Below are 69976 nucleotides of genomic sequence, written 5' to 3' on the forward strand. Positions count from 1 at the left end.
AGGTAATAACTGTCCAGTGGTACCCTTTCATTGGGGCTTCTCGGTTAATTGTGGGAATGGAAAAGGCAAACCTTGGCGCATCAGCTGGGCGCAGGGGAATTTGAAAAAACCAATCTTTAATATCCAGTACTGCTAGTAGCCAATTTTGTGGTAACATAGTTGGGGATGGCATACCTGGTTGAAGAGACCCCATGTCCTCTATTTTTTTGTTTCTTTCTCTCAAATCCTGAAGGAGGTGCCATTTATCCTTCCCTGGCTTTTTTATTACAAACACCGGGGAATTCCAAGGGCTGGTTGTTTCTACTATGTGTCATTTGGCCAATTATTGTTCTACTAACTTTTCTAGCGCCCCAAGTTTTTGTCTGCTGAGAGGCCACTGGTTCACTCAAACTGGATTATTATCTACCCAAGTGTCTTGGGTAGATTAGGAGGTTAAATTGTATCCCCATTCATCCACCTAACCCAGACACAGGTTTTGTATTCTTAAAATTTCATCTAAGAGTAAAAGTGAGTGGAAAAGAAGCACCGAGTCTGTTATCAGAGACTGTACTTGCTCCCCCCGCATCGGGAGTTTTGACTTCCACACAGACAGACAACAAGACGCAGATCGCTTTGGCTTTCCAGCTAGCCGGAGCAGAGAGGTCTTCCTGGACTGTTTTCTTTCCCTTTTTCTGAAACGAATCGAACCTGCCCTGAACTGGGGACTCGAGGGAGCACCGGGAGCTTGCACCCGTGGACTACCGGGAGCCCAGCCTGGGCAGCGGCATTTTCCAACACCAGAGAGACTGATAACAGAGCAAACACCCACAGCAAAGAGACCCTCTGAAGTTTGTCATCTCTTCTGAACGGCAAGAGGTTTTGTAATTTGATATCGTTCATTCTTGTGCCGGGTAGTGCTGTGGATGTGAAATAAACAGGTTTTTTCCACTTCACTCAGAGATATCTCTTCCCGAACCGGTTGGAGGGTGGGAGAAAAGGGCCACGTGGGTTTGCTTCCCTGGGGGAGCCCCACTGGAGGTTTTCTCCCAAATCTGCCCTAAACCAGGACACCAAGATAACTTTTGGACCGGACACTCTACAGTGGCCTCCATCAAAAATCCAGAGGTGTCTCAGGAATTGATAATTTCACTCCCCACTGGGACATGGTATCTCTTCCCCACAGCGGGCACTTGTAGTCAATAACAAAAGGTCGGACACTAGCTAACCTACCCTCCGGACCTTCAATCTGGACGATACCTTTAGCAATTTTAGCCAGTTTCATTCCTCCAACACCCTGTATTTTTCCTGCCATGGGTTACAGTTCCCAATGTGAGGGCCACACCTTTTCAGGTATGATAGTCACATCTGCCCCAGTATCAATTAACCCTTCTACATGGAGATGTTCTGATTTATGTGTTAAGTTCCATCCCATAATGGGTTTGTCTTCACCCACTACTTCTGCCCAGTAGACTCCTGGTGCTTTGTCATCTACTGGGATTTCTGTTGGAACAGGGATCACCTGGGCTATTACCTGCCCTTTGTCTACATAGAAAGGTGGTTGAGGGCACCTAGCTAAGAGAGTGAGGTGTGTTAGGTCTCCCTTAATTGTCATGGGAGCCACCTCAATCTCTATTGGTGAATGTGCTGTGTCTCCAATAGCAAAATACCTACTATCCAGTCCAGACGGGTCTTGTGAATTATCCTGCAACTCTACTCCAATGACAGTCCAACGATCAGATCTGAAGCAAAAAGCTTTAGAAGTTATGTCGTGGTTTTAAACCAGTAACTAAGAAAATTACTTATTTCTTGCTGTGAGATATGGATTAGAACAAGAGCAAAACAGGCATAAAACTTAAAAGGAATAAAGAACGTTTATTCACAAACTACAATAATAAGAACAACAGAATAAACTTCCAGAAAAACCTTTTTTATCCCCCACTACCCACTATTCCCTTGTTCACATGACCACAGAGACAAAAACTTTGGAGCTTGGATGGTTAGAACAGTCCCAATTCCTGCTACAGTCTTTTCACCAGGCTTTGTAGAGAAACAGAAGTCTCTTTCTGTTAATTTATGGAGTTTCTCACTAGAAAACTACTTCTGTTATAGTTTTCTATTGCCCTGATGTCAGCTGCCCAGAACTGCTGTTATCAGAGCTCACTCCTCCCATTTCACATCACTCTGAAGTGTGTATGGGCCATGAGTCTAGGGATGGCATTTTAAGGACGAGTTATTCAAAAGCAAAAGTCTTCTTCATCTGTCTCTGTAAGCTTCACTAGAAAACAGTTTTCTCATTGCCTCTCAAGGCTTCAAATCCTCCAGCACTTCACTGTACCACAATTACTCTACTTTTTACTCAAAATTTACACTTTGAACACTTTATTCCTCCCTACATACTCTATCATGAATTAAAGGAGTCCTTTCAGGACTTTATTGTCCATCTCCATAGCTTGAACAGAAAAATATTTCATCTTAATTAAAGCATCTCCTTATTCTCTACCTTTTCTGAAGCTTCTTTTCTTTTCTGTCACTGGTAGTTTATAAAGTCTCTTTTCATGTTGATCACTCTCTTTTTCCCTCTCTGGATAAAAAGATTAATCTGCAAGTCTCATCTGGGTAATGAAAGGGTTAAAATCTTGCCCAGGCTTTGTAGATGGTTCTGTGACTTCTGTCAGTGCAGCAGCTGGAGCTGTCATTGATAGAAGATTCCTCATGGCTGTTCTGGAAAGTGTAGTCGCCGCCTTAGCCCGCCGCAGGTTCAGAGCCTCTTTCTTTCTTCACTCGGCAGTCTCTAGTAAATTTAGTCACAGCAAAACCTGCAGCCGAGCCAGAGATCGGCTTGGCTTGGCCAGAGCCCGGGGAAAGCCCCCCGCAAGCCCCCATCTCCCGGCCGAGAGCCGCTGGGTCCAGCCCAGCCCCCGCCCGGCCACATGGCCGGGCAGAGAACGGGAGGCCTGGAGCTCTGTTACCTTTCACAGCCAGGAAACAAAGAGCCCAAGAGTGCTCTGACTTTACATCTTAAGGTAGGGTTCACAAGTTGATCTCCCTTTTCAATGCTCAAAACTGCTGTCAATTCCCAGTAATGACCGATAATTGGTCAGGAGAAAAGACTCTCATCAGCCACCAGCAGCTTCAACTTCCTTAGCTCTTAAAACCACCTTAAAGGTAAAGTCACCTCATGACAAGTTACAAATCACTTACTGAATCACTTTTGCGGTTGCCAGACCTTATTAGGCAAACGTTCCTCACAATTATATTTCTGCAGCCTCTCAGCCCGCTCCCTTTCCTCCCCTTTTCCCATTAAAATAGAGTCTTTTTTCTACTTCAGGTCTGTCATTTTTATGTCTCTGCGCTTGACAGAAAAGCGCTGAGACTTTAGTTTCTTGGTTGACTGGCTAGAGCTTCTTTCTAGTGTTTCCCTTGTTGCTGGGTTTGAGGACAGTTCCTTGCAAAATGTCCTGGCCTCTTGCACTGGAAACAGACGATGTGCTGCAGCTGTTCTGGTGACATCTGTGGCTTATTCATTCCTGCTGTCACTGCTGCCACTGTCCTTGGGTTGCCTGGTTTCTTGCCGTGTACACTGTACAAGTCTGCTTTCTGGGCACATGGCTTCAATCATATCTGCTATGGTGGGTGGAGGGTTAATAGGTAGACTCAGAATTGCTCTACGACAAGCGTCGTTGGCATTTCTTTGGGCCATTTCTTGAAGCAGTTCTGTCTGGGCCACTGGTTCTTTAACTTGTCTCTGTATCTGTAGTCTCAGTCGATCTACAAACTGTAAGAAACTATCAGATGGCAGCTGGTTAATATTAACATAACTGACTTGAATATCAGCTGCTATTGTATACTACAGGAGCCGCTGTTAGCATACCTTCATCTTCTCCAGGGCTGGTATTCCCTGGGTTTCTCTGCCTGCACCCCCCCACGCCGGGCTCTGGGGGCTCCATTCCCTTACCAAGCCTGTGGAGAGACCCAGCTCCTCCCCTGCAGGAGCCAGGCGGGGGCCCGCACCCTGCCACGCCAGGCTCGGTAGGCTGGCACCCCCCCATCGGGAGGCAGGGCCGGGACACCCCTCTCCCTGCCCCTCTGCAGGAGCAAGGGGTGTAACTCTCTCTCTCCCTGCCCCTTCTCCCTGGGGAACAGGGGCCGGAGGGATAAGTGGATACAACACGGACTCAAAGTATCTAGACACAGGAGGCCCATACTTGCTGGAATAATCCAAATTGCAGGTTTATTGTCTGTCGTCCATCCGGGGCAAGAAAGAGACAGAAATGCCCTGGATCTTATCTCTTATACAAAGGGGTGGGGGTGATCGGGGGATACAGAGAGGATACAGCCAATGGGAAGGGGGAAGGGAGAAGGTTCTCAGGTAGGAACTAACATTACACAAAACAGAGGTGAGTTTTACTCTTGGGAGATACCAAGATTTTTAGACGCACTACAACAACACATGACAGGTGGAAGGCGAGCCCGCCCTCAAGCACGCCCATCCAAGTCAGTCAGGGGCACAGGCTGCAGCTGAAGCTGCCAAGCGTTGCTGTGAGGCTGGCAAGTGAAGAGAAAGCCATTGTGGTCAATTCTGCTGAAGCCTTTTGCCAAACCAAAGGCAACTGTGCCCACAGCCTCCCCCTGTTTGGCACTCAGCTGCTGCAGACGCCTCACTGTGCAGGTGCCGACGTTGGGGCTGCTGCTGTTTCTGTGCACACTCTGCTGCTGTTCCTGTGCACACTCTGCTGCTGTTCCTGTGCACACTCTGCTGCTGTTTCTGTGGGCTCCTGAGTCGCTTCAGCAGCAGCAACTGGGCAGCCCTGCTGGAGGAGACATCACCACCCTCCCCTTGGTGGCAGCAGCTCTGCGGACCCCGAGCTCTGTGTCAGGGGAGCCTCAGTCACAGCACCGTGCCCTGGGCAGCCGCGAGGGCCCGGGCTGGCGGCCAGCCCTGCCTCTGCCCACTGCCCCTTATCGCAGGCACCCAGTGGCCATGGGCCGGCAGCACCCCCCTGCCCTGCATGTCCCCAGCCAGCCCAGCCTGGGTACACCTTGGGCTGTCCACACCCTCCTGGAGGGGTGTTGTCCCAGCCTCGAGGGCTTCTGCTGCAGGCCTGGGAGACATTCTGGGGAAGTGCCAGGTCGGCCGGCTGTCAGGAAAAAGGTGGCTGCCCGGGGGCTGCTTATGCCCTCTGACACCCAATTCCTCAGGTCTTCCCACCGGTCCGGCCTTTCAGGGGCCTCCTGTCCCCTTTGGAGCCTCCAGCCTCCACACATGCCCCTCACGCCTTCCCACGCTTTTGTCCCGCCTGGGCCTCCACAGACCCTCATCCATTTACAGCCTCCCAGTGCCCTGTTCCCTCACAGTCTCCCCCAGTGCAGCCCGGCAGCAGAGCCACAGCCCCACAGGAGCTCCAGAGGAGCAGGATCAAGAGGCACGTGGGAGCCCTCAGCAACCCAGCCAGCACCACACGGGCACGAGGACACAGATGGCGGCGCTTCCTGGCTGAGACAGCATTTGTGCCTTCAGCAGAACCACCAAAGGCCAAGGGTTTCTGGCCATTTTCCCTGCACCGCTGCATGCCTGGGCAGCTTGCTGAGCTGTGATTCCCCAAGTGGAATCACATTTTCCCCGCTTCCTCTATGCCCTGTACACCATGGGCAGCAAGATAAAGGTCTTGGGAAGTGACTGCCTATTATAATATATACTATATTTATATCCTAAAAGAAAATGAAAAGAAGAAAAGAACAATATTTAAGAAACAAAAAAAAATCCCTGCTGGTTCAGGTGGCCCCAGCAGACAGAGCCTGCCGGGTCAGTTGCCAGCAGAGCTCCAGCAGCGCAGCCAGCTGAGGCCCAACAGACGAGGCCGTGTCCTCCATGCCCTGCGCAGCTGAACTTGCAGGTTCTCCAAGATGGAATATTGAGCCGTCTCTACTGCCTGGGTGATGTAAAATGTTTGAATTGCCAGGTTTCCGATGGCAGGGCTGGTGTCACAAACCACGTTCTTAAGGGCTGGAAGAGAGATGAACAGAGCCACGGTCAGATTCCCAGACCTGCAGAGGCCCACAGAGAGCCCCCGGCCAGGGCCATCCCAGCCGGCTCTTGCCATGGCCAGCAGGGAGCAGGGACCAAGGGGATCAGCCCGAAGCTGCTGGCCACGAATGCCCCACGTGAAACCTCGGAGTGATCCACCCACGCCGCCCCTCATCCGCACATTGAGCAGAGACCTTCGCAGACAGTCCAGGACTTGCAGCTCCACCCAGCAGCCCCGCTGACAGCCCGCTGCCCTCACTCACATTTGTAAATTAGCTGCAGGTCTTCTTTCTGCCGCCTCAGGAGCCGCCCGGCCATCCCTGGGAACACAGAGCCTGTCAGGGCCCCAGCGGCACAGCTCCCTGCCAGCGGCGCTGCCAGCCCTGTGCTCACACGCCCTCCCGCCCCGGCAGGGCTCAGCCCGGGCCCGTGCCGCATCCTGACTCAGCCCAAGGGCACGGCTGCCAGAGGCCGGCAGCAGCAGCCCCGAGGGCAGGCGGGGCTCCAGGGCGTGGGGCCCGGGTGCCGCTGCCGGGGCAGCAGTCGGGGCCGGGGCCGAGCTGTGGCGGGGCGGGGAGGGAGCCCGGGCTCGTGGCTCACCGATGAACCTGATGGCCGCCGCTCGCAGGGGCTCCTGTGGGCTCTGCAGGTACGGCAGGGCCCGACGCAGGTCCTCCGCCGCTCGGTTCCTGTCCTGTGCCAGCTGGAGAGAGCGGCAGGAGGGAAGGGTTGGCGCGGGCTCTGCCCCTCGGCCAGGCGCTGCCTGCCCGGCCAACCCTGAGGCCCGGCCAGCAGCCGCTGGCGCCGAGCTCTGCAAGGGGCAGAGGGCCGGCTGCTGCCCAGGGAGCCGCGGTGCCGCCCTGCCCTGCAGCCCCAGTGGATCGGGGCTCCATCGGAACCAGGCTCGGGACCACAGGAGCCTGAAGAAGAAGCCGTGCGGCCCCCGGGTGCAGCACTGGGCAGGGGCGCAGCTGCCAGCCCCACACACCGAGCGCTGGGGACAGGGGGCTTCTCCAGGCTGAGGCTGGGCCTTCCAAGCCGTCCTTACCAGGCACTCGGTGATCATCCACAGCTTCTTCTTTTTCACAGGTCTTTCAAGATCTCTCCTCTTCAGGAACTCGGCCGCACAAAGCAGCGTTGCCCAAGAAGCCTGGAGAGCAGCAGAGACCCGCAGATGGCCCCACAAGTCAGGACACAGGACCCGCCCGCATTCGTGTGCCAAGGCCAGGAGGAGGCTGCAGCCGGCAAGGTGCCAGGGCAGGAGGCGGCCGAGCCCCCTCCCCGGGTGACAGCAGCAGCCCAGGAATCCTCACCTCTGCCACCTGCTGGTTCTCGTCATGGCAGTGGAAGAAGAGAGGCAGCAGGCTGTGGTGCACGTGTGACTTCAGGGCCTTTTTTTCCTTTTCTGTTAGAAGAGTCATCAATGATCGGAAGAATAATATGGACACCAGCTGCACCTGGCTATTATTCTATATGAAAGGAAGGAAGGAAAAAAGACCTCAGCCCTGACTGCATGGGGCTCAGCAGGGCGCAGGCCTGAGAATCCCCCGGGCACCAAGTGTCTGGGCAGCAGCCAGTGGCCTCGGCTGGGGGCACAGAGCCTTACGTGGTCAAAGAGTGGCAGGAGCGCCTCAGCCAGCTGCAGGGCAATGGGGCTGGGTATCAGCATGTCCTTGTCCAAGACGATAAAGCTGAGCACCATGACTGTCATCCTGACTATCTCTGCATCTGCATCCCACAGGAAATCTACAAGACTTTCAGTCAGGCTCCGCATTTTTTCAGCCTGTGTGGAAGACAAGTCTGTGAAACGCCACCCTGCTGCCACAGGGCCAAGAGGCCAAAGGCCTGTCCCAAAGCACTCAGGAAGAAGCAGGAGGCAGGAGAGCTGGCAGCAGCTGCCTCGGGGCCCGAAGCCCAGCCGAGCCCAAGGGACTGCGTTTCCCAGCGCAGCTTCAGCCACTGCCCACTTCTCACCATCGAGGGATCATCAATCAACTTGAAAAGGGCCCTGAGCGCCAGGTGACGCTTGTCCCTGCTCTCGCTCCGCAGGTGCCTTGAGAAGATTTCCAGGACTCTGTTAGCGCTGCGTTCGCTCAAGTCCAGGTAGTCCAGGATCTGAAAGGCACAGGGCAGTGACAGGGGAGGCAGCCGGCAGGAGCCCAGAAACAAGACAGGAAACAGGGCCCGGGCAGCAGCACAAGGCATGGGCACCGTCCCAGGCAGCTGCAGCTATGAGAGGGCAGAGAGGTGGCAGGCAGCTCTGCAGGGAGGCACTTTTGGCCATCAGGCTCACCTCCACAAGGAATGCCAGGGCAGGCAGATCCCAGCGTGCCTCCTGTGTGCTGAGCAGCTGGAGCAGGTAGGGAACGATGCGGGAACACAAGGGGATAGAGGCAGACGACATCTCCCTGCCAGGGTGAAAAAGTAGCCCAGACTGTGAGCTGGGAGGACAAACATCTCCCAGGACTGATTGACAGAGTTCACATCTTTGAGCACCATCCTGCAAGGATAGGGGACCTGGGCTCTTGGGGAGGTGACTCCTTGTGGGCACCCTCCTTTCCCAGCCTTTTCCAGTCTCCCTAGCCGTCCCTCGGTGACGAGGCCCTCTGGCCCACGACAGTGGGGACTGTGTTGGGCAACCTCAGCACGGGGCACAAATGCCAGAGGCAGTGGGGAGAAGGGGGTCTCACCTGGCCAGCAGACCCACGGCATAGTGGTGGGTGTCAGCAGAGAGCAGCTTGTCCCAGCCACGCTTGTGTTCCATTTCCACCACCACTTCCTCACGATGCATTTGGCACAGCAGGGACTTCAGGGCCTGCACTGCAAAGCTGTGTGCACAGCAAAGCCCAGGTCACGCTGGGAGCACTGGCTCGTGCCGTGGAGACATGGCAGGGACAGGAGGAGTGGGATAGAGCACCTGTTGGGGCTGATGGCAAGGCCGTGTTGCTCCTGGCATCCCTTCCAGAAGGCATTGAGATCCTCTGGCATCTCCAAAGTGCTGAAGAACACTTGGAAGAGCAGATGCACAAAGAGGCGGGGGAAATGCACCGTCACTACATGTGGGACGCAGGGCATCTGAAGGATCTTCCACATCAGCACAGTTGCCTGCAGAGGACAGAGAACCCTGAGACAGCGCTCAGTGCCGAGGTGTGCGGGTGGCAGGGCCTGAGTGTGGCAGGGAGCGGTCAGGGGAAACCTCTGGGGAGCTCCACGCCTGGTGCCCCTGAAGCTGCCCCTAGGCCAGGTTTCAGCCCAGTGCCTGAGGCAGGGAGATGCAGTTGGGGAAGGAGGAAACAGAGCTGCTGAAGAGGTGGCTTGCCATGGGCTGAGCAAAGGCCAGTTGCAGAAACTCACAGCCAGGGCAAAGACACCCGTGTTGTCTCCATCAGAGGTGCGCGTGCTGTGCTCTGGCCAGTTCCCCAGCACATCGAGGACTATCCGGTATGCCCGCTCCGCTGTCCTGGGCGAGCACAAGATGGTCTTCCACATGGTCATAGCAGCTCTGCGGGGCGACAGCTCTGTCTCACGGGGGTCTCAGACACATCCCCGTGGCCTGGGCAGCAGTGGGGGGGAGCTGAGCTTGCTGCCAGCTCTGCCTCTGCCTGCTGCCCCTCGCCAGCAGCAGCAGCCAGGCAGCCCAGCCCTGTGGGGACAGGGCCCTGAGGGCCATGGCATGGCAGCAGGCTCGGGGACCGATGTAGCAGGGCTGGGAAAGGTCCCAGGTAGACAGGACCCTGGAAGTCTCTGTTGGTCAGACACCTGGGCCAGGCTGTGCAGGCTGATGGGCTGAGGAGCCCTGAGCCCTCTGGGCACGTGGGCCCCGTACCTGTCACACGTTGGGGCCACACGCAGGAGAGCAATGACCACGTCAGCGGGCTGTGCCTCGCTCAGATCCAGCAGGGTCCTGTTCAGCCTGTGCTCAGAGAACTGATTGGCCATGAGCCACTGGTGGATGTACCTCACCATGGCAGGCACCTGGAGAAAGCACAAGGGGAGACTTGGAAAGCTGCCACAGGGAGTCAGGAATGTCCCCAGCTTCCCCAGAGAAGTGCTTCCCTTCTCAGCACGCTGCAATGGCCTCAAAGGCTTTGAGTGATCAGCAAGCGTGGCTTGGGAGGCCAAGCGATCCCTGGAGGATCAAACCCTGGCCACAGGCTGCTTACTTGCTTTTGACTGTAAAAACCCTCCTCTACAAGCATATCCAGCAGGGCAGCAGTGGCCTTGGTGTTGAAGATGTATGAATAAGGTCTGAGCCCAGTGGCCATGGCGCTGGTCCCTTCTTCCCGAATTCTCTTGATGAAGCTGCAAACCAGCTGTAGGAGAAGGGCAGGGGACAGAAACATCGGGGATGTTCCATGGAGTGCTCCAGGCGTGCTGCTGGGCTGAGCAGTGCCAGCAGGCCCAGCCCAGTTGGGGATGGCTGCAGGTACCTGCGCTGTTCTGCGGAAGAGGCCACCGCCAAGGTCCTGCTCTTGTGTCTGGGCCATGGCTGCATCTGGCAAAGAGCAGCCAGAGCTGAGGGGCTGCGGGAGAGGCCGGAGAACGCAGCCCAGCCCTGCGATCCCCAGGCAGGGACAGCCCCGCGGATGCCCCAGGGGATGGAGCACGGCCACTGCTGGGGGGGCAGCCCCAGCCCCTCTTTTATGCTGTCCATGGGTGTGTCTCCACAGGACAGGGTGGGATGGGATGAGATGGGATGCAATGGGATGGGATGGGGCCAAGATGGCCGCAGGCACCAGCCCTGTGGCCCAGCTCTGCCACTCACCCTCCTCCAGCGGCCGGAACTGCTGCACCTCTTCGGTCTCTGGTGCTGGGGCAGCTCCAGGGCCTTCTTCCTCTTCCTCCTCCTCCTCCTCCTGCACCCAGGCCAGCTTGGGCACTCTTGGGGGTCGCTGCTCCATATCATCTTCAACACTCTCCCATCCTTTCCATAGGAACAGCACCAGGGGATGGCATGGCATGCAATGGGATGGGGCCAAGCTGGCAACAGGCGCTAGCCCTAAGGCCGAGCTCTGCAACTCACCCTCCCGTGGTGCCTGGAACTCCTGCACCTCTTCAGTCTCCTGTGCCAGGACAGCTCCAGGGCCTTCTCCTTCCTCCTCCTCCTCAACCCAGGCCAACTTGGGCACTCTTGGAGGTCGCTGCTCCATGGCAGGGACTGGATTTATAGCTACTTGCAGGAGAGATGGCTCAGAAAAGCTCCGAGTCAGCAAGTCCTGCAGTCGTGCCTGGAAGGCACCTGCAAGACTCAAGTCCGGGCAAGACGGCAGGACAGCGAGTCCTGCACTTGTGTCTTGAGGGCTCCTGCCACAAGGACAGGAGGCTCCTCGTCAAGGTTTGAGGTCTGGTCTCAAGGGCAGTGACTCCAGGGATGGGCGGCACCTCGGAAAAGCTCCAGGTCACCAAATCCCACGGTCTGCCTTGAGAGAATCTTGAGAAGCCTCGGCAAGGCCACAGGTCAGCAAGTGCTGCAGTCGTGCCTGGAAGGCACCTGCAAGACTCAAGTCCTGGCAAGACGGCAGGACAGCAAGTCCTGCACTTGTGTCTTGAGGGCTCCTGCCACAAGGACAGGAGGCTCCTCGTCAAGATTTGAGGTCTGGTCTCAAGGGCAGTGACTGCAGGGATGGGCAACACCTCGGAAAAGCCCCGGGTCACCAAGTCCCACGGTCTGCCCTTGACAGAACCTTAAGAAAGAAGCCTCGGCAAGGCCACAGGTCAGCAAGCCCTGTGGTCTGGCCTCGAGGTCACCTGTTGGAATAACGCTTCGGAAAAGCTCCGGGTCCGACACAAACGAGTGTGCTGTGCGGGGGCTCCTCACAGCACCGCTCTGATGCGTCCTGTCCCGTCGCGTGCACCGAGCACTGTGGCGTGGTCCTGTCACCGCCAGCTCCTATGCCACCACATGTCACAAAGGGCCCTCTGACACCCTGTCCCTTTCCATCCCATGGTGACCATATGTCACAAAGGGCCCTCACGCACCCTGCCAGCTGCCCTGGTTCCCCCTGCCCCCATCCCCCCAAAAATGGCCCAGGTTGGGAGGAATCTCTTGCCCAAAGGGTCTAAGACAGCCCAACAGGATCTTTAGGAATGCCTCAAACCATCAGCCAACGCTGCCCTGCTCTGCAGGCTCAGGGCAGCAGAAGGAGCCCCCAGGGCTGCCGACGCAGCCGCAGCAGGAAGGGCACGGGGCCTTGCACAGAAGCTGGCACGGCCTCCTTGGGACACGTCCCAGCTGGTGGCCATTCTAAACCTGCAGGTGTGACACAGACAAGGAACGTGTGGGCCAGGGCACGAATGCTGCTCTGAGCCCTGGGGCCCGGCCAGCACTGAAATCAGCAGGTGTGGCAGAGTCCCCGCCAAGGCAGACCTGCCACCCCACCCGAGCCCTGGCAGTGCTGGCACTCGTCTCCTGCCCCAGAGACCTGTACCCCTGGGGGGCTTCTGTGCTAGTATAAAAGTCTTGGAGCTAACCCTTAGCAATCCATAAGTGACCTAAAATTCTATTGAGAATGACCAGATACAACAAGTAACAAATGGAAAGCCCTTGACATAATAGATTTGATTTGTGAGCCAAGAGTGTATAGGGAATTACCTCAGAAGTGGAAAAGATCCTGTACCTTAGGAGTTATACAACCCTCCTTCTTCGTTATACTGAGGTCCAGGAGGAATATGTTATCTTTTGAATCACTTCATAAGGCTCCAAGCAGTAGTTAAAGTCATTTTAAACCATACCTCTACTGCCCTAAAGTTGCTGGCCAAGCAACATTCACAAATGCGAGCATGAGTAGATCAAAACAGAATGGGCCTGGACTATCTGTTAACTGAAGTAGGGGGAGTTTGTAGAAAGTTTAATGAATCTGAATGTTGTGTGGAAATAAATGATCATGGAGAAGCCATCACGAAAATTGCTGAAGAAATTAAAAGAGTAACACATGTACCCGTTCAAAAATGGAATTCTCTTCTGAAGACTGATTGGTGAGATAACCTTTATAAAGTACATAATGGAAAAAGTTAAAATTTTTGATATTGTGTTTTACCTTAAGATTATTGTTTCTACCTTGTATGATTCCATAATCCATTCAGTAATTCAAGGAATACTGAACAGAAAGTAGCTATAATAGCTCAAAAAAATGTTAACCAAATTTGAGAGAGAGTGGAAAAAACTTGATGCAGCACAAGAAATGTTAAAGAAATTAGAAATGGAAATAAAGTGAATGCAAAAAATGAGATTATTGAGAATATAGAAAAAATACTAAGATTCAAGTTGTTTTTTTTTAAAAGCATGAATCAATGTGGTCAAAAAGAGAAATGCGGGATTGCAGTAAATGGAATTGATTTGTCCTAACTAAATAGTAACTGTTATTGAAGTTATTATTCGAAGCAATCAAAAGAATCAGTGTTACAAGGCAGATGCAGCGCTTTACAGATGTTACATGTTAAAATTGAGGTACAGGATGTAGTCTGGAAGATAAGTGATGTCCCAAGATGAAAATGGCCTTGAGATAGACTGTCGCCCTGAAAACTCAGCTTCTGAGCTTGCTGACATAGTTTTCTAAGGACTTTCCCAGGAGAGTAACTGTAAACGTAGATATGTGTACATTCTTTCTGTTACACGTCTTGTGATGGGCATCTCTTATGGCCAGTGCAGTGAGAAAGTGTTATCCTGACCATCCAATCCCTGGCCTTAGTCAGAAGCCTATAAATCCTGGGAGGAAAAATAAATTCTGCTCTTTCTTTCACCACACCTCAACCTGTGTCCGTGTGATGTATTCATCTTCAGCGGTAACATCTGGGGAACCCCGACGTGTCTTGCACGTGTGTTACAGGGTACTGTCTAGCCTGTGGCTATGGATGGTTTTGGGCTTTCTCTCAGCGAAGGCCTGGTTCTGGAAATATGGCATGCGGTGTCTGATCAGAGAGGGATTGATGTTTCATATGCTGACTTTCAGCGATTGTGTGAGTATGGGAGAATTGAGGGGTTTTTCCCTGTGGTTGAAGCGATTTTTTCACAGTCAGCTTGGGACCCTTTAGGCGATTCCCTGATTGAGGCTCTGCTGGTCGGTTATGAGCCCCGGCTGCTCCGGCTGCTCGGGATCTGGCGAAGGTGCGACGGATTGAACGGGGCCGCCGTGGGACCGGTGGGTGTGACCCCGCCTCGACCGGCGCCCCGGCGGTGTAGGCCCGGGGCGGGGTTGGATCCCTGCCAGCAGGCCGTTGGGAGCGCTGCGGACCCAGGGGGTGTAACGCTGCCTCGGCCCATGCCCCGGCGGTGGAAGCCCGGGGCGGACTCGCCTCCTCCGTGTGCCCTCCTGGCACAGACCGATGGGGGGGTGCTTGAACGGGGGGCGGCACCCACCCTGGGGGATGCCTCAGGGCCGGGCCCGTGTCCCTGCTGCGGCTGGGCCATGCCCTGCCCCGCGGTGGGGGACGGGCAGGGCCCGGGCTCCACGCCGGTGGCCGCGCACGCTTTTCCAGCAGAGGAGCGGCTGGCACCGCTTCTTGGACCTTTCGCCCCGAAGAAACGCTGTTAGGGGCAGTTCTGAGCGCTGCCCGCCCCGCGCCGGATTCGTGGGGGGTGGGGGCGGGTTCTGCGAGTGGTGCCGATGCCAAGCCGTGTTCTGCCAGCCCCATGCTGCCGGATTCCCATCCTGCGAGCCTGGATTGTCCCCTTGCAGCAGAGCAGGACGGTGCTGCGGCTTCGCAGGCTGTGCCTCTACCGGCGCCTCGGTCCTTCCCGGCGCTGGAGGCGGGCTGTGCTGAACTGCCTCCAGCCCCCCCCGCCTCGGGTTCCCGGGCATCACCCGAGCCTGCGGCTGGAGCCGGCCCTCCCCCGCCGCCTCCTGCGGCCGCGGCAGACCAATGTCCTGCGCTAGTTACCACTGGCTCGGGTGGTGCTGCCGCAGGGGCGAAGTCAGTGGCCTTGATGGGCCAGGGGTCCCAGGCTGCTGGAGCTTCTTCAGCTGGCCTGTGGACCTTGTCCTCTTGTCAAATGACTGTGCAGCTGAGCGTATCAGGCATTCCACGTGTTTCCGAATGCTTTGGTCCAGTGGGTGAAGGCATGAGTGCTCTTCTTGTGGCGTGGATGAATACCACTGCTCAAGGCACTATTGCTCACCCAGGGGACGTTGATTCGGAATTCCTGGGGTGCATTTCTGCCATGGGTTCCACACTCACCCCTCCTGTTCCTATCCCTGCAGGACCTGGATTTGCTCACCTTGTGCCTTTTGAGTTTTATGTTCGCAGAGCTGAGAACCAGCTGCGGGGAGATGGTGGCTTCGGGTTCCCTGGACCTCCCTGGGTCACTGGACTGCTGTTCTGACAGCCAGGGATCATCCTGAATGGGTCTACACCATCCATCTCCTGTCCATCCTTGGTGAGGTGCTGTCAGAGATTAGCTTCTGCGGGTTTTTGACACTGGCATGGACATCACGATTGTCAGGTTTGCTGATGGGCCCCAGAGTGACCCTTGGAGCCGATGCTGACAGATTCTATGCAAAGAAGAACTTGAGACTGACTCTTTGTTCAGCAGATTCTGTTGTCCTTTCCCATGATAGACTAGTCACCCTCCGTGACTTGATGCAAGAACAGTTGGATCACAGTGATCTGGAGTTTCAACCAGTCCCTGGCACATTCCTGTTTTCTGTGTCAAGAACAAGTCTGGGAAATGGAAGTTATTGCAAGACCTCCAGAAAGTTCATGCTATGATGGAAAGCATGGGGATGTTGCAGGCTAGCATGCCTTCACCTGCCATGCTTCCTGCTGATTGGCTAGTCCTCATTGTGGATCTGAAGGATTGTTCTTTGCAATTCCTTTGCAAAACAAAGAACAGACCCAAATTTGCCTTTCTGGTGCCAGCTATCATTAATGCTGAGCCCACACAGAGATATCAATGGAGATTTTGCCATAAGGCATGCAAAATTGGCTGGCATTTGCCAATGATATGGAGCTGCAAGTGACTCCAGAAACAACCTCCTTGAAATTATTTGAGGGTCAAAATAATTTTTGGGACGAACAGTCCCGCATCTGGAGGTGCAATTCTTTTTTTTGCATTCAGTGCAGACACTGCATGAATGATGTCCAAATATTAATGGAGTTTTACATGGTTGTGTCCTCATATGGGACTGACCACGACTAAACTGTCTCCCTTGTTTGGTCTATTAAAGGGGGACTCTGATTTAAAGTCACCTCTGACACTGACCCCAGAGGCACTGTAGATGCTGGAGGAGGTTCTGCAAGCAGTTTCTGCTCCTCAAGTTTATTAGATTAATCTTTCCATTGATGTCGCTGTTTTGTTTTTAGGTTGGTGGTTTTTGTTTTATTTTTTTGGAGAGTCATGAGTTTAGATCAGCCCAATTGATGGAATTACAGGCTGCTGTCAGAGCATTTCATAAGTTTTCCCAGGCGCCTTTCAATCTGGCCATGGATTCTGCCTCTGTGACCAAATTGAGAGCCATCCACAAGCAGGTGTTGATGTTGGACAATTGTTTCATTTATTTTTGAGTTTTGTTGTTTTTCTGCTTTTTTTTTCAAAAAAAAAAAAAAAGGTTTTTTTTGTAATAGTGAAAGGGTGAGCTATCACCCTGAAATTACAGCCTTCTGATTGTATGGAGTATTGTATTTTCCTATTATTTATCTTTTTGATTGTTTATAATGTTGCTAGTTTCTTTGTTCATTTTTCTTTTTTCTTTTCTTTTTGTTAAACCAAAAAGGGGGAGATGTAGCCCTGAAAACTCAGCTTCTGAGCTTGCTGACATGGTTTTCTAAGGACTTTCCCAGGAGAGTAGCTGTAAACATAGATATGTGTACATTCTTTCTGTTACACGTCTTGTGATGGGCATCTCTCATGGCCAGTGCAGTGAGAAAAATGTTATCCTGACCATCCAATCCCTGGCTGTGGTCAGAAGCCTATAAATCCTGGGAGGAAATAAACTATAAACTCTGCTCTTCTTTTCAGCACACCTCCACCTGTGTCCGCATGATCTATTCATCTTCAGCGGTAACAGTATCCTAGTTCTTGTCATCCAGAACCATGGAAAAATCAGGGGTGCTGTTGCATCTCTGTTGCAATGTGATGTGTCTGACCCACTATAATATTTTTTCCCCTGATCTATCATGCTGAGAACCATGCAAGGCTGTAGAGAGGTCAAGACAACCTCTGTTTTTAAAACTCTGCCCTGCAGCTATTCCTTACGGTGCTGTCAGCAGGGAAGACATTTTGTCTTCTAAAACCTTACTTCTGATAGTGTTTCCCATCTGAAAACTATCTGGGCCAGGGGCAGCACCCAGGGACCTGCCCTGCCTGGGGGAACTTATAACTGGATCTTATAACTAAGTATCAGAAACAAGGGCACACACACTGTATTCCAGACTCCAACATTTTATTCTTATTCTTAATTTTCCATGTTTTAAGTACTACTATGTCTTGATCTACTTCAGCTTCCACCTCTTCTTCCTAATATTCCTATTCTTATTCTTTATCATTTTTTGGTTTCTGGAGGGTCTTATGCAGGTTTTAGTAGGGGGGGGGGGGGGCGGGGGTTGGGTTTTTTTCTTTCCTACTACTACTTCCTAAATACAACTTTCTTTTCTTTTGTTAGAATTGTGTGTGTTGCAGTCCAGCAGGCCGCCGTCATGTCCTGGGAGCAACACCTCCTGCCTGTGTCCATTCCTCATGGCCAAAGTGCCACAGGAACAGCAAAGTCCTTTCCGAAGGAGAGGAAATGGCCTTGGAGTCCAGCAGGGAGGAGCTGGAGCCAGTGTCCCTGCAAAGGGCCAAGAGCCGTGTGGCTGTGGCCCTTGGGGATCCGGTGCAGGGGTGCCACTGGCAGTGCCAGGCTGCCGCTGGGAGCCGATGACTTTCCAGGTGCCTTCCTGGCCGGATGATGGGCCGGGATGCGGCGCTGAGCCCCGGCAGTGAGGGTCCCCCTTTGGGTGCCGCTTTGGGCTGCCGTGTGCCCTCGGGGAGCCGCCCCGGGGGTGCCGCAGAGCGGCCGCAGGGCCAGCGCAGGCCGGGGCAGCCCGTGCGGCTACCTCGGGGCACCGGGCAGGCTGCGGGGCAGCCGCCATCTGCAGCCTGGTGCTGCTGCCAGCGGGCGCTAATCCTGTGGCTGTGCCGCCAGGCAGGGGCAGCGGAACAGCCCCCGCAGCGCCCGCAGCCCCCGCCTCAAGAGCGAGCGGCCTTTCCTGTGGGGAAGTGGCTGCCCAGGAGAAGAGACATCTTCCACTGTGGCTTGGGCTGCCAGAGGGCCAGGCCTGGCACAGAGTTGCTCTTGTGGGCACAGCTCGGGTTCCTGGCTCTCCACCCAAGCTGCTCGAGGGACAGGCAGCAGGCTTCCCTCTTGGGCTAAATCTGCCAGTCTCTGCTGCCTGGCCTCTTCTCCTTCCTCGTGCAGCTCCAGGACGCTCACCTCATCCCAGTCATCGTCCTCCCGCTGCCAGGGCTTGAGCTGGCTGCACAGGATGTCACAGTATTCCCTGCTGTCCTGAGCCAGTTCTCCATCAGTGTCATCATCCCAGCTGGACCTGGAGGATTTTCTCTTTGCTTTGCCTCCAGTCACCTCCTGGCCATCTAGGGACAGCTCTTGCTTGTGGCAAGCTTCCCAGTCCAAGAGTGCCCGGCAGCTCGTGCCTTCTCCTGGGGACAGCCGCTGCTCAGGAGATTCTTCCCAATCTGAAAATTCCTGACAGTGATCGCTGTCTGCCTGCCACAGCTCCTGCTCCCTGCACTCGTCCCACTCGGAGACAACTGGGGAGGGCTTTTGCTCCTTGCCCTCATCCCAGTCCCAGAAATGCCAGGAGCTCCCCCATACTTGGACCAGCTCTTGCTCAAGGCCTTCTTCCCACTCAGAGAGCTCCTGGCAGCTATGGGCTTCTCCTGGGCACAGCTGTGGCTGAGTGCAGGCTTCCCCTGGAGTCCCTTGCTGGAACTTGTTCATTTCTCCTTGGCAGACCTCTGCCTCTTCCTCAGCGCAGGACTCCACGGCTCCTCTCCTCCCTCTGCTTGCCCTCTCAGCCTCCTCCTGCTGCTCCCTCAAGGCTTGGGCTCTCTGTGAGCCGGGCCAGGGCCTGTGGGGCTGGGAGTTGGGCTTTGCCTTCTCCTCCTGCATGCCTGCAGTCCTCTGGCGCACACAGGTACCTGGACACAGCCACTGTCCTGGGACTGACCAGGGCCCCGCAAGCCCTTTATATACTCCCCAGCTGGGGAGGGGCTCTGCCATGTCACAATGGACTTTGGGCACCGCAAGGTCCCGCGTCACCACAGCCCCTGACGCATTGTGCCTGTGTCACAAAGGCCACCCCGGCACCCCGTGCCTGTGTCACAAAGGCCACCGCGGCACCCCTTCAAAAGCCCAAGGCACCAGGAGCAGCCTGGAGCAGCTCTGGCCTTGGGGGATTGCCGCCCCTTTTCTGAGTCGCTCCTTCAAATGATCAGGAGTGGCTGGGGCCAAGTGAAGGTGCAAAAGGAGACCGTGTGTGTCTTTGTTTGAAAGACAGGGGCCTGCTAAGGGAGGCAGGAGGCTCCTTTGCAATGGAAAATGTAAACCCCCTCGCTCCCAATTATTATCCCTTTGAAAGGCACTCTCTAGCAAAGACAGGAGGACAGGAAGAACAGTTTGTGCTGCTTTTGCATGAATTGCTGTTTGGTGAGCAGGGAAGAAGCCCCCCATGGAAATGATGTTACTGAGAGGAGCTGCTAAGCGAGAGCTGCCTCTGTGCCAAGCAAAATCCAAGAGCTGGCTAGCTGTGGGAACTGACTACCTATTAAAGCATTTAAAAAGCTGGATCCACCTCTGTGAGATTGACATTTTGCAGACAAGCAAGCCCGGGAAATCTCTCTCTTGCTTCCACCTTTGAGGAGGTATTCGGCTGCCGGTCGGGCCAGGCCCCGCTGCACTGCGGCCCTTACAGTCGTGCTGACAGTGGCCGCAACAATCCTTAAAACTTCAGGGTCCCCTGACACCCAGACAACCGAGGAGAAAATTAAAGGAGCGAGTGCCGTGGAGTCCCCAAAACCAACTGGAATAGGAAAATCAAGTAGGGATGAGGCCCATAAAGCCTGTGCAGCACAGGAACAAAGTGCAAAGACCAGGACTAGGGGCAGACAGAACAATATCTAGGGGAGGTGTGAAGGCGCAGTCTGAGGGCATGGGTCCAGACACAGGCTGGGGTTAGAAAGCTGCAAAATACTGTGATGAATTGCAATCAATCTGGGGAGAGATACGGGAAGATTCTAGAAACATAACTTTCAGTGGGGTGACTTGATGAACGTATGAATTGCCATTAAGCCTTTGGCAAGCACTTCCCAAGGCTTGAACTCAAAGCCTGCTGCTTCAGGGCTGAAGTCTTTCTGGCCCTGTGTCCCAGAAGGGCTGAGTCACACAGGCTCGGCCTGGAGGGGCCGGGCCAGCCTTGGCAGTGACCGGGTGGGGACGGGAGGCTGCGGGACCCCGGTTGAGGCTGGGCCGGACCACGGCTGCTCACACCTTGCCAAGCCTAAGCCGTGCCCCGCTGCGGCCCCCGCTGAGCTGGAGTCCACTGGGCTCCGGGAGGAGCTCCGGCTGGGTCCAGGCCCCCTCGGCCGCGGCCCGTGCGGCACACGGTAATTGAAACAAATTGGCCAGGAGGCAAGACTCCTGTTTGATGCTTTTATTAGGATTTGGCTCTTGGGGTGGGGGGGGGGTCCAAGGGGTTGCTTGCACCACAGCCATTCCCACACTGTCAGCTCCAAGGAGGAGACACAATTCAGCTTTGCAGCACACACTGCAGAGCTGGGGCTTCCGTCCTCAGGAAAGTAGCCAGGAGGCCTCTTGTTCAGGTTCACTGTCTAGGGGTGTCAGGCCATTCCTGTCCTCTTTAGGTCATGGTGATGGCAGGAAGATGGTTTCTAAGCAGGTTTAGGTGATGCAGGGAGATGATCTTTCATCATAGCTTGCTAGAATATGTTTCATTGTCCTTTTATTCCTCTCTTAGCTCGTTGTTTTGGTGCCTTGCATGCCTTACTTTGCACACTACTCAGTTGCACAGCTTCCTGGGAGTTTCTTTGTTCTAGTGTGGCACAGCTTCTATGGGAGCTGCTTTGTTATATAATAGCAAGGAAGTAAGGGAAAGGGTACAGGAATGTCTCATAAGAACCTTTAAAACACTTCAGAAACTGGTAAGTAATTAACCTTACTAATAACCATCGGAGTAAACAAGGGGTACAAGTTTACAAAGGGGATAAGAACGTTAACTGTACATAAGCTTCTCCACTGGGAGAATATCCTGACAGAGTCTTGTTCTGGGGACTCTACTTTTCTTAGAACAGGCTAGAAAGCATGGGGTGGAAGTCAAGTGACTAAAATTCTCAGCTGTGAGCTCAAACTCACAGTTTCTCTCCTACCCTTCTCTCTGAGCAGCTGTTTTTAGGCTATCGCTGGCCAGCCTGGACAGAAACGTGTGGGAGAGCGCTTGTCCTCGGAAGCACTTGGTTGCTCACCGAGATGTGCTAGACACCTCACAGCTGAGGGCTGTGGCACAGAGCGTCACCAGCTGCAGCGCCATGCGCTTCTGGTAGGAATATGAACAGCTTTCATCATCCTTGGTTCTACTTTTCAGGCTCTTTGCTCTTGAGCTGTCAATGCAGCGTGAACTGGGAGTGATGTCTTAGCCGTTCTTTGAGCAATACATCTTAGGACACCGCTGACTGCGCTTCTGGCCAGCATTTCTGCCTGGCACACAGTACTTGACCAAAAAAATTGGAAAATGAGTAGTAAATCCAGACAAGAAATTAGGGAGGAGGAAAACCTACTGAACTGCAGGCAAACCAGAGGCACATCTAGACAACTGCTAGACTCCACCGTGAACTAAGGACTCAGCTTTCTGCCTTTCTCACTGCCGGCCTCTACACACAAATGCTCCCTTTCCCATTCATGTTTTGCTTCCAGCTCAAGTCTTCACCTGTTCCACATCCTTCTGCACCATCAGCAATCTCTCTTCCTCAAATGAACTGAATCCCACTCTGTCTCAGGGTCTTAGCACTTTCAGGCAATTGCTGCAAGAAATGGTTCTAAGCCCTGCATGGCTCTACATCTGCAAATGAACGCCTGGTCCTGCTGAAACCTGTGCAAAATTTTGGTTATTTTTGGTACGGTGATCATTACTCCAACTCCCAGCACAGATTGCTCATACCATGTACAGACTGATTACACTACACGTCAGAAGGGTCGTCATCGTTTGGAGCGTTACTTGTAATAGCAACACTTTTCCATTAATAAAGAAATACTTCTTCCAGTCCTGCCACTTCAAAGTTTAGAGACATCTTTTAACCAAACACTCATTTTTATTTGTATTATTTTTGTTGACAATTTCTTGCAGGAAGACATTAAATTGAGATAGGTATTTGAAAACAAGGAGCATCAAGGCAATTGCTTGTTATTAGTCATTTAATGATTACTTTTTTAAAGCTATTACAAATGCTGCTAGTCAAAAGGCAAACTTATTGTAGATTTATAATGCTCTTTGGATTAATCAGAAACTTGTGAAACTGGAAAAGGTTTTCTTTACAAGTTTCATCTATATAATGAGGAGAAAAATGTGGCCTAACATTTAAGAAATGCTTGTGGTCAAAAATGTAATCAGCTAAGAGGCTATCTCAGAAACAAAAAAACCCCAACACTGTTCAAGTTTACAACTGAGCTACATTTTTCCATTACTGTGATTACAATACCCTTCACTTGTGAAGTGTGTAATGACTATTCTGTAACAAACAATACAGGAAACCAGCCACACTTATGGATTTTCCCTATAAAGCCACTGGCTTTCAGATGGAAAACCCATTTATTGTTCCTTTTCACAACTTTCTATTTAATTTTCAATAACTTAGCCTAAAAAATCCCACTATCTGCATGCATGATGTCTTTCAAAGCAGTGGAAGGAAGTTGCTAATTGCATGCCGTGGGTGCTGACTGCTTGGCAGCAGAAAGGCAGTTTTATCTCCAGGCTTAGAATAAACTATTGTTATAAATATATTTTGTTCCACGTTAATCAGGGTATCGAGACCACTGTCATCTTTGCACGATGATCAAATGGGCAGCTCTGCAATTCAAGCAGCTCAGGAATTCATTAGGTGTGTGTGGTGTAAGCTGCAAACCCACCCTTTACTGCTCAAGTCATGCCATGTGAAGTGTAAGACAGATCCATTAATGAGGAGGACTGAGCATTTTCTGCTGCAATTTACCAAGAAATTTGCTTATGCAAAGAGAGAAAAGACTCTTCCTTCCCATTATATCAGGGTCAGAGGTTCCAAGTTAATAAATATACAAAAAAAAAAAAATAATAGCAGCATTGATTCAGAATGTATTAATTTTAGTGAGTTTTTACGAATGTTTGTCAATTTGAGTGAAAGCTCCTTAGCAATACTGAAATTGGTTACAGGAAAGGGATAATGGGGATAGAAAATGAAAATGAAAAAGAAACCAAGTCTCTGCAAGCACAATCAACAATCTGAAGTACCTCTGCCCTTTTAAAGAAAGTAATGTATAATTAAAACTTCTGTTAAAAATTGATTTTAGAATATGTAATCAAATAGAGTTAAGAATCTGTATTATTACCCTAAAATCCATTTGTTTTCCACACCAATAACAAAAGAGAAGTTCTAAAATAGTCTTGTACATTGCAAAGAGGGAAAACATGCTGCCATATCCAGCACTTCAGGTAAGCAGTAATCCAAACACTTCCCAAAGCAGAATGTCATTCACAGTCAGCTGGAAAAATCATCACAGTTTCATCTTTCCTTTCCCTTGGCAGAAGTAACTCTGGAGAAAATGGGTAATTTAGGTGAGTTTTTTCTTTTTATTTTTTTAAAAAAGCAGAATGCTTTAGCACTGCCTTCAACTTCCTCACACCCTTCACTTTCTCCTGTATAAAAAATCCCCCCTGCCTTGTGTGCTCCTGAACACGCAGCACCTAAAGCACAGCCCCGCTTCCCTGTGGCAACAAACAAAGAGCAAGAACCAGAGGAGTTTGCAGAGGGAGGCTACTCAGCATGCAAGGTAACGCTGCAGGATCAATGATAGCACTGTCTGCTCCAAACTGAGAGCTCATCAGCTGGCAATCACTGAGGTGAGAAAGGATGTGGGGACCAGTCAAAGTTAGGGATTGTCTGTCAGCAGCCAAAGTGAGTTGTCTGGAAAATACTGCAAGCAGTTTTCAGACAGGAAAAGAAGAGGTGGATGTATGGAAGTGTTGATGCTTGTTCATATGGCTGAGGTACACCCTCACTTGGAAGGCTGATTAAAGTTTGGGGAAAGTGATTCCAAGCGGAAGAGGTGGAGAGAAGAGCTGTCCCCATGATCAGGTGAATACACAGCATGATAGTCAAGGTGAAGGTTGAGAGCTGATATAGCTGCAGCACTCAAGGGGGAGACATTAATATGCAGTGGTAGCTCACAACTATTTAAGAAAAAGAGATTTTTGGCATAATAACAATTGGGTAAAATTGGTGCAGAAAGTTAGGATGGAAATTAGAAGATGCCCTTAAATCACCAGAGTGAAGCAGACGCATTCTGTGAGCAGTGAGGGCAAAAAGTGTGGTTAACCTGGAGATGGAGCTTGAGTGACCATCACACATTGCTCATCACAGTGCTGGACCGGCCTTGATGGAGGATTCAGAGCATCTATCCATCAGTGACCCCGGAGTTTTTATAGTGCTGGCAGATCAAACCCAACAAGAACACGAATAAATCCTCATCACTGATGCTGGAGTTGCTGTCGGCTGTTTCAGCTGTGCTTTGTTTGTCACACTGGTTGTTTCAGGCTCTCTGTAGGCACTAGAGAAGATGAGCACCTGCACTGTGTTCACATGAATATGAACATCTCCTCACAAGTCATCATTTTTTAATGAAAGCCTGTATTCTGGAACATGAGATGTTAGCCTCCAGGGAAACATATCAGCTTGTCATCCGTCCCACAAGTCAACAGGTAAAGAAAAAAAGGGCGAAATTGTTTTCTTTCCTGCTAGAATTAATTTGAATAACAGATCTTTCTGCTTATTAATATTTCAGTTCTTCCCAAACATGAAATGGATTGAAATATCAGATAAGCCGGTAGAACTCTTATGTTTATCGTGTATTATTTTGATTTAATCTTAAGAAATTGCATCAATAGGTTGCCCATATGTAGTCATGCACCATACACAGAGATCTTAATTACCCTGTTCATCAATATTCATGATAGCCCATCTTAGGCAGGTTATTATCCTACATTGTTATATGTGATGCCACATGAATACCATATGGGAGAGGGATTTAAAAAAGGTTACAGGCTAATAAATGTATTTTATTCCACTCAGAAAACTCAAGAGAAACAGCTCTTTTCAAAGATCCAGAGACTGTAATTACATGCAAAATGTTAAGTCACCTTAAAGGCAAATGCTAACCCAGACAGACTGAAGGTTAAAATTAAAAGCTAAAACTTCCTATTGTTATTAGTGCCCCACTGCACTAGATATTGTGCAAATATATGAAAAAGGGGATTACCATCACAAGGAGTTTAATTCTACCTTTCAGCTTGGTTGTTCTAGAGCAGAAATTGTAGTAGGTTTAAGCTAGCAGCTGGTGGTCATATAAGAGCAGTGAATTATAACACTTTCTAATGCCACAAATATTGTATGCAATTCCCTGTGAAGTTTCCTAGGAGCTGTGCCTAGAAAATGCTGCTTTGGCATGTCAGCCTTACCACTTAATTTCATGTACCCATGGTGTGCCACAGCTCTTGCATGCCGTGCCTGGGCCACAAACTCCCGAGGACGGGGCACAGAGGCAGCTGGACAACTCAGGGGATTCACATGAAATAATCTGGATGCAGCTCCCTGTCACGATCCGCAAGGTGGGATTCGTGATGTGGTTCTTTTAGTCGGTCTTAGAGTACAAAAGATTATCAGCAAAGCAAGGACTTAAACAGCAAAACACACTTTATGGAGTGTTCATCAGCACTAATATGCGATAGAGGGAGAGAAAGGAGAAAGCAAAGCATAAGGAAAAGAGAGTAAGGGGATTAGAGCTACCAACGTCAAAGTCCACTCAGCCGTCCAACGATGCAGAGTCTTCTGTCCGTTGGGGAGATCTCAAAGGAAGGTAAGTTTGGGGTATAATTTTATAGTCTTCTGCAAAGCGAGGGGCGCAGGGCCAAAGCCAGAGGAGATTGATGATCATTGTGATGAATTCCATTGCGCGGGGAGCAGGTGTAGGGTACAGAGCGATCCATGTCTTGCAAGTCTTTGCTCACCAGCAGGAACGAGGGCAAGGTGTCGTGGAAAACCCATTGCACAGGGTACCACGCACAAGCCTCTGCTCACCAGCAGGAACGAGAGCCATGAGTCCTGGTGAACTCGTTGCACAGGTTACCAAGCCTCTGTTCACCAGCAGGAACGAGAGCCGTGAGTCCTGGAGAACTCGTTGCACAGGTTAACAAGCCTCTGTTCACCAGCAGGAACGAGGGCAGTGTACTGTGCAACCTCCTGCAAACAATCACTGAGCAAACATCCATCTCAGCTAGGCCCAAACGCCCAAACCAAGTCCCTTGTGATATTCAGGGTCTCAGTCTCTGTCCTTGAGACGGTTGTGAGACAGATGAGGGAATCTTCAGACCGTCTCTTACACCTACCAAATTCCAGAAACATCCCACAAAATCTTCACAACTTTCCAGACAATCTCAGAAAAATCCCTCAAAATTCTTCATGTCACCTCAAAATCCTTCAAAATTTCAAAAGCAACCCAAAAATTTCAGGAAACATCCCACAAAATTCCCAAAACCTTCTCAAAACCCTACCAAATTCCAGAGACATCCCACAAAATCTTGACAACTTTCCACACAGTCTCGGAAAAATCCCTCAAAATTCTTCATGTCTCCTCAAAATCCTTCAAAATTCCACAAAATCACATGAAATTCCAGAAACATCCCACAAAATTCTCGAAATCATCTCAAAACCCTACCAAATTCCAGAAACATCTCACAAAATCTTGACAACTATCCACACAATCTAGGAAAAATCCATCCAAATTCTTCATGTCTCTTCAAAAAACCTCAAATTTCCAAAAAAATGCCACAAAATTCCAGAAACATCCTACAAAATCTCCACAAATTTCCACACAAACTAAGAAAAGTCCCTCAAAATTGTTCAAGTGTCCTCAACATCCCAGAACATTACAAAGAAATGCCACAAAATTCCAGAAAAATCTTGCAAAATTATTAAAATTTTCTCAAAATCCCACAGAATTACACAAAAAATCCCACAAAATTCCAGAAACATCCCACAAAATTCCCGAAATCTTCTCAAAACCCTACCAAATTTCAGAAACATCGCACAAAATTCCCAAAATCTTATCAAAACCCTACCAAATTCCAGATAAATTCCACAAAATCTTGACAACTCTCCCTACAATCTCAGAAAAATACCTCAAAATCCTTCAAGTCAACTCAAAATCCCACAAAATTCCACAAAAATCCACAAAATTCCAGAAACATCCCACAAAATCCCCAAAATCATCTCAAAACCCTAACAAATTCCAGAAACATCCCACAAAATCTTGACAACTTTCCACACAATCAGGGAATTATCCCTCAAAATTCTTCATGTCTCTTCAAAATCCCACAAAATTCCACAAAAATCCCACAAAATTCCAGAAACATCCCACAAAAATCCCTAAAACCTTATCAAAACCCTACCAAATTCCAAAAACATCCCACAAAATTCCCAAAAACCTCTCAAAACCCTACCAAATTTCCGAAACATCCCACAAAATCTTGACAACTTTCCACAAAATCCTGAAAAAATCCATCAAAATTATTCATGTCTCCTCAATATCCCACAAAATTCCCACAAAAAATCCCACAAAATTCCCACAAAAAATCCCACAAAATTCCTGGAACATCCCAAAATATTCCCAAAATCTTCTAAAAACTCTACCAGATTCCAGAAACATTCCACAAAATCTCGACAACTTTCCACACAATCTAGGAAAAATCCATCAAAATTATTCATGTCTCCTCAATATCCCACAAAATTCCAGAAACATCCCACAAAATCCCCAAAACCTTATCAAAACCCTACGACATTCCTAAGACATCTTACAAAAAAAAGAAAACTTTCCACACAAACTAGGAAAAATCCATCAAAATTATTCATGTCTCCTCAAAATCCTACCAAATTCCAGAAACATCCCACAAAATATTGAAAGCATTCCACAGAATCTGAAAAATCTTCCAAAATTTTTCAAGTCAGCTCCATATCAAACAAAATTCCAGAAACACCCCAGAAAATTCCCGAAATCTTCTCAAAACACTACCAAATTCCAGAAGCATCCCACAAAATCTTGACAACGTTCCATATAATCTAGGAAAAATCCATCAAAATTCTTCATGTCTCTTCAAAATCCCTCAAAATTCCACAAAAATCACACAAAATTCCAGAAAATCCAACAAAATCATTAAAATTTTCTCAAAATTCCACAAAATTCCAGAAAATCGCACAAAATTTTTCAAACATCCCACAAATCCCTTTAAACCTTCTGAAAACCCAACAAAGTTTCAGAAACATCCCACAAAATTCCCCAAATCTTCTCAAAACCCTACCAAATTCCAGAAACATCCCGGAAAATTCCCGAAATTTTCTCAAAGCCCCATAAAATTCCAGTAACAACCCACAAAATCTTGGCAACTTTTCACACAATCTAGGAAAAATCCATCAAAATTCTTCATGTCTCCTCAATAACCCTCAAAATTCCGAAAACATCCCACAAAATTTGCGAAATATTCTCAAAACCCTTCAAAATTCCAGTAACATCCCACAAAATCAACACAGCTTTCCACACAATCTAGGAGAAATGTATCAAAGTTCTTTATATCTCCTCACTATCCCTCAAAATTCCACAAAAAATTCCCACAAAATTCCAGAAACATCCCACAAAATCTTGACAACTCTCTACACAATCTAGGAAAAATCCCTCAAAATTGTTCAAGTCAACTCAGAACCCTTCAAAATTCCACAAACATCACATGAAATTCCAGAAACATCTCACAAAATCCCCAAAATAATCTCAAAACCCTACCAAATTCCAGAAATATCCCACAAAGTCTTGACAATTTTCCACGCAATCTAGGAAAAATCCATCAAAATTCTTCATGTCTCCGCAATATCCCTCAAATTTCAAAAAACATCCCACAAAATTCCCGAAATCTTCCCAAAACCCTATCAAATTCCAGAAACATCCCACAAAATCTTGACAACTTTCCCCACAATCTCGGAAAAATCCATCAAAATTCTTAAAGTCTCCTCAAAATCCCATAAAATCCACAAAAATCACACGTAATTCCCAAACTCTTCTCAAAACCCTACCAAATTTCAGAAACGTCCCACAAAATCTTGACAACTTGCCACACAATCTAGGAAAAATCCATCAAAATTCTTCATGTCTCCTCAATATTCCAGAAAATTCCACAATAATCCAAAAATTTCACGAAAACATCCCGCAAAATTCCTGAAATCTTCTCAAAACCCTTCCAAATTCTAGAAATATCCCACAAAATCTGTACAAATTTCCACACAATATATGAAAAATCTTTCAAAATTACTCAAGTGTTCTCAAAATTCCACAAAATCTTATAAAATTCCACAACATTCCAAAAAAATCCTATAAAATTCAAGGAAAATCCCACAAAATTATTAAAATTTTCTCAAAATGCCACAAAATTATTGCGAGACCACCAGCTATTCACCAGCCTTCACAGAAGTAAACGTGAACGCCTTTTATTTCTACCTTTTGCACACTTATATGGGGTTTTACAGGGTCTGTGGGCTAAGCAAGCTACTATTGGCTAATGCACACAGGTTTACATTTTTTGTCCCGTACACACGGATATTGTTTTGCTTTACTCTCTCTCCTGCAGGAAGGTTTCAAGGACTTTAGCCTTTAATATCACGACGTATTTCAAAGACTGGTTTGTGCAGACAGGCCCTTACTAATATATAAAATAGATCAACACATAATGAGCTGAAATAGAGAATTTCATCTTCATAAGACTTCTCTTAAAATGTTGCTAGGGTCCTTAACTTTGATGACATTAATTTTCTTTTTGTCCACCATTCCATATTGCATGCCAAGTATTTTATTGTTAGAAACTTTATTCCAAGGCTGTAGGGCTGTGTTGGTAACACAGAGACCATATGATATCGTCAGTCATATCATCGGATAATGCCCCTAAACTAAAACTACTCCTACAAGCCTATGGGGCAGTCCCTTTGTAAATTTGTATTTCCAATGGCAATGTCCCTACATCCATTTAGTACAAATGAGTGCAGACCCTCAGTACTATCAAGTCATTTGGATCCACTAACCCAAGAACACTCGGTAGAGATATTTTCCAGCACAGCATCCTGCTAGGATGCACAAATGTAGATCTCTCTCTGCCTTCCCCAATGACTTTCAGCTTATGAAAATAAGATTATAGGACAGGATGTAAAATTTGGTGGCAGATAGCAAACACTGCTGTTTCTTCTTCTCTGGCAGGCTGTTCAAGGGGAAGTTTACTTGTAGTAATACTTTTTGGACCCAAAAAATAAAAGTAAAATTTAGAAAGGACGTACCTCTGAGAAGAGATGAGCTCAGAATGTGGTTTAAAATGGCAGATAAACACAAGATGCAGAGCAGGTATTTTTCTTTATTTTTTTTCACATTCATTGCAACAGGGGGAAAAGGTCCTACGTCCTTGTTCTGAATGAGACTCTTTTTTTCTTTTACAAACTGTGCAGGAGCGGACCTAGGAATGAGTTGGGGAGGAAAAAGGACTGAACTGTTCTTTACTTTTGCCTCTGGAGAATCAAAGTTGTGGCCTGAAATCTACCTGAGCCAAGCGTATTTTCAGTTTGTAGAAGCTTATTCTGCTATGAATTTCTGTCTCTTGGCTGGATACTCAGCATCTCTAAGTGTAGAATCCTCCCTGGCACCGTATATCCTCGCCTTGTCCCTGCCACCACCACTAAACTATTTTCCTTTCATTGTAAACTGAGTGAGATTCTACTTGGATGGAATTCTGCAGAGTTAGGGAATGAAGCCCTTTTCCTTCTTCATATTTTTTATTATTAAATTCTTTAATTTAATAATTTTTTATTATTAATAATCTTAAATTATTTATTCTATTCGCACCTTCTGAGTGAGCCTTTCATAAGGGCTTCTGTATTTCACAGAGGCTACACCTATTTGGGTCTGAAGACTTTGATACAATTCGAATCACTTGAAAATCCAACCTGTTTGATTTGTATGGAAGGCAGCCATTCTCCCTGTTCCAAACTTCATAAAATAGATAATCCATGTTGAAAAAAATAAATACCTCTGGGAGATAGTTGAGACAGTGCATCAGGGTGATTCCAGGGATGGATAAGAAGACCATCAACTTCCTCATGCCATCAAACTTGAGACCAATACTCAGGTCTGCAGTTATAATTTTAATCCACAGTAATCTACAGACAATCCTTTATTATCTAAAAAAGCTAATACCGTAACGTTGGAAGCAAGCTGAAGTTGGAAGAGTTAAGTGTCTTAAAAGCTCTTGTTTACAGCAGGATTGGAGAGCCTTTACATCTTGTAACAGTAAGGTTTTAAATTTGTAATCCTGACCTTGCAACTAGAAATTGGTGGCTCCATTGTTGCACTTGCAGCAGCCACATGACATCCAAGGAGAAGCGCATTGATCTAACTTCTGTGGAACCAGTGGCTGCAAATACCATCAGGAAGTGCTGGACTGGCAGGACATTGGATGGATGCTCTAAGCCCACAGAGCTGGAAATATCAGTTCTAGCCACATGAGAAGTCCATTTATGGAATTCCAAATCTGTTCCTCCCACTATCTGTGCTCCTCTATTCTGTATCAGCTTGGTGAGGAGGTAGATGAAACTGTTGGGGAAAAAAACCACTTAAATTTAAAGCAGAGTAACTGTTCCATTATAAATGATGAAGACAAACCTGTGAGGCTCCCAAAGAAATCTTTCTTTGGCTTCCAGTAACAATTTAAAATGGACAACAAATCTATGCTGTATAATCTGCTTTGAATGGATTTCCTTTGGAACGTGTACTTCTTACTGAATGACAGAACTACAATATTTTCACACTTGCAATTGCACCCTCCAATGGCCGCAGGAAATGCAGCAGCTTCTGTTTTCTGTTGCTTCTGTTTGTTAATGCTTCAAGGTGTTGCTCTGGATTTGTACCCAGCTGTCATGACCTTAGAAAGAGAATGTTCTAAAAATAGGAGTAAAAAAGCCAGAGAGCTCCTCTTGCAGCAGACACGGGCAACATTGGATCTTAATTGTTTTTGCAAAGCATTCTAATGGGGAGAGGCAGATATCAATAATGGAAACTTCAGAAGGTGTGTGGCTGCTTCGTACCTTAGGCTGGATTCAGGAAGGGCCGTGTTACAGAGAGCAAAGTCAAGAGTTTGAATCAAGGAAGTATGAGCTGCCCAGAAAGTCAGGGCCCACACTGCTCATGTGTATCAGGGGAAGGTGAGAATCAGGCCCATCTGCTGATAGAAATGCAAGTTACAGCTTTAGCAGCCAAAGGATATGCAAATAAATGGCTACTATGTATTGGAGAGCATGAAGCATGAAGTTAGTGTTTCATACAGGTGTTTGAAGGCAATGTAGGACTCCAGAGCTTAGTGTTTGAATTGCAACTTGAATTTCCTTATTTGCTGTTATTTAGACTGCTCTGAAGTAGTAATGAGAAGAAAAAAATGAAAGAAAATGTTGTTTGACGGGGACTGTGGTAGGGCTTTCTTGACAGATTTGAAATGGCCTGAATTCATTAAAATCTCCAGGTGAGGGGAAGATTGTATCTATTCCTCTCTTTTTAAAGCAAATTTTCCAAGAGGGATCTAAAATTGCATTTGAGGGTTGGGGTGTGGTTTTTTTCCCTTCTTTCATGTGCAACCTAACAACCCCAGCTTCACAGGCCTATTTAACATTTTATCCATCAAAATCAGTCCTTTGATTTGTGTTTTGGAAACTTGTTCATCTTGGGGAATTTGTCATCTCCTCAGGGTATTGAAAGTCCATCAAATGCTGCAGGTTTCATTCTTCCTTTAATATGGTCTATGTGCTGGAGTTTGACTCTTAAGCAGAGCTAATTGTTAATTTTGCAGCCTAGCAGTTCTACTGTGGGGCTCTGGGCAGGTCAATTCACTTGAGAACGATGGGTAAATCAGCTCCTGGGAAGATGTGCACGGCCTGGCCCCGATGTTTCAGCATGCTTGAGGTCAGCTTGGCTGTCTCCGACTGTCTAATAATAATGCAGAATAATAGAATTAAGTATTCATTTTAATTGCTGATCAATAAGATTTGTTTTCATCTAAATCTGCGTGCTAGTTTCTAAACCACTACAGTCTGTTTCATCAATGACCTTCTTGATTTTAGCTTAAGCTTTCTAGTTTCTGCCGATCTCATTTTCTCGCCTGTCCCTGGGAGAGGAAGGGATGATGGCTGGAGGTTTGGCAGTCAGCGAGGGCCTGGCCACCACTACAGTTCTGGACTCTCAGCCTTGGAGATGTGATCAGGAATCGGCTGTTAGTTCCCAGTTTTGTATTGCAAAGACTGACCATGCTGCCAGCACTGTGTTTTATGAGTGAATTTTCATTTGGTCAAACTCCAAAGCAGCCTTAATTTTAAGGTGGAATTCTTTGTGGATGAGGCTGTGAAGAATATGGTGTTTATACTCCCATCCTACCGGCAGTACAGTAGAACAACTCCTAACGGATTTGGTAATAAAGACCTAGTTTTTCTTCACTAAACCTGCCCTAGCAAAATTCATAAGCTGGTGATAGCTATCTCTGGAGTGGAAAATCTTTATTGAGTTTATTGACAATTTAATATATGTTGTCAAGCTTTGTTGTTTAGTTTCTGTTTGTCCAGAGACACTTGGGGCTACCTTTGCTTCCTAAGGGATTAAACTAGCAAGCACTTAGAATCAGATTTTGGGAAGATGGGTGCAGGAGACTTGGTAATTCACTTCAGAAAAATATAATAATGATGAACACTTCAGATGGAAATGATAGTATTTGACATACTATGTGAAATGCTTTTATATGATTTTTTCATTTTTCTTTTATTTTTAATCCTGGATAAATTAAACGAGGCTTTTGGGGAAAGCATGAGCTGGATTTTATATTGAGTTTGATAACCTCTGATTCTGCTCTCATTTCTCTATCTGCTGGAACTTGTAGCAAACTAGCTATGTCCATGTTTAATTCTGTAATAATTATCTTTCAAATCGAGCCTTTCTCACTTGGTGTTGATATATTTGGGAGAGGGAGGGGAATGGAGAAAAAAGAGCTACTTTCATGAATACAATTGAAATTTCATATTGCTGATTTGACCCTTTCCAAGATTCAAGTGACCACTGGATCAGGTTGGAACTGAGGGGATGACTCATGACTCTGGCATAAAAACTACATTTCATTCCATATATTAGGAGTTCTCTGTGGCCCACAAGAAAGTCCTGAAAAAAAAAAAAACCAAAAGAGAAATGGGTTTCAAATTTCCTCTGCTATTTTCTGGTGACTCTTCTTTCTGGAGATGCCTTAGCAAGTGTAGGACATCCGAAAAACTTGGAACTGCAACTTTATTGTTGAGGCTCTGATGAACATTGCTTCTGTCATCAAGTTCTTGTGTTAATACTTTCAACTTAGCTGAGTAATGTTGGTATTAGCAGACACTGATAAAGCCATGCCTTCCTAATTTATAATGCATTCTTAATAAAAAAAAAAAAAAATCTGTTTCTTCATGTATTTAATTACCTAGTGAGTATAAGAGGGAATGAAGTTAATACTGCGCAGATTTGAAGCAAAACACGGCTTTTTAATGTGCTTCAGTATAGGCTATGCACAAGTAAATAGACATGATCTTTAAGCTTCAGTTACCTTGAATTACCCTATGCATATTCAAATTCAGATTGATGAATGCTGAACCAAAAGCAGACATCATATGGTTAATTGAAGTTCTTTTCATTCAGAGGCAAACTATTTTCATTGCTTTGTTTTGAGGGTGGGTTGTTTTTGATGGGGTTTGTTTCTGCTAAGGCAATGGCAAGCATTTATTTATCCAGCTCCCTCCACATTTTCCACCATCGTTATTGCCAGTGACCCCTGCAGTGATAAGTGGTCAATGACCCTCAGCCAGGGTGAGCTGCAGGAGCCTTACAGACGTGCCTGTTCTTTCTCACAGGGGTAAGAACAAGTGCAAGAGCACAGTGGCATTTTGCTAAAAGCTACTATTTTTCCCAACAGGTTCTTCTACAGGCAGAATCAAATGCTTTCTTCAAGAGCAACCACATCTTTTCTCTGCCTGAAAGGTTGTGTTTGTTTGGGTTTTTTTCTCTTCCCTTAGGTGAGAGATAAAAAATGAAGAGGAAAGCCAGTGGAAATGTCAAAAATACCAACTGGTAGTAATTTGGTATGAGTGTCTCCATTTACACATCAAACTTGCTCTTTGAGAACTTGGAGCTGTATTTAAAATGGATTTTGCTAGGTGGTCTGCTGCTGATGATCTGCATTTCTTCTTCCATTTCTTTGCTGTGCTTGTTTGCTATTGCTGCTGAATGTCCCCAAAAAGTAAAGTGGTGTGGAAGAGCTGAGCTTCTGAACCAGCTTCTGAAATTCTAAAGCTGATCTGTAAGTTTTATTCCTATGGGATTTTTAAAAGTAGATATGTCATCAAAGTTAACTTTCTTCAGAAAGCAACGAGATTGTCGTCCTTCCACTGATACTCTTTTTATTTAACAGAGGTATTTGATGGTGCTGTAAAGGGGCAAGATGCAGAATGAGTTTGAGAGAAGTCATTGAAACTGGGAGCACAGATGGTTGATTCCTACAAATCAAAAAACGGATGTTTTGTAGGCAAATGAAATCTAATCCTATTTGGAGGGTCAACAGGATAAATAGAAAGAACTAAATACAGATCTATATAGATAAACTCCCCCCAGAAATCTATGAAGCAGGACTGATAGCTGCCATAGCCCAGGCAGCCTGTGGATCTAATTGCCTGCCTGAATTCAGCCCTTGCCTGGATCCCAGGGGAGACGTCTCTGCATTTCTCTCCCAGCATTCCAGGGATGATCCTGCTCCTTTCATGGTGCCCCAGAGTCCTGCGAGCCCCCCGTCTTGGGGCCATCCTGATGCCTGCCGGGGCCTTTAGGGTCCCCCCTGACGTGCAGACAGGGTTTGACTCCAAGCTTCCTTGGAAGGTGGAGGCAGGTGAATATTGGCCACCTTCTTCTTTCCCGCTGCCCTCCATACTCTTGCAAACCCTGCTGGGGCACTCGGGCTCTCCATTGCAGGCAGTCTGGAGCTGCCATGCAAACCCATCTCTCAAGGAGTCCCCAGGTCTCAGGTGCAACATCAAGAAAATGACACAGCAATGTGTAGAAAACGTGAACTTTATTCACTTGACTACTTCTAAAATCTACACTACAACGTTACTTGAAGACTATGGGGTAAGAATCTTAAGCCTAAAATACTTCAATACTTCAACTGTTTAGAATTGAACACTAAGGGAAAGGTCAACTTCTTGGGGGAAACGTGGTGGGGAATCCTACAACTAACAATAGGGGTGTGGCTAACTTCTAAGATGAGGAACGTCGCAGTGCCTGGGCTGGGCACTGGTCACACATTCCCCGTAATGTTCTGAAGACGGAGTGCCGCACTGGAGGTCAGAGCTGCGGGGAGGTGCGGAGTCTCCTGCCAATGCCCTCTTTTGCCGCCGTCTTGGTTGTTGGTCTCGGCTGAGAGCGAAGGCACAACCGCATCAAGTCACGGTTGTGCCTCAGCAGCTGCATCAACTTCTTTGGACAGCCGTGTCTTCGATGGCGGCGGGGCCCTGCACGGCCTGAAGGGCTCCGGAGATTCCGCTGCAAGGCAAAGCGCAGGGATCCCCATGGAAGAGGCAGAGGGGCAGAGCGGGGCCGGCACCCACAAAGTGGGGCTGCCTTTGGCCTCGGAGACAGAGACTCGGGCTCAGTTGGGCTGGGCTGCCCCGGGGAAGAGGCTGCAGGAGGCAGAGCTCTGGCCGCCTCTGCTTGGTGCTGTCCATGGGGCTCAGCCCCTGGGCCGGATTCCCCAGTCAGGAGCTCAGGCCCCTTCTGCTGCAGGGCATTGGCCAAAGGGTGCCCAAGAGGCCCTCAAGGTCTGCCCCATCCCACCTCCCTGACCCCCCCAGCCCCGCCTCACCTCTTTCCAGCATCTCTGAAATCTTCTCTCAAGGGCCCATCCCATGGCCATGCCTATGATGAGCACGCCAACCAGCAGGACTGCCCAGGACACCCACAGGATCTGCTCAGGGTCCGTCTCCTCCGGGTAGAAATCCTCCGGAAGCATAGGAGAGGCATCCGTGCTCTGCTCGAGTTTGCTGGAAGGGTCGAGGGGATGGGCCAAGAGCAGCAGCACGTAAAGCTGCAGCAGCGAGGAAGAGCCGTGAGCAGCCATAGAGCTCTGCCGGCAGCACAGAGGCTCTGGGCGTCTCTCTGCAAGCAGGTCTGCCTGGGCTCTGGGGCGCAGCAACAGCTGGCGACAGTTGCCAGGCACCGTGCCGTCGCCAGAGGCTGTGATGTCACAGAAGCACAGAACGCCCTGGCCTCAGAGAGCCCTGAGAGAATGTTGAGTCCAACCTGTGAGCCATGGCGGCAATCATGGCCAGCAGAGCGGGGCCCGAGCGCTGCGGCCTGGCTTGCCTTGCCCACCTGCCACAAGGATGACTCCAGCAGCCCCCTGTCAGGCCATTGCAGGATCTAATGGCCCTTTCTGGGCACAAGTTCTTGCCAACGCCCAGCGTAAACCTCCCTTGGCACAGCTTCAAAGCCTTGTTGGCATCTGCTCTCTCTTGTCCTTGCCCATCTGGCTGGCGCTGCCGTGTTGCTCACTGGCCTGTCTGTGGGAGAAGAGGCTGTGCCAATGAGTGCTGCTCAACTTTGAGGCCATTCAAAGGAGGATTTGATTGTGCCTGCTGTGGGAAGGAAGATGCGTGCACATGGCCACTTCTCATAGGTTTTACCGCAGATTTTCATCAACAGCTGTCCTACTGAAAGTAAAGTCTGTTTTAGTGAGTATTTGAGGGGTTCCAGAACACAATGGCATCTCAGGGAAATTCTGCTGGTTCAGTTCTACTGAAGTTTTGAGATGAGTTGCAAATCCTGAAAATTTTCTCCTTGCCGAGGTGGTAATTTCACAGTTTAGATTGTGGGGATATTGATTGCTCAGTGTTGAGGACCTAATGTAACTTTCAGCAGCAGAAATTTTCAACATCCAGTGATTGTCTTTGAGACAAAAACATTTGAAATCTTTTTTCTGTGGACAGGAATTGCTTCTGTGTTACTTCACATCATCCATTAAAAATTTGATGTCTGGAAAAAGTCCCGAGTGCTGTGTGATTTCCCTGGTCGTGTTCTTTGGAATGGCTTCCCCCCCATTTTCTGAAGCTGGCCACAGAAAGGTAATAGATGGGTGAGAAGTTGTGAAAGGCCAACTGGTGTAGATCTTTGCCTCCTGTTTCGAGGTCTGTGGTGAGCTGTGAGTCAAAGAGCTGATTTGTCTCAGCTGGTGAAAACACAATTGAACCTTTTTGCAGCAGGATGGATGGATGGATAGAACCAAAGCACAGCATGGCTGGCACCAGCAAATGAATTAAAATGCATCCCTGGGATAGGTCTATTGGATTGTTCTTCTAATATTGTGGTAGTAATTATGATGTCTGAGTACTGAACAAGCAACAAGTACTGAACACCTGATTTGTAGTCAATTTTCTATCTCTAATATAGCAAAGAAATTTTTAAGAATTGTGTTTTTCTCTCATGGTTGAGGTATGTGTTCTTCACGGGCTGAATCTTAATATCACTTTGTTTTTGTAGAAGAGCAGTTTCAGCAGAAGATGATTTTCCTTGCCCTCCTTTTCATTTTTCTTTTCTGTATTATTGCCTGGCAGGTTAACTTTTGCAAATTGCGTGCTGCAAAATGTTGCTACTAAGGATGGTTGGTGTCAAAAGAGGTTCTTTTCTCGCTTGAATTCATTAAAATCTCCAGGTGAGGGGAAGATTGTATCTATTCCTCTCTTTTTAAAGCAAATTTTCCAAGAGGGATCTAAAATTGCATTTGAGGGTTGGGGTGTGTTTTTTTTCCCTTCATTCATGTGCAACCTAACAACTCCAACTTCACAGGCCTATTTAACATTTGATCCATCAAAATCAGTCCTTTGATTTGTGTTTTGGAAACTTGTTCATCTTGGGGTATTTGTCATCTCCTCAGGGTATTGAAGGTCCATCAAATGCTGCAGGTTTCATTCTTCCTTTAATATGGTCTATGTGCTGGAGTTTGACTCTTAAGCAGAACTCATTTTTTATTTTGCAGCCTAGCAGTTCTACTGTGGGGCTGTGGGCAGGTCAATTCACTTGAGAACGATGGGTAAATCAGCTCCTGGGAAGCTGTGCACTGCCTGGCCCCGATGCTTCAGCATGCTTGAGGTCAGCTTGGCTGTCTCCGACTGTCTAATAATATGCAGAATAATAGAATTAAGTATTCATTTTAATTGCTGATCAATAAGATTTGTTTTCATCTAAATCTGCGTGCTAGTTTCTAAACCACTACAGTCTGTTTCATCAATGACCTTCTTGATTTTAGCTTAAGCTTTCTAGATTCTGCCGATCTCATTTTCTCGCCTGTCCCTGGGAGAGGAAGGGATGATGGCTGGAGGTTTGGCAGTCAGCGAGGGCCTGGCCACCACTACAGTTCTGGACTCTCAGCCTTGGAGATGTGATCAGGAATCGGCTGTTAGTTCCCAGTTTTGTATTGCAAAGACTGACCATGCTGCCAGCACTGTGTTTTATGAGTGAATTTTCATTTGGTCAAACTCCAAAGCAGCCTTAATTTTAAGGTGGAATTCTTTGTGGATGAGGCTGTGAAGAATATGGTGTTTATACTCCCATCCTACCGGCAGTACAGTAGAACAACTCCTAACGGATTTGGTAATAAAGACCTAGTTTTTCTTCACTAAACCTGCCCTAGCAAAATTCATAAGCTGGTGATAGCTATCTCTGGCGTGGAAAATCTTTATTGAGTTTATTGACAATTTAATATATGTTGTCAAGCTTTGTTGTTTAGTTTCTGTTTGTCCAGAGACACTTGGGGCTACTTTTGCTTCCTAAGGGATTAAACTAGCAAGCTCTTAGAATCAGATTTTGGGAAGATGGGTGCAGGAGACCTTGTAATTTACTATGGGAAAACATAATAATGATGAACACTTCAGATGGAAATGATAGTATTTGACATACTATGTGAAATGCTTTTATATGATTTTTTCATTTTTCTTTTATTTTTAATCCTGGATAAATTAAACGAGGCTTTTGGGGAAAGCATGAGCTGGATTTTATATTGAGTTTGATAACCTCTGATTCTGCTCTCGTTTCTCTATCTGCTGGAACTTGTAGCAAACTAGCTATGTCCATGTTTAATTCTGTAATAATTATCTTTCAAATCAAGCCTTTCTCACTTGGTGTTGATATATTTGGGAGAGGGAGGGGAATGGAGAAAAAAGAGCTACTTTCATGAATACAATTGAAATTTCATATTGCTGATTTGACCCTTTCCAAGATTCAAGTGACCACTGGATCAGGTTGGAACTGAGTTGGAACTGAGGGGATGACTCATGACTCTGGCATAAAAACTACATTTCATTCCATATATTAGGAGTTCTCTGTTGCCCACAAGAAAGTTCTGAAAAAAAAAAACCCAAAAGAGAAATGGGTTTCAAATTTCCTCTGCTATTTTCTGGTGACTCTTCTTTCTGGAGATGCCTTAGCAAGTGTAGGACATCTGAAAAACTTGGAACTGCAACTTTATTGTTGAGGCTCTGATGAACATTGCTTCTGTCATCAAGTTCTTGTGTTAATACTTTCAACTTAGCTGAGTAATGTTGGTATCAGCAGACTGATAAAGCCATGCCTTCCTAATTTATAATGCATTCTTAATAAAAAAAAAAATAAATCTGTTTCTTCATGTATTTAATTACCTAGCGAGTATAAGAGTGAATGAAGTTAATACCGCGCAGATTTCAAGCAAAACACGGCTTTCTAATGTGCTTCAGTATAGGCTATGCACAAGTAAATAGACATGATCTTTAAGCTTCAGTTACCTTGAATTACCCTATGCATATTCAAATTCAGATTGATGAATGCTGAACCAAAAGCAGACATCATATTTAATTGAAAGTTAATTGAAGTAATTAAGTTAATTGAGTAATTAACTTAAGTAATTAAGTTAATTGAAAGTAATTGAAGTTCTTTTCATTCAGAGGCAAACTATTTTCATTGCTTTGTTTTGAGGGTGGGTTGTTTTTGATGGGGTTTGTTTCTGCTAAGGCAATGGCAAGCATTTATTTATCCAGCTCCCTCCACATTTTCCACCATCGTTATTGCCAGTGACCCCTGCAGTGATAAGTGGTCAATGACCCTCAGCCAGGGTGAGCTGCAGGAACCTTACAGACGTGCCTGTTCTTTCTCACAGTGGTAGAACAAGTGCAAGAGCACAGTGGCATTTTGCTAAAAGCTACTATTTTTCCCAACAGGTTCTTCTACAGGCAGAATCAAATGCTTTCTTCAAGAGCAACCACATCTTTTCTCTGCCTGAAAGGTTGTGTTTGTTTGGGTTTTTTTCTCTTCCCTTAGGTGAGAGATAAAAAAGTGAAGAGGAAAGCCAGTGGAAATGCCAAAAGTACCAACTGGTAGTAATTTGGTGTGAGTGTCTCCATTTACACTTCACACTTGCTCTTTGAGAACTTGGAGCTGTATTTAAAATGGATTTTGCTAGGTGGTCTGCTGCTGATGATCTGCATTTCTTCTTCCATTTCTTTGCTGTGCTTGTTTGCTATTGCTGCTGAATGTCCCCAAAAAGTAAAGTGGTGTGGAAGAGTTGAGCTTCTGAACCAGCTTCTGAAATTCTAAAGCTGATCTGTAAGTTTTATTCCTATGGGATTTTTAAAAGTAGATATGTCATCAAAGTTAACTTTCTTCAGAAAGCAACAAGATTGTCGTCCTTCCACTGATACTCTTTTTATTTAACAGAGGTATTTGATGGTGCTGTAAAGGAGCAAGATGCAGAATGAATTTGAGAGAAGTCATTGAAACTGGGAGCACAGATGGTTGATTCCTACAAATCAAAAAACGGATGTTTTGTAGGCAAATGAAATCTAATCCTATTTGGAGGGTCAACAGGATAAATAGAAAGAACTAAATACAGATCTATATAGATAAACTCCCCCCAGAAATATATGAAGCAGGACTGATAGCTGCCATAGCCCAGGCAGCCTGTGGATCTAATTGCCTGCCTGAATTCAGCCCTTGCCTGGATCCCAGGGGAGACGTCTCTGCATTTCTCTCCCAGCATTCCAAGGATGATCCTGCTCCTTTCATGGTGCACCAGAGTCCTGCGAGCCCCCCGTCCTGGGGCCATCCTGATGCCTGCCGGGGCCTTTAGGGTCCCCCCTGACGTGCAGACAGGGTTTGACTCCAAGCTTCCTTGGAAGGTGGAGGCAGGTGAATATTGGCCACCTTCTTCTTTCCCGCTGCCCACCATACTCTTGCAAACCCTGCTGGGGCACTCGGGCTCTCCATTGCAGGCAGTCTGGAGCTGCCATGCAAACCCATCTCTCAAGGAGTCCCCAGGTCTCAGGTGCAACATTAAGACAATGACACAGCAACGTGTAGAAAACGTGAACTTTATTCACTTGACTACTTCTAAAATCTACACTACAACGTTACTTGAAGACTATGGGGTAAGAATCTTAAGCCTAAAATACTTCAATACTTCAACTGTTTAGAACTGAACACTAAGGGAAAGGTCAACTTCTTGGGGGAAACGTGGTGGGGAATCCTACAACTAACAATAGGGGTGTGGCTAACTTCTAAGATGGGGAACGTCGCAGTGCCTGGGCTGGGCACTGGTCACACATTCCCCGTAATGTTCTGAAGACAGAGTGCCACACTGGAGGTCAGAGCTGCGAGGAGGTGCGGAGTCTCCTGCCAATGCCCTCTTTTGCCGCCGTCTTGGTTGTTGGTCTCGGCTGAGAGCGAAGGCACAACCGCATCAAGTCACGGTTGTGCCTCAGCAGCTGCATCAACTTCTTTGGACAGCCGTGTCTTCGATGGCGGCGGGGCCCTGCACGGCCTGAAGGGCTCCGGAGATTCCGCTGCAAGGCAAAGCGCAGGGATCCCCATGGAAGAGGCAGAGGGGCAGAGCGGGGCCGGCACCCACAAAGTGGGGCTGCCTTTGGCCTCGGAGACAGAGACTCGGGCTCAGTTGGGCTGGGCTGCCCCGGGGAAGAGGCTGCAGCATGCAGAGCTCTGGCCGCCTCTGCTTGGTGCTGTCCATGGGGCTCAGCCCCTGGGCCGGATTCCCCAGCCAGGAGCTCAGGCCCCTTCTGCCGCAGGGCATTGGCCAAAGGGTGCCCAAGAGGCCCTCAAGGTCTGCCCCATCCCACCTCCCTGACCCCCCCAGCCCTGCCTCACCTCTTTCCAGCATCTCTGAAATCTTCTCTCAAGGGCCCATCCCATGGCCATGCCTATGATGAGCACGCCGACCAGCAGGACTGCCCAGGACACCCACAGGATCTGCTCAGGGTCCGTCTCCTCCGGGTAGAAATCCTCCGGAAGCATAGGAGAGGCATCCGTGCTCTGCTCAAGTTTGCTGGAAGGGTCGAGGGGATGGGCCAAGAGCAGCAGCACGTAAAGCTGCAGCAGCGAGGAAGAGCCGTGAGCAGCCATAGAGCTCTGCCGGCAGCACAGAGGCTCTCTGGGCGTCTCTCTGCAAGCAGGTCTGCCTGGGCTCTGGGGCGCAGCAACAGCTGGCGACAGTTGCCAGGCACCGTGCCGTCGCCAGAGGCTGTGATGTCACAGAAGCACAGAACGCCCTGGCCTCAGAGAGCCCTGAGAGAATGTTGAGTCCAACCTGTGAGCCATGGCGGCAAGCATGGCCAGCAGAGCGGGGCCCGAGCGCTGCGGCCTGGCTTGCCTTGCCCACCTGCCACAAGGATGACTCCAGCAGCCCCCTGTCAGGCCATTGCAGGATCTAATGGCCCTTTCTGGGCACAAGTTCTTGTCAATGCCCAGCGTAAACCTCCCTTGGCACAGCTTCAAAGCCTTGTTGGCATCTGCTCTCTCTTGTCCTTGCCCATCTGGCTGGCGCTGCCGTGTTGCTCACTGGCCTGTCTGTGGGAGAAGAGGCTGTGCCAATGAGTGCTGCTCAACTTTGAGGCCATTCAAAGGAGGATTTGATTGTGCCTGCTGTGGGAAGGAAGATGCGTGCACATGGCCACTTCTCATAGGTTTTACCGCAGATTTTCATCAACAGCTGTCCTACTGAAAGTAAAGTCTGTTTTAGTGAGTATTTGAGGGGTTCCAGAACACAATGGCATCTCAGGGAAATTCTGCTGGTTCAGTTCTACTGAAGTTTTGAGATGAGTTGCAAATCCTGAAAATTTTCTCCTTGCCGAGGTGGTAATTTCACAGTTTAGATTGTGGGGATATTGATTGCTCAGTGTTGAGGACCTAATGTAACTTTCAGCAGCAGAAATTTTCAACATCCAGTGATTGTCTTTGAGACAAAAACATTTGAAATCTTTTTTTCTGTGGACAGGAATTGCTTCTGTGTTACTTCACATCATCCATTAAAAATTTGATGCCTGGAAAAAGTCCCGAGTGCTGTGTGATTTCCTTGGTCGTGTTCTTTGGAATGGCTTCCCCCCCATTTTCTGAAGCTAGCCACAGAAAGGTAATAGATGGGTGAGAAGTTATGAAAGGCCAACTGGTGTAGATCTTTGCCTCCTGTTTCGAGGTCTGTGGTGAGCTGTGAGTCAAAGAGCTGATTTGACGCTCTGGAGGTCAGAACTGAGGGGAGATGCGGAGTCTCCTCCCAATGCCCACTTTTGCCGCTGACTTGGTTCTTGGCCTCGGCTGAGAGCAGTAACGAAGGTGCAGCTGCATCAGGTCACAGTTCTGCCTCAGCAGCTGCATCAACTTCTTTGGACAGCCCTGTCCTCGGTGACGGCGGGGCAATATAAATACAATATAAATCCAGCTCATGCTTTCCCCAAAAGCCTCGTTTAATTTATCCAGGATTAAAAATTAAAGAAAAACTAAAAAATAACTTAAAAGCATTTCACATAGTATGTCAAATACTATCATTTCCATCTGAAGTGTTCATCATTATTATATTTTTCTGAAGTGAATTACCAAGTCTCCTGCACCCATCTTCCCAAAATCTGATTCTAAGTGCTTGCTAGTTTAATCCCTTAGGAAGCAAAGGTAGCCCCAGGTGTCTCTGGATGAACAGAAACTAAGCAGCAAAGCTTGACAAAGTATATTAAATTGTCAATAAACTCAATAAAGATTTTCCACTCCAGAGATAGCTATCACCAGCTTATGAATTTTGCTAGGGCAGGTTTAGTGAAGAAAAACTAGGTCTTTATTACCAAATCCGTTAGGAGTTGTTCTACTGTACTGCCGGTAGGATGGGAGTATAAACACCATATTCTTCACAGCCTCATCCACAAAGAATTCCACCTTAAAATTAAGGCTGCTTTGGAGTTTGACCAAATGGAAATTCACTTATAAAACACAGTGCTGGCAGCATGGTCAGTCTTTGCAATACAAAACTGGGAACTAACAGCAGATTCCTGATCACATCTCCAAGGCTGAGAGTCCAGAACTGTAGTGGTGGCCAGGCCCTCGCTGACTGCCAAACCTCCAGCCATCATCCCTTCCTCTCCCAGGGACAGGCGAGAAAATGAGATCGGCAGAAACTAGAAAGCTTAAGCTAAAATCAAGAAGGTCATTGATGAAACAGACTGTAGTGGTTTAGAAACTAGCACGCAGATTTAGATGAAAACAAATCTTATTGATCAGCAATTAAAATGAATACTTAATTCTATTATTCTGCATTATTATTAGACAGTCGGAGACAGCCAAGCTGACCTCAAGCTTGCTGAAGCATCGGGGCCAGGCAGTGCACAGCTTCCCAGGAGCTGATTTACCCATCGTTCTCAAGTGAATTGACCTGCCCACAGCCCCACAGGAGAACTGCTAGGCTGCAAAATAAAAAATGAGCTCTGCTTAAGAGTCAAACCCCAGCACACAGACCATATTAAAGGAAGAATGAAACCTGCAGCATTTGATTGACCTTCAATGCCCTGAGAAGATGACAAATTCCCCAAAATGAACAAGTTTCCAAAATACAAAGCAAAGGACTGATTTTGATGGATCAAATGTTAAATAGGCCTGTGAAATTGGAGTTTTGATGGATTTTTCTGAGATTGTGTGGAAAGTTGTCAAGATTTTGTGGGATGTTTCTGGAATTTGGTAGGGTTTGGAGAAGATTTCTGTAATTTTGTGGGACGTTTCTGGAATTTTGTGTGATTTTGTAGAATTTTGTGGGATATTGAGGGGACTTGAAGAATTTTGATGGATTTTTCCGATATTGTGTGGAAATTTGTCAAGATTTTGTGGGATGTTTCTGGAATTTGGTAGGGTTTTGAAAAGATTTGAAGAATTTTGTTTGATGTTTCTGGAATTTTGTGGGCTATTGAATTTACTTGAAGAATTTTGTCGGATTTTTCTGCAATTTTGTGGAATTTTTGTTTAATTTTGAAGAGACATGAAGAATTTTGAGTGATTTTTTCTAGATTGTGTTGAAAAGTTTTCTCGTTTCTGTAGGAAGTTTCTGGAATTTGGTAGGGTTTTGAGAAGATTTTGGGGATTTTGTGGGATGTTTCTGGAATTATTTGGGAATTTTGAGGAGACCTGAAGAATTTTGATGGATTTTTCCTAGATTGTGTGGAAAGTTCTCAAGATTTTGTGGGCTATTACGTGAATTTCGAAGAGTTTTGACAAGATTTATAGAATTTTGTGGGATCTTTCTAAAATTTGGTAGGGTTTTGAGAAGATTTGTGGAATTTTGTGGGATGATTCTGGAATTTGGTAGGGGTTTGAGAAGATTTCGGGGATTTTATGGGGTGTTTTTGGAATTTTTTTAGGTATTCTGGAGACATGAAGAATTTTGATGGATTTTCCCTAGATTGTGTGGAAAGTTGTCAAGATTTTGTGGGATGTTTCTCGAATTTGGTAGGGTTTTGAGAAGATTTTGGGGGATGTTTCTGGAATTTTATGGGAATTTTTTGTGGAATTTTTTTTGATTTTTAGGAGATATGAAGAATTTTGATGGATTTTTCCTAGACTGTGTCGAAAATTGTCAAGATTTTGTGCGATGTTTCTGGAATTTTGTGGGACTTTTTTGGAATTTTAAGGCATCTTGATGGATTTTTCCTAGATTGTGTGGTAAATTGTTGAGATTTTGTGGGAAGTTTCTGTAATTTGATAGGGTTTTGAGAAGATTTTGAGAATTTAGGGGGATGTTTTAGGAATTTTGTGGGATATTGAGGAGACATGAAGAATTTTGACGGATTTTTACTAGATTGTGTGGAAAGTTGTCAAGATTTTGTGGGATGTTTCTGGAATTTGTTAGGGTTTCAAGAGGATTTTGTGAATTGTGTGGGATGTTTCGGGAATTTTGTGGAATTTTTTTGGATATGGAGTAGACATAATGAATTTTGTGAGATTTTTCCTAGATTGTGTGGAAAGTTGTAGAGATTTTGTGGGATGTTTCTAGAATTTGGTAGGGTTTTGAGAAGATTCATAGAATTTTGTGGGATGTTTCTGGAATTTTGTGGGAACTTTGTGGAATTTTGAGGGATTTTAAGGAGACATGAAGAATTTTGATGGATTTTTCCTAGACTGTGTGGAAAGTTCTCAAGATTTTGTGGGATGTTTCTGGAATTTTGTGTTATTTTTGTAGGATATTAAGGCATTTTGATGGATTTTTCCGAGATTGTGTGGAAAGTTGTTGAGATTTTGTGGGATGTTTCTGGAATTTCGAAGAGTTTTGAGAAGATTTTGGGAAGTTTGTGTGATGTTTCTGGAATTTTGTTGCGTTTTCTCAAGGTTTATCACAATTTGTGGGATGTTTGAGAAATTTTGTGGCAATCTGAAGAATTTTGAAGGATTTTTCCGAGATTATGTGGAAAGTTCGCAAGATTTTGTGGGATGTTTCTAGAATTTTGTGGGAACTTTGTGGAATTTTGAGGGATTTTGAGGAGACATGAAGATTTTTGATGGATTTTTCCTAGACTGTGTGGAAAGTTGTCAAGGTTTTGCAGGATGTTACTGGAATTTCGAAGGGTTTTGAGAAAACTTTGGGAATTTTGTGGGATGTTTCGGGAATTTAATGTAATTTTGAGGAATTTTGAGGGATTTTGAGGAAACCTGAAGAATTTTGAGGGATTTTTCTGAGATTATGTGGAAAGTTGTCAAGATTTTGTGGGATGTTTCTGGAATTTTGTGGGAATTTTTTGTGGAATTTTTTTTGATTTTTAGGAGATATGAAGAATTTTGATGGATTTTTCCTAAACTGTGTCGAAAATTGTCAAGATTTTGTGGGATGTTTCTGGAATTTTGTGGGACTTTTTTTGAATTTTAAGGCATCTTGATGGATTTTTCCTAGATTGTGTGGAAAGTTGTCAAGATTTTGTGGGATGTTTCTGGAAGCTGGTAGGGTTTTGAGAAGATTTTGGGAATTTTTTGGGAATTTTGTTAATTTTTTGGGGATATTGACTAGACATGAAGAATTTTGATGGATTTTCCCTTGTTTGTGTGGAAAGTTGTCAAGATTTTGTGGGATGTTTCTCAAATATGGGAGGGTTTTGAGAAGATTTTGAGAATTTAGGGGGATGTTTCTGGAATTTTGTGGGAATTTTGTGGAGTTTTGAGGGATAATGATGAGACATGAAGAATTTTGATGGATTTTTCCTAGACTGTGTGGAAAGTTGTCAAGGTTTTGCAGGATGTTACTGGAATTTCGAAGGGTTTTGAGAAGATTTTGAGAATTTAGGGGGATGTTTCTGGAATTTTGTGGGAATTTTGTGGAGTTTTGAGGGATAATGATGAGACATGAAGAATTTTGATGGATTTTTCCTAGACTGTGTGGAAAGTTGTCAAGGTTTTGCAGGATGTTACTGGAATTTCGAAGGGTTTTGAGGAAATTTTGGGAATTTTGTGGGATGTTTCGGGAATTTTGTGGAATTTTTTTGGATATGGAGTAGACATAAGGAATTTTGTGAGATTTTCCCTAGATTGTGTGGAAAGTTGTCGAGATTTTGTGGGATGTTTATTTAATATGGTAGGGTTTTGAGACGATTCATAGAATTTTGTGGGATGTTTCTGGAATTTTGTGGGATCTTTGTGGAATTTTGAGGGATTTTGAGGAGACATGAAGAATTTTGATGGATTTTTCCTAGACTGTGTGGAAAATTGTCAAGATATTTTGGGATGTTTCTGGAATTTTTTGGGACTTTTGTGGAATTTTAAGGCATCTTGATGGATTTTTCCTAGATTGTGTGGAAAGTTGTCAAGATTTTGAGGGATGTTTCTGGAATTTTGTGGGATATTGAGGAGAAATGAGGAATTTTGATGGATTTTTCAAAGAGAGTATGGGAAGTTGTCAAGATTTTTTTAAGCATGTTTCTGGAATTTGGTAGGGTTTTGAGAAGATTTCTCGAATTTTGTGGGATGTTTTTGGAATTTGGTAGGGTTTTGAGAAGATTTGGGGAATTTTGTGCAATGTTTCTGGAATTTTGAGGGATTTTTGTGGAATTTTGTGGGATTGTCAGTAGACATGAAGAATTTTGATGGATTTTTCCTAGATTGTGGGGAAAGTTGTTAAGATTTTGTGGGATGTTTCTTGAATTTGGTAGCGTTTTGAGAAAATTTCGGGAATTTTTTGGGATCTTTCTGGAATTTCAGGTAATTTTGTGGAATTTTGAGTGATTTTGAGGAGACATGAAAAGTTTTGAGGGATTTTTCCGAGATAATGTGGAAAGTTGTCAAGATTTTGTGGGATGTTTCTGGAATTTGGAAGGATTTGGAGAAGATTTCTGTAATTTTGTGGGACGTTTCTGGAATTTTGTGTGATTTTGTGGAATTTTGTGTGATATTGAGGGGACTTGAAGAATTTTGATCTATTTTTCCGATATTGTGTGGAATGTTGTCAAGATTTTGTGGGATGTTTCTGAAATTTGGTAGGGTTTTGAAAATATTTCAAGAATTTTGTGGGATGTTTCTGGAATTTTGTGGGCTATTGAATTTACTTGAAGAATTTTGATGGATTTTTCCTAGATTGTGGGTAAACTTGACACGATTTTGTTGTAAATTTCTGGAATTTGGTAGGGTTTTGAGAAGATTCATAGAATTTTGTGGGATATTTCTGGAATTTTGTGGGATTTTTGTTGAATTTTGAGGAGACATGAAGAATTTTGAGTGATTTTCCCTAGATTGTGTGGAAAGTTCTCAAGATTTTGTGGGATGTTTCTGGAAATTTGTGTTATTTTTGTGGGATTTTCAGGTATTTTGACAAGACATGGAGAATTTTGCGGGATTTTTCCTGGATTGTGTGGAAAGTTGTCAAGATTTTGTGGGATGTTTCTGGAATTTGTTAGGGTTTTGAGAAGAATTTGGGAATTTTTTGGGAATTTTGTAAAATTTTTGGGGATATTGACTAGACATGAAGAATTTTGCTGGATTTTTCTTAGATTGTGTGGAAATTTGTCAAGATTTTGTGGGATGTTTCTAGAATATGGTAGGGTTTTGAGAAGATTTCGGGAATTTTTTGGGTTGTTTCTGGAATTATGTTGGATTTTTTTTGAATTTTGAGGTATTTTGACAAGACATGGAGAATTTTGATGGATTTTTCCTGGATTGTGTGGAAAGTTGTCAAGATTTTGTGGGATGTTTCTCGAATTTGGTAGGGTTTTGAGAAGATTTCACGAATTTTGTGGGATTTTTCTGGAATTTTGTGGGAATTTTGTGGAGTTTTGGGGGATAATGATGAGACATGAAGAATTTTGATTGATTTTTCCTAGATTGCCTGGAAAGTAGTCAAGGTTTTGCGGGATGTTACTGGAATTTCGAAGGGTTTCGAGAAAATTTTGGGAATTTTGTGGGATGTTTCTGGAATTTTGTGGAATTTTTTTGGATATGGAGTAGACATAATGAATTTTGTGAGATTTTCCCTAGATTGTGTGGAAAGTTGTAGAGATTTTGTGGGATGTTTATTTAATATGGTAGGGTTTTGAGACGATGCATAGAATTTTGTGGGATGTTTCTGGAATTTTGTGGGATCTTTGTGGAATTTTGAGGGATTTTGAGGAGATATGAAGAATTTCGATGGATTTTTCCTAGACTGTGTGGAAAATTGTCAAGATTTTGTGGGATGTTTCTGGAATTTTCTGGGATCTTTGTGGAATTTTAAGGCATCTTGATGGATTTTTCCTAGATTGTGTGGAAAGTTGTCAAGATTTTGTGGGACGTTTCTGGAATTTTGTGGGATATTGAGGAGAAATGAGGAATTTTGATGGATTTTTCAAAGAGAGTATGGAAAGTTATCGAGATTTTTTTGGGGATGTTTCTGGAATTTGGTAGGGTTTTGAGAAGGTTTTTGGAATTTTGTGGGATATTGAGGAGACATGAAGAATTTTGAGGTTTTTTTCCGATATTTTGTGGAAAGTTCTCAAGATTTTGTAGGATGTTTCTGGAATTTCGAAAAGTTTTGAGAAGATTTCTCGAATTTTGTGGGATGTTTCTGGAATTTGGTAAGGTTTTGAGAAGATTTGGGGAATTTTGTGCAATGTTTCTGGAATTTTGATGGATTTTTGTGGAATTTTGTGGGATTGTCAGTAGACATGAAGAATTTTGATGGATTTTTCCTAGATTGTGGGGAAAGTTGTTAAGATTTTGTGGGATGTTTCTGGAATTTGGAAGGGTTTGGAGAAGATTTCTGTAATTTTGTGGGATATTTCTGGAATTTTGTGGGATTTTTGTTGAATTTTGAGGAGACATGAAGAATTTTGATGGATTTTTCCGATATTGTGTGGAAACTTGTCAAGATTTTGTGGGATGTTTCTGGAAATTTGTGTTATTTTTGTGGGATTTTCAGGTATTTTGACAAGACATGGAGAATTTTGCGGGATTTTTCCTGGATTGTGTGGAAAGTTGTCAAGATTTTGTGGGATGTTTCTGGAATTTGTTAGGGTTTTGAGAAGAATTTCTGAATTATGTGGGATTTTTCTGCAATTTTGTGGGATTTTTGTTTAATTTTGAAGACACATGAAGAATTTTGAGTGATTTTTCCTAGATTTTGTTGAAAAGTTTTCTCGTTTCTATAGGAAGTTTCTGGAATTTGGTAGGGTTTTGAGAAGATTTTGGGAATTTTCTGGGATGTTTCTGGAATTTTTTGGGATATTTATTTATGCTGAAGAATTTTGATGGATTTTTCTGAGATTGTGTGGAAATTTGTCAAGATTTTGTGGGATGTTTCTGGAATTTTGTTGCGTTTTCACAAGGTTTATCGCAATTTGTGGGATGTTTGAGAAATTTTGTGGGATTTTCGTGGGTATTTGAAAAAATTTTAATAATTTTGCAAGATTTTCCTGGAATTTAGTGGCATTTCTTTGCAATGTTCTGGGATACTGAGGAGACTTGAACAATTTTGAGGGATTTTTCTTATTTTGTGTCAATTTGTGGAGATTTTGTGGGATGTTTCTGGAATTCTGTGGGATTTCTGTAGAATTTTGTGAAATATTGACATGACTTGATGAATTTTGATGCATTTTTGCTAATTTGTGGGGGAAGTTGTCAAGATTTTGTGGGATGTATCTGGAATTATGTTGGATTTTTGTGGAATTTTGAGGAATTTTGAGGCAATCTGAAGAATTTTGAGGGATTTTTCCGAGATTATGTGGAAAGTTCTCAAGATTTTGTGGGATGTTTCTAGAATATGGTAGGGTTTTGAGAAGATTTTGGGAATTTTGTGGGATGTTTCTGTAATTTGGTAGGGTTTTGAGAAGATTTTGGGAATTTTGTGCAATGTTTCTGGAATTTTGAGGGATTTTTGTGGAATTTTGTGGGATTGTCAGTAGACATGAAGAATTTTGATGGATTTTTCCTAGATTGTGGGGAAAGTTGTTAAGATTTTGTGGGATGTTTCTTGAATTTGGTAGCGTTTTGAGAAAATTTCGGGAATTTTGTGGGATCTTTCTGGAATTTCATGTAATTTTGTGGAATTTTGAGGGATTTTGAGGAGACATGAAAAATTTTGAGGGATTTTTCCGAGATAATGTGGAAAGTTGTCAAGATTTTGTGGGATGTTTCTTGAATTTTGTGTGATTTTGTGGAATTTTGTGTGATATTGAGGGGACTTGAAGAATTTTGTTGGATTTTTCTGAGATTGTGTGGAAAGTTGTCAAGATTTTGTGGGATGTTTCTGGAATTTGGTAGGGTTTTGAAAATATTTCAAGAATTTTGTGGGATGTTTCTGGAATTTTGTGGGCTATTGAATTTACTTGAAGAATTTTGATGGATTTTTCCGAGATTGTGGGTAAACTTGACACGATTTTGTTGCATATTTCTGGAATTTGGTAGGGTTTTGAGAAGATTCATAGAATTTTGTGGGATTTTTGTTGAATTTTGTGGAGACATGAAGAATTTTGAGGTATTTTCCCTAGATTGTGTGGAAAGTTCTCAAGATTTTGTGGGATGTTTCTGTAATTTGGTAGGGTTTTGAGAAGATTTTGGGAATTTTTGAGGGATTTTTCCAGTATTTCTTTGGGTTTTTTTAGAATTTTGAGGGATTTTTGAGGACACATGAAGAGTTTTGACGGATTGTTCGTAGATTGTGTGGAAATTTGTCAAGATTTTGTGGGATGTTACTGAAATTTCGAAGGGTTTTGAGAAGATTTCGCGAAATTTGTGGGATATTTCAGGAATTTTGTGGGAATTTTGTGGAATATTTTTTGGGGATATTGAGGAGATATGAAGAATTTTGAGGGATTTTTCCTAAATTGTGTGGAAAGGTGTCCAAATTTTGTGGTATATTTTTGGAATTTGGTAGGGTTTTGAGAAGATTTTGGGAATTTTGTGTGATTTTTGTGGAATTTTGTGGGATTTGGAGGAGACATGAAGAATTTTGATGGATTTTTCCTAGATTGTGTGGAAAGTTCTCAAGATTTTGTGAGCTATTACGAGAATTTCGAAGGGTTTTGAGAAGATTTAGAGAATTTTGTGGGGTGTTTCTAAAATTTGGTAGGGTTTTGAGAAGATTTTTGGAATTTTGTGGGATTTTTCTGGAATTTGGTAGGGGTTTTAGAAGATTTCGGGGATTTTATGGGGTGTTTTAGGAATTTTTTTAGATATTGTGGAGACATGGAGAATTTTGCGGGATTTTTCCTGGATTGTGTGGAAAGTTGTCAAGATTTTGTGGGATGTTTCTGGAATTTGTTAGGGTTTTGAGAAGATTTCGGGAATTTTGTCGGATATTTCTGGAATTATTTGGGAATTTTGAGAAGACATGAAGAATTTTGTGAGATTTATCCTAGATTGTGTGGAAAGTTGTCAAGATTTTGTGGGTTATTTCAGGAATTTGTTAGTGTTTTGATAAGATTTTGTGCATTTTGTGGGATGTTTCGGGAATTTTGAGGGATTTTTGTAGAATTTTGTGGGATTGAGGACACATGAAGAAGTTTGATGGATTATTCTTAGATTTTGTTCAAAGTTGTGAAGATTTTTGGGGGTGTTTTTGGAATTTGGTTTTGTTTTGAGAAGATTTTTTGAATTTTGTGGGATGTTTTTGGAATTATTTGGGAATTTTAAGGAAACATGAAGAATTTTGACGGATTTTTCCTAGATTTTGTGGAAAGTTGTGAAGAATTTGTGGGAGATTTCTGGAATTTGGTAGGGTTTTGAGAAGATTTCGGGAATTTTGCCAGATGTTTCTGGAATTATTTGGGAATTTTGAGGAGACATGTTGGAATTTGATGGATTTTTCTGAGATTGTGTGGAAAGTTGCCAAGATTTTTTGAGGGAGTCTGTGGAATTTGGTAGTATTTTGAGAAGATTTTGGGATTTTTGTGGGATGTTTCTGGAATTTTTTATGTTTTTTTGGAATTTTGATCGATTTTGCGGAGACATGAAGAATTTTGATGGATTTTTCCTCGATTGTGTGGAGAGTTGTGAAGATTTTGTAGGATGCTTCTGGAATTTTGAAGGGTTTTGAGAAGATTTCGAAAATTTTGTAGGATGTTTTGGGAATTTTGTGGGATATTGACTTGACTTGAAGAATTTTGATGGATTCTTCCCAGATTGTGTGGAAAGTTGTCAAGATTTCATAGGATGTTTCTGGAATTTTGAGGGACATTGAGTTGACTTGAAGAATTTTGGTAGATTTTTCCTAGATTCTGTTGAATGTTGTCAAGATTTGCTAGGAGGTTTCTAGATATTGGTGGGGTTGTGAGAAGATTTTGGGAATTTTGTTGGATGTTTCTGGAATTATTTGGGAATTTTGAGGAGACATGAAAAATTTTGATGGATTTTTCCTAGATTGTGTAGAAATTTTTCAAGATATTGTGGAATGTTTCAGGAATTCTATTGGATTTTGAGATGATTTGGGGAATTTTGTGGGTTGTTTCTGGAATTTTGTGCGATATTGAGTTGGCTTGAAGAATTTTGATGGATTTTTCCTAGATTTTGTGGAAAGTTGTTGAGATTTTGTGGGATGTTTTTGGAATTTGGTAGGATTTTGAGAAGATTTTGGGAATTTTGTGGGATGTTTCTTGAATTTGGGAGGGTTTTGAGATGACTTTGGGAATTTTGAGGGATGTTTCAGGTATTTTGTGGGATATTGAGTTAAGTTGAAGAATTTTGATGGATTTTTCCTAGATTGTATGGATCGTTGTCAAGATTTTGTGGGATGTTTCAGGAATTCTGTAGGGTTTTGTGACAATTTTTTAAATTTTGTTGGATGTTTCTGGAATTTTGTGGGATTTTTGTAGAATTTTGAAGGATTTTGAGGATACATGAAGAATTTTGCGGGTTTTTTGTGGGTTGTTTCTGGAATTTTGTGCGATATTGAGTTGGCTTGAAGAATTTTGATGGATTTTTCCTAGATTTTGTGGAAAGTTGTTGAGATTTTGTGGGATGTTTTTGGAATTTGGTAGGATTTTGAGAAGATTTTGGGAATTTTGTGGGATGTTTCTTGAATTTGGGAGGGTTTTGAGATGACTTTGGGAATTTTGAGGGATGTTTCAGGAATTTTGTGGGATATTGAGTTAAGTTGAAGAATTTTGATGGATTTTTCCTAGATTGTATGGATCGTTGTCAAGATTTTGTGGGATGTTTCAGGAATTCTGTAGGGTTTTGTGACAATTTTTTAAATTTTGTTGGATGTTTCTGGAATTTTGTGGGATTTTTGTAGAATTTTGAAGGATTTTGAGGATACATGAAGAATTTTGCGGGTTTTTTCCTAGATTGTGTGGAAAGTTGTTCAAGATTTTGTAGAATGTTTCTGGAATTTTGAGGGACAATGAGTTGACTTGAAGAATATTGTGGGATTTTTCTGAGATTGTGTGGAAAGTTGTCAAGATCTTGTGAGATGTTTTAGGAATTTCGTAGGGTTTTGAGAAGATTTCAGGAATTTTGTCCGATGTATCTGGAATTATTTGGGAATTTTGAGGAGACACATTGGAATTTGAGGGATTTTTCTGAGATTGTGTGGAAAGTTGCCACAATTTTTTGGGTAGTTTCTGGAATTTGGTAGTGTTTTGAGAAGATTTTGGGAATTTTGTGGGATGTTTCTGGAATTTTGTGTGATTTTTGTAGAATTTTGTGGGATGTTGAGGAGACATGAAGAATTTTGATGGATATTTCTTAGATTTTGTTCAACGTTGTCAAGATTTTGTGAGATGTTTCTGGAATTTGGTCGGGTTTTGAGAAGATTTCAGTAATTATTTGGGATGTTTTTTGAACTTAGAGGGATTTTTCTTAGATTGTGCAGAAAGTTCTTGATATTTTGTGGGATGTTTCTATAATTTCATAGGATTTTTCTGGAATTTTAAGGCATATTGAGTTGTCTTGAGGAATTTTGAGGGATTTTTCCTAGATTGTGGGGAAAGTAGTCAAGGTTTTTTGGCATGCTTCAGGCATTTTTTAGGGTTTTGAGAATTTTGGGGGAATTTTGTGGGATGTTTCTTGAATTTTGTGGGATTTTTGTGGATTTTGAGGGATTTTGAGGAGATATGAAGAATTTTGATGAATTTTTCCTTGATTGTGTGGAAATTTGTCAAGATTTTTTTTGATGTTTCTGAAATTTGGTAGGGTTTTGAGAAGATTTCAGGAATTTCGCGGGATATTTCTGGAATTTCTTATGTATTTGAGAGAATTTTGTTGCGCTTTTTGTTGTAATGCAGTTAGGAAAAATGGTATGACCCAAAGAATGTACCCCTAAAAATGTAGATTTGTAAGTTCTTTCCCTTATCTTGTTCTCCCCAGGTTCCCTTATTGTTTGTGTAAATTCCCACAGCCCCTTCCCCTGTCCTGAAAAAGGAGTGCCTGTCCATACCTCTTCCTCTTTCCCTACTGCCATCTCACCCTGAAGGATCCCAAGAAATAAAGCTGCAACTGCCATCTCAGCATAGGGAAAGAGCCTCGTTTTTAGGGCCTCGTCTGGCAAGCTAAAACTACCTCCCCAGCCTCCCTGCCCGCTGCGGGGTGGACAGAGGTAACAGAGGGGCTGGGGACTGAGTTATAATAGCAGGTGGTGTGATGAGTATGTAAGGAGTTTGCTCGTAAAAACAAGAAAATAAAGGGTTAAGCAAGATATTGGCAATTGAAAAGTTCCAAGCAGAACTGGCAGAAACTCCAAGGACATCCTGTTGTTGAGCATAACTTGTATACTCATTACCTTAGCCAGATATGGAGCTTGAAGCATAACTTGTGTATCCAATATTTTAGCCAAAAATGGAGCTTGGCTTGCAGATCAAGGGCGATGCTGTGACAAAGAGGAGCATCTTCCTCCCCACGACCACCGAAAAGCAAAACACGACCACCTAGCAACAAGCCGCGCAGAAGCAGAATCAACCCGGATGACGCAGAAACCGGAACTGAAGACACTGTAAGGGCTCTGAAGTTTGGGGAGGGGGGCGCTAGCCGTTGGTGGAGCGGTGATTCCCCGGCCGCCCAGCGCTGTTTTGCTTGCTGCCGCTTGCTAAAATAAATCCAATTATTTTTATTCAACAAGGATCTTGATTTTTTTATTAATATAATCCATAACAACCACAATTCCCTTCATTAATTAATTGACCACTCTTTCTCCCTCTTTATGCTAATTAGTCCTATTTTTAGTCTTTTGATCCTAACTTTTGTCATTTTCTCAGACAGGGTAAAAGGGGCCACTTTGGGGCCCATGGAAACTTTTCTGAGGAACATTTAGGGCAGTTTTGGGTCTGGGGAGGGAATTTAGAAAGAACTTGCGGGTCTGGAGGACACTTGGGGGAGCCAGGTGTGAAGTAGCCCCACTTTGTCCCTCCTGATTAATCCTGGCTAGCTCTGTCGAGGGGAGGGCAGGGAGGCTCTTCATGACCAAGATAAAGACCAAACAGCTGCTTTTCCCTCCGGCACAACGTCAGATGTTTATTCAGGCTGGGATCCAGGAGGAAAAAAAGAGAGGGAGGAAATATTTCCCAGGTACTTTCAAACCTTGGGAGAGGGGCGGGGAGACATATAACACCAAGCAATGGGATAACATTTCAGGGACAGGGAGGGGAAGGGAAAAACACGTCATAGCTGCAGGGAGGGTTTACACAGAAACTAAAGCACACCCAGGATTGTGCACTAGCACATCTCCCCCTATTTTGTTCTATATAATTCATGAAATGAGCTTATATGACTTACTGACCTGAAGTGGCCCACCAAGTACCATTTGCAGGCTGGTGAGGGTTACTCTGGTCTGCCAGCTCTATATGGTTGACATCTGAGGTAGCTGAGATCAGCTTAATTATGCTTTTGTATAGTATCCTGCTTAAAACTCCAAACTCCGTTAGCAAAATAATGACTAGCAGTGACAGAATAGTTTTCACTACTGAAGCCCACCACCCCGAGAGTCCCCAGTTTTTAAACAGTCCATTAAACCAGTCATCTGCTTCTTGCTTGACTTGTCCGATCATGCTTTTCATCTCTTGGAGTGTGGCATGGATGTTAGGAGCTTTCGATGTCAGATTCATGCAGCAGAGACCCTCCAACTCCTGGCACTTGTGCCCGTGGAGCAATAGGAGAAAGTCTATCGCTGCACCATTTTGGAGTGTTGCCTGCCTGCTAACTTCCTCATCTTCTAGGAGGGCACTTATGGCGCTAGATGTTAAATTTGCTTGTTTTACCACCCAGCATTCTAGGTGTCCCAATTCACCTAGGGCCTTGGCTGCAGCCACCCAAAGAAGGAAAATGGATGCAGCAATTCTTTTTGATTTGGACCAATGAAAAATCTCCGAATCACAATTCTCATCTAAATTTGTAGCACTTCTCTTCTGAATTTTCCTCGTCAAATTATTTTTATTGGTCCATTCACCAATTAATGTTTGATTGGGTGCTAACAGTGATAGACGCCCTCTGGTACACAGCCCTCCGAGGAGACAGGGTGGAATTCCTGCCCATGCACTATCCCCACAAATGAGGAACAGTCCTTTGGGGAGGCTTTTGAGATGTGTATGAGCTGAGGAGTGCACTTTTGATGTAGCTTAGGACATGGCACCACCTTTTTGCTGTGAATTCTTCTCAATATTGTACTATATTGTGGAAGGTTTCTTTATTAATTGGAAGACTGACCCTAAAGTGTACACAGTGTAATGCTGGAGAGGAACCCAGTAGCTCTAACTCCTGGGGTTCCTGGCTTGCCTTAGGAAAATGTGGCAGCCACTCTTTGACGGGGTTTTTAAACTCTGCTTCTATTTGAGTGCTGTGGAAATTCATTACCTGCTTCAGGAGTCAGTGTATTAAAGCGATGTGTAAATTCATCATCCTGCAATGGAATTCCTACCAGGCAGGTAGACATAGGATTTTTCGCTGCTCAAGTAGATAGACATATGTTTTCTTGATGAAGTGTTTGTGCCAGGGTCACCCAGATGTCCTGGCGTGGCTGTGCGACGATCCAGGCCGCTGTCAGGCTGCTCAGTGCGAGCACGATGACAGCAGGGTTAAGGCTCATCATGGATTTGAGTGAGAGGTAGGTTATTTCTAAAAACAAGGAAACAGACATTTTTGGAAACTTATTTACTGCCAAAGCATGCAGGTCAGAGGCTAGAAAGGTTTCTTCTTGCTCTCTTCGGTGGCGTCTTCTCTTGGAAGCAACAGCCACTCATCTCAGCTTCTCATCTCTTATTGCTGGGGCTGGATTCTTTGGAACAAAAGGTTTTACCCGTTTCTGAGGAATCCATCAGGGGCCGGCAGGGGTGGAGACACACGTGTAACCACGCCCCCAGGTGACAAGTTCATAGGGGCCCTTGGTTTGCCAAGTTTCAGGGTCCCTGATTAAAACTGGTGGACGCTGTGACAATTAAAACTGATCATCACTGTTAAAATGCCGAGTCACAGGAGGCTTCATGTTTTCAAATGAGCAGTTTAGGAAATTAATGGCAAACAGAGTTTTACAGGGTTTTTGTTGTGGAGACATCCACACTGCCTCGCTACCTTACCTGGCTAGGACTTGTTTGAGCGTCTGGTGTGCACACTCAATCACAGCTTGACCTGTGGAGGAGTGGGGGATGCCAGTTTTATGTTCCACTCCCCACTGCTGGACAAATTCCAGGAACTCCTTGGATTGATACGCTGGGCCATTATCTGTTTTAATTTCTTTAGGGATTCCCAATACAGAAAAGGCCTGTACTAAGTGTTGTTTGGCATGTACAGATTTTTCTCCTGCATGAGCAGAGGCATACACTGCTCCTGAGTATGTATCAATGCTCACGTGTACATACTTAAGGTGACCAAAACTGGGGATGTCAGTGATATCTGTTGGCCACACTTCACAGCTTTCAATTCCTCGGGGATTAACCCCCAGGCCTAATGATGGCACTGCCTGGAGCTGACAACTGGGACAGGTAGCCACGATGGCTTTAGCCTGACCCCGTGTCAGCTGGAGCTGATGAATCAGTCCTGGCACATTTTGATGGTATCGCTGGTGACTTATCTTTGCCTGTTGGAACACATCTGGGAGACGTGCCTTTTCAGCTGGGGCAGCAAGGGAATCAGCCTCCCGGTTTCCCTCAGCGATTTCACCTGGCAATGGGGTATGCAACTTTATATGCATCACATAGAAAGGTTGTTCTCGATTTGAAACCAAATAAATCAGTTTTGAAAGCAATCTAAAGAGATGTTCGTTCTCAATGTCCTTGAGAACTGCCTGCTCCGCTCTGGACACCACTCCTGCTACGTAGGCTGAGTCAGTAACCAAATTAATCGGTTCTGAAAACTTCTCAAAGGCTCTTATGGCCGCAGCCAGTTCAGCTATCTGGGGTGACCCCTCTACAAACTCAACATCAGCTTCCCAAAGCTGAGTCTGTGGATTTCTCCAAGTCATCACCGACTTGTGAGATGTCCCAGATGCATCAGTGAACACTGTGAGAGCTTTGAGTGGCCTTTGGCTCCTTTTCTCACAAGGAATGAGGTGGAATTCCTCATGAAACAATTTGTGTGCTGGCGCATGAACTGAAATTTGCCCACTAGAGCTGTCCAGAGCAAACTGGAGGGTAGCATTGCTCTGCAGCAGATGCTCAAACATCTCTTTGGTCAGTCTCTCAGGGGAGTTTTTGCCTTCTCCAAAGAGCCTGACTGGGAGGTGAATACACATAAAGTCACAACCTGCCAGTTCATGCAGCCTTACCCTGGCCAACTGAATCAGCTGAGCCATCAGCTCTTGTGGCTTGGTGATAGTTTTGGGTCATTGATGGGAGAGGAAAACCCATTCTGTTATTAAGAGTGGATCTCTCTGCCCCTCGGCCCACTGGAATATTAACCCAGGTAGGTGTGGCAATTTGCCCAGGACAATAAATTTGAAAGGCAGCTCAGGTTTGAAGCGATGTGCCTGTCTTTCTGTCAAGGCCTTTTGTGCCTTTTCAATCACAATTTTTGCTTCTGGAGTCAGCTCCCTGGGAGACAGCAGCTCTCTCTCCCCTTTCAATAAATTGAGCAGGGGGCCCAGGTCCTCATTGGTGAGACCTAGCCAGGGTCTGACCCAGTTTAGTGACCCGCATAGGGAATGGAGATCTGCTAGAGTTTTAGGATTACCAATAATTTCCAATTTTTGTGCAGCAACCATCCTTGCGGTAATTTCCAGGCCCAGGTATTTCCAAGGTGGCATCCTTTGAACTTTGTCTTCCTGCAATTAGAATCCAGCAGAGGTTAAAACTTTAACCACTAGGTCAAGGGTGTCTTGCAGCATGTTGTGTTTGGGACAGCATACCAAAACATCGTCCATGTAATGCAAAATGATGGCATCTCTCTTTTCAGCACGCACTGAGGACGGCAAAGACCCCACATATCACTGGCAGATGAAGGGGCTTGCTTTCATCCCCTGAGGTAATAACTGTCCAGTGGTACCCTTTCATTGGGGCTTCTCGGTTAATTGTGGGAATGGAAAAGGCAAACCTTGGCGCATCAGCTGGGTGCAGGGGAATTTGAAAAAACCAATCTTTAATATCCAGTACTGCTATTAGCCAATTTTGTGGTAACATAGTTGGGGATGGCATACCTGGTTGAAGAGACCCCATGTCCTCTATTTTTTTGTTTCTTTCTCTCAAATCCTGAAGGAGGTGCCATTTATCCTTCCCTGGCTTTTTTATTACAAACACCGGGGAATTCCAAGGGCTGGTTGTTTCTACTATGTGTCATTTGGCCAATTATTGTTCTACTAACTTTTCTAGCGCCCCAAGTTTTTGTCTGCTGAGAGGCCACTGGTTCACTCAAACTGGATTATTATCTACCCAAGTGTCTTGGGTTGATTAGGAGGTTAAATTGTATCCCCATTCATCCACCTAACCCAGACACAGGTTTTGTATTCTTAAAATTTCATCTAAGAGTAAAAGTGAGTGGAAAAGAAGCACCAAGTCTGTTATCAGAGACTGTACTTGCTCCCCCCGCATCGGGAGTTTTGACTTCTACACAGACAGACAACAAGACACAGATCGCTTTGGCTTTCCAGCTAGCCGGAGCAGAGAGGTCTTCCTGGACTGTTTTCTTTCCCCTTTTCTGAAACGAATCGAACCTGCTCTGAACTGGGGACTCGAGGGAGCACCGGGAGCTTGCACCCGTGGACTACCGGGAGCCCAGCCTGGGCAGCGGCATTTTCCAACACCAGAGAGACTGATAACAGAGCAAACACCCACAGCAAAGAGACCCTCTGAAGTTTGTCATCTCTTCTGAACGGCAAGAGGTTTTGTAATTTGATATCGTTCATTCTTGTGCCGGGTAGTGCTGTGGATGTGAAATAAACAGGTTTTTTCCACTTCTCTCAGAGAAATCTCTTCCCGAACCGGTTGGAGGGTGGGAGAAAAGGGCCACGTGGGTTTGCTTCCCTGGGGGAGCCCCACTGGAGGTTTTCTCCCAAATCTGCCCTAAACCAGGACACCAAGATAACTTTTGGACCGGACACTCTACAGTGGCCTCCATCAAAAATCCAGAGGTGTCTCAGGAATTGATAATTTCACTCCCCACTGGGACATGGTGTCTCTTCCCCACAGCGGGCACTTGTAGTCAATAACAAAAGGTCGGACACTAGCTAACCTACCCTCCGGACCTTCAATCTGGACGATACCTTTAGCAATTTTAGCCAGTTTCATTCCTCCAACACCCTGTATTTTTCCTGCCATGGGTTACAGTTCCCAATGTGAGGGCCACACCTTTTCAGGTATGATAGTCACATCTGCCCCAGTATCAATTAACCCTTCTACATGGAGATGTTCTGATTTATGTGTTAAGTTCCATCCCATAATGGGTTTGTCTTCACCCACTACTTCTGCCCAGTAGACTCCTGGTGCTTTGTCATCTACTGGGATTTCTGTTGGAACAGGGATCACCTGGGCTATTACCTGCCCTTTGTCTACATAGAAAGGTGGTTGAGGGCACCTAGCTAAGAGAGTGAGGTGTGTTAGGTCTCCCTTAATTGTCATGGGAGCCACCTCAATCTCTATTGGTGAATGTGCTGTGTCTCCAATAGCAAAATACCTACTATCCAGTCCAGACGGGTCTTGTGAATTATCCTGCAAGTCTACTCCAATGACAGTCCAACGATCAGATCTGAAACAAAAAGCTTTAGAAGTTATGTCGTGGTTTTAAACCAGTAACTAAGAAAATTACTTATTTCTTGCTGTGAGATATGGATTAGAACAAGAGCAAAACAGGCATAAAACTTAAAAGGAATAAAGAACGTTTATTCACAAACTACAGTAATAAGAACAACAGAATAAACTTCCAAAAAAACCTTTTTTATCCCCCACTACCCACTATTCCCTTGTTCACATGACCACAGAGACAAAAACTTTGGAACTTGGATGGTTAGAACAGTCCCAATTCCTGCTACAGTTTTTTCACCAGTCTTTGTAGAGAAACAGAAGTCTCTTTCTGTTAATTTATGGAGTTTCTCACTAGAAAACTACTTCTGTTATAGTTTTCTATTGCCCTGATGTCAGCTGCCCAGAACTGCTGTTATCAGAGCTCACTCCTCCCATTTCACATCACTCTGAAGTGTGTATGGGCCATGAGTCTAGGGATGGCATTTTAAGGACGAGTTATTCAAAAGCAAAAGTCTTCTTCATCTGTCTCTGTAAGCTTCACTAGAAAACAGTTTTCTCATTGCCTCTTAAGGCTTCAAATCCTCCAGCACTTCACTGTACCACAATTACTCTACTTTTTACTCAAAATTTACACTTTGAACACTTTATTCCCCCCTACATACTCTATCATGAATTAAAGGAGTTCTTTCAGGACTTTATTGTCCATCTCCATAACTTGAACAGAAAAATATTTCATCTTAATTAAAGCACCTCCTTATTCTCTACCTTTTCTGAAGCTTCTTTTCTTTTCTGTCACTGGTAGTTTATAAAGTCTCTTTTCATGTTGATCACTCTCTTTTTCCCTCTCTGGATAAAAAGATTAATCTGCAAGTCTCATCTGGGTAATGAAAGGGTTAAAATCTTGCCCAGGCTTTGTAGATGGTTCTGTGACTTCTGTCAGTGCAGCAGCTGGAGCTGTCATTGATAGAAGATTCCTCATGGCTGTTCTGGAAAGTGTAGTCGCCGCCTTAGCCCGCCGCAGGTTCAGAGCCTCTTTCTTTCTTCACTCGGCAGTCTCTAGTAAATTTAGTCACAGCAAAACCTGCAGCCGAGCCAGAGATCGGCTTGGCTTGGCCAGAGCCCGGGGAAAGCCCCCCGCAAGCCCCCATCTCCCGGCCGAGAGCCGCTGGGTCCAGCCCAGCCCCCGCCCGGCCACATGGCCGGGCAGAGAACGGGAGGCCTGGAGCTCTGTTACCTTTCACAGCCAGGAAACAAAGAGCCCAAGAGTGCTCTGACTTTACATCTTAAGGTAGGGTTCACAAGTTGATCTCCCTTTTCAATGGTCAAAACTGCTGTCAATTCCCAGTAATGACCGATAATTGGTCAGAAGAAAAGACTCTCATCAGCCACCAGCAGCTTCAACTTCCTTAGCTCTTAAAACCACCTTAAAGGTAAAGTCACCTCATGACAAGTTACAAATCACTTACTGAATCACTTTTGCGGTTGCCAGACCTTATTAGGCAAACGTTCCTCACAATTATATTTCTGCAGCCTCTCAGCCCGCTCCCTTTCCTCCCCTTTTCCCATTAAAATAGAGTCTTTTTTCTGCTTCAGGTCTGTCATTTTTATGTCTCTGCGCTTGACAGAAAAGCGCTGAGACTTTAGTTTCTTGGTTGACTGGCTAGAGCTTCTTTCTAGTGTTTCCCTTGTTGCTGGGTTTGAGGACAGTTCCTTGCAAAATGTCCTGGCCTCTTGCACTGGAAACAGACGATGTGCTGCAGCTGTTCTGGTGACATCTGTGGCTTATTCATTCCTGGTGTCACTGCTGCCACTGTCCTTGGGTTGCCTGGTTTCTTGCCGTGTACGCTGTACAAGACTGCTTTCTGGGCACATGGCTTCAATCATATCTGCTATGGTGGGTGGAGGGTTAATAGGTAGACTCAGAATTGCTCTACGACAAGCGTCGTTGGCATTTCTTTGGGCCATTTCTTGAAGCAGTTCTGTCTGGGCCACTGGTTCTTTAACTTGTCTCTGTATCTGTAGTCTCAGTCGATCTACAAACTGTAAGAAACTATCAGATGGCAGCTGGTTAATATTAACATAACTGACTTGAATATCAGCTGCTATTGTATACTACAGGAGCCGCTGTTAGCATACCTTCATCTTCTCCAGGGCTGGTATTCCCTGGGTCTCTCTGCCTGCACCCCCCCACGCCGGGCTCTGGGGGCTCCATTCCCTCACCAAGCCTGTGGAGAGACCCAGCTCCTCCCCTGCAGGAGCCAGGCGGGGGCCCGCACCCTGCCACGCCAGGCTCGGTAGGCTGGCACCCCCCCATCGGGAGGCAGGGCCGGGACACCCCTCTCCCTGCCCCTCTGCAGGAGCAAGGGGTGTAACTCTCTCTCTCCCTGCCCCTTCTCCCTGGGGAACAGGGGCCGGAGGGATAAGTGGATACAACACGGACTCAAAGTATCTAGACACAGGAGGCCCAAACTTGCTGGAATAATCCAAATTGCAGGTTTATTGTCTGTCGTCCATCCGGGGCAAGAAAGAGACAGAAATGCCCTGGATCTTATCTCTTATACAAAGGGGTGGGGGTGATCGGGGGATACAGAGAGGTCACAGCCAATGGGAAGGGGGAAGGGAGAAGGTTCTCAGGTAGGAACTAACATTACACAAAACAGAGGTGAGTTTTACTCTTGGGAGATACCAAGATTTTTAGACGCACTACAACAACACATGACAGGTGGAAGGCGAGCCCGCCCTCAAGCACGGCCATCCAAGTCAGTCAGGGGCACAGGCTGCAGCTGAAGCTGCCAAGAGTTGCTGTGAGGCTGGCAAGTGAAGAGAAAGCCATTGTGGTCAATTCTGCTGAAGCCTTTTGCCAAACCAAAGGCAACTGTGCCCACAGCCTCCCCCTGTTTGGCACTCAGCTGCTGCAGACGCCTCACTGTGCAGGTGCCGACGTTGGGGCTGCTGCTGTTCCTGTGCACACTCTGCTGCTGTTCCTGTGCACACTCTGCTGCTGTTTCTGTGGGCTCCTGAGTCGCTTCAGCAGCAGCGACTGGGCAGCCCTGCTGGAGGAGACATCACCACCCTCCCCTTGGTGGCAGCAGCTCTGCGGACCCCGAGCTCTGTGTCAGGGGAGCCTCAGTCACAGCACCGTGTCCTGGGCAGCCGCGAGGGCCCGGGCTGGCGGCCAGCCCTGCCTCTGCCCACTGCCCCTTATCGCAGGCACCCAGTGGCCATGGGCCGGCAGCACCCCCCTGCCCTGCATGTCCCCAGCCAGCCCAGCCTGGGCACACCTTGGGCTGTCCACACCCTCCTGGAGGGGTGTTGTCCCAGCCTCGAGGGCTTCTGCTGCAGGCCTGGGAGACATTCTGGGGAAGTGCCAGGTCGGCCGGCTGTCAGGAAAAAGGTGGCTGCCCGGGGGCTGCTTATGCCCTCTGACACCCAATTCCTCAGGTCTTCCCACCGGTCCAGCCTTTCAGGGGCCTCCTGTCCCCTTTGGAGCCTCCAGCCTCCACACATGCCCCTCACGCCTTCCCACGCTTTTGTCTCGCCTGGGCCTCCACAGACCCTCATCCATTTACAGCCTCCCAGTGCCCTGTTCCCTCAGAGTCTCCCCCAGTGCAGCCCGGCAGCAGCGCCACAGCCCCACAGGAGCTCCAGAGGAGCAGGATCAAGAGGCACGTGGGAGCCCTCAGCAACCCAGCCAGCACCACACGGGCACGAGGACACAGATGGCGGCGCTTCCTGGCTGAGACAGGGTTTGTGCCTTCAGCAGAACCACCAAAGGCCAAGGGTTTCTGGCCATTTTCCCTGCACCACTGCATGCCTGGGCAGCTTGCTGAGCTGTGATTCCCCAAGTGGAATCACATTTTCCCCGCTTCCTCTATGCCCTGTACACCATGGGCAGCAAGATAAAGGTCTTGGGAAGTGACTGCCTATTATAATATATACTATATTTATATCCTAAAAGAAAATGAAAAGAAGAAAAGAACAATATTTAAGAAACAAAAAAAATTCTCTGCTGGTTCAGGTGGCCCCAGCAGACAGAGCCTGCCGGGTCAGTTGCCAGCAGAGCTCCAGCAGCGCAGCCAGCTGAGGCCCAACAGACGAGGCCGTGTCCTCCATGCCCTGCGCAGCTGAACTTGCAGGTTCTCCAAGATGGAATATCGAGCCGTCTCTACTGCCTGGGTGATGTAAAATGTTTGAATTGCCAGGTTTCCGATGGCAGGGCTGGTGTCACAAACCACGTTCTTAAGGGCTGGAAGAGAGATGAACAGAGCCACGGTCAGATTCCCAGACCTGCGGAGGCCCACGGAGAGCCCCCGGCCAGGGCCATCCCAGCCGGCTCTTGCCATGGCCAGCAGGGAGCAGGGACCAAGGGGATCAGCCCGAAGCTGCTGGCCACGAATGCCCCACGTGAAACCTCGGAGTGATCCACCCACGCCGCCCCTCATCCGCACATTGAGCAGAGACCTTCGCAGACAGTCCAGGACTTGCAGCTCCACCCAGCAGCCCCGCTGACAGCCCGCTGCCCTCACTCACATTTGTAAATTAGCTGCAGGTCTTCTTTCTGCCCCCTCAGGAGCCGCCCGGCCATTCCTGGGAACACAGAGCCTGTCAGGGCCCCAGCGGCACAGCTCCCTGCCAGCGGCGCTGCCAGCCCTGTGCTCACACGCCCTCCCGCCCCGGCAGGGCTCAGCCCGGGCCCGTGCCGCATCCTGACTCAGCCCAAGGGCACGGCTGCCAGAGGCCGGCAGCAGCAGCCCCGAGGGGAGGCAGGGCTCCAGGGCGTGGGGCCCGGGTGCCGCTGCCGGGGCAGCAGTCGGGGCCGGGGCCGAGCTGTGGCGGGGCGGAAAGGGAGCCCGGGCTCGTGGCTCACCGATGAACCTGATGGCCGCCGCTCGCAGGGGCTCCTGTGGGCTCTGCAGGTACGGCAGGGCCCGACGCAGGTCCTCCGCCGCTCGGTTCCTCTCCTGTGCCAGCTGGAGAGAGCGGCAGGAGGGAAGGGTAGGCGCGGGCTCTGCCCCTCGGCCAGGCGCTGCCTGCCCGGCCAACCCTGAGGCCCGGCCAGCAGCCGCTGGCGCCGAGCTCTGCAAGGGGCAGAGGGCCGGCTGCTGCCCAGGGAGCCGCGGTGCCGCCCTGCCCTGCAGCCCCAGTGGATCGGGGCTCCATCGGAACCAGGCTCGGGACCACAGGAGCCTGAAGAAGAAGCCGTGCGGCCCCCGGGGGCGGCACTGGGCAGGGGCGCAGCTGCCAGCCCCACACACCGAGCGCTGGGGACAGGGGGCTTCTCCAGGCTGAGGCTGGGCCTTCCAAGCCGTCCTTACCAGGCACTCGGTGATCATCCACAGCTTCTTCTTTTTCACAGGTCTTTCAAGATCTCTCCTCTTCAGGAACTCGGACGCACAAAGCAGCGTTGCCCAAGAAGCCTGGAGAGCAGCAGAGACCCGCAGATGGCCCCACAAGTCAGGACACAGGACCCGCCCGCATTCGTGTGCCAAGGCCAGGAGGAGGCTGCAGCCGGCAAGGTGCCAGGGCAGGAGGCGGCCGAGCCCCCTCCCCGGGTGACAGCAGCAGCCCAGGAATCCTCACCTCTGCCACCTGCTGGTTCTCGTCATGGCAGTGGAAGAAGAGAGGCAGCAGGCTGTGGTGCACGTGTGACTTCAGGGCCTTTTTTTCCTTTTCTGTTAGAAGAGTCATCAATGATCGGAAGA

At 46.3% G+C, this 69976-nt stretch overlaps 2 protein-coding genes and 2 long non-coding RNA genes across 4 annotated transcripts in view; all 4 read right to left on the minus strand.

Moving 5' to 3' along the window:
* Nucleotides 1–4184: 4184 nt before the first annotated feature.
* LOC147645578 (maestro heat-like repeat-containing protein family member 7) lies at nt 4185–11872 on the minus strand. The gene is made up of 17 exons (XM_086874457.1): nt 11028–11872; nt 10770–10928; nt 10435–10499; nt 10168–10317; nt 9831–9979; nt 9359–9506; nt 8922–9109; nt 8695–8832; nt 8298–8412; nt 7979–8119; nt 7611–7787; nt 7318–7473; nt 7053–7154; nt 6605–6707; nt 6268–6324; nt 4732–5983; nt 4185–4686 (listed from the first exon to the last, which is right to left on the minus strand). The coding sequence occupies exons 1-16, from the start codon at nt 11152–11154 to the stop codon at nt 5784–5786; spliced, it is 2175 nt and encodes a 724-aa protein (XP_086730583.1). The 5' UTR covers nt 11155–11872; the 3' UTR covers nt 4185–4686; nt 4732–5783.
* Nucleotides 11873–36446: 24574 nt separating this feature from the next.
* LOC147645579 (uncharacterized) lies at nt 36447–37564 on the minus strand. Its single transcript, XR_015282287.1, has 2 exons — nt 37253–37564; nt 36447–36933 (listed from the first exon to the last, which is right to left on the minus strand). It is a non-coding gene; the product is annotated as an uncharacterized LOC147645579 (long non-coding RNA).
* A 5202-nt stretch (nt 37565–42766) lies between these two features.
* LOC147645580 (uncharacterized) lies at nt 42767–43878 on the minus strand. The gene is made up of 2 exons (XR_015282285.1): nt 43573–43878; nt 42767–43253 (listed from the first exon to the last, which is right to left on the minus strand). It is a non-coding gene; the product is annotated as an uncharacterized LOC147645580 (long non-coding RNA).
* Nucleotides 43879–68182: 24304 nt separating this feature from the next.
* Nucleotides 68183–69976, minus strand: part of LOC111945054 (maestro heat-like repeat-containing protein family member 7) — a 3877-nt gene continuing 2083 nt past the window's right edge. Inside the window, exons 5-9 of the mRNA XM_086874456.1 lie at nt 69855–69976; nt 69590–69691; nt 69142–69244; nt 68805–68861; nt 68183–68520 (exon numbers count right to left, since the gene is read on the minus strand). The exon at nt 69855–69976 is cut by the window's right edge and continues 34 nt beyond it. Coding sequence (XP_086730582.1) covers nt 68321–68520; nt 68805–68861; nt 69142–69244; nt 69590–69691; nt 69855–69976 — 584 coding nt within the window. The 3' untranslated portion in view covers nt 68183–68320. The remainder of the gene's footprint in view (nt 68521–68804; nt 68862–69141; nt 69245–69589; nt 69692–69854) is intronic.

This window comes from Cyanistes caeruleus, unplaced genomic scaffold (genome assembly GCF_971803275.1).
Source record: "Cyanistes caeruleus unplaced genomic scaffold, bCyaCae1.hap1.1 HAP1_SCAFFOLD_226, whole genome shotgun sequence".
In the NCBI taxonomy this organism is placed as follows: domain Eukaryota; kingdom Metazoa; phylum Chordata; class Aves; order Passeriformes; family Paridae; genus Cyanistes; species Cyanistes caeruleus.

Excerpts from the sequence above, each read along its gene's own strand:
- LOC147645578 (XM_086874457.1), bottom strand. The coding sequence starts at position 11,154 with ATGGAGCAGCGACCTCCAAGAGTGCCCAAGTTGGCCTGGGTTGAGGAG. Across the intron at positions 7,788-7,978 it reads TGATTGATGATCCCTCGATG|GCTGAAAAAATGCGGAGCCT; the intron begins GTGAGAAGTGGG and ends TCTTCCACACAG. Across the intron at positions 6,708-7,052 it reads GGATGATCACCGAGTGCCTG|CTGGCACAGGACAGGAACCG; the intron begins GTAAGGACGGCT and ends CGCTCTCTCCAG.